Source organism: Phascolarctos cinereus, unplaced genomic scaffold (assembly GCF_003287225.1).
Source record: "Phascolarctos cinereus isolate Bilbo 61053 unplaced genomic scaffold, phaCin_HiC Scaffold_8;HRSCAF=390, whole genome shotgun sequence".
Lineage (NCBI taxonomy): Eukaryota > Metazoa > Chordata > Mammalia > Diprotodontia > Phascolarctidae > Phascolarctos > Phascolarctos cinereus.
Window position 1 is genome coordinate 57,156,180 of NW_027556291.1, and position 72,089 is coordinate 57,228,268.

At 37.3% G+C, this 72,089-nt stretch overlaps 1 protein-coding gene and 1 long non-coding RNA gene across 2 annotated transcripts; one reads left to right on the forward strand and one right to left on the reverse strand.

Annotated features, from left to right (window-relative positions):
* Positions 1-24,825: 24,825 nt before the first annotated feature.
* LOC110203519 (actin-4-like) lies at positions 24,826-25,335 on the forward strand. Its single transcript, XM_020980023.1, has one exon. It carries the CDS (start codon positions 24,826-24,828, stop codon positions 25,333-25,335), a length of 510 nt encoding a protein of 169 aa, XP_020835682.1.
* A 10,551-nt stretch (positions 25,336-35,886) lies between these two features.
* Positions 35,887-46,859, reverse strand: LOC110203520 (uncharacterized). The gene is made up of 8 exons (XR_002322981.2): positions 44,378-46,859; positions 42,862-42,941; positions 42,543-42,599; positions 41,921-42,004; positions 38,509-38,588; positions 38,193-38,249; positions 36,670-36,749; positions 35,887-36,407 (listed from the first exon to the last, which is right to left on the reverse strand). It is a non-coding gene; the product is annotated as an uncharacterized LOC110203520 (long non-coding RNA).
* Between the last annotated feature and the right edge of the window lie 25,230 nt (positions 46,860-72,089).

A 72,089-nucleotide genomic window follows, 5' to 3' on the forward strand; every position in this document is an offset into this window, starting at 1 on the left:
TTAATGAAATAGGGGATTTCTAAGCATTCCTGATTAAAAGAAAAAAAAAAGACCTGCATAGAAGCTTGGAAATTCAAACAAAGGCTTTATAGAGGGAGAATAATTAGACAAAGGAGTTAAAAGAAACACAAAAAGATAGACATGAATAAAAAATTATAAGGGAGTAAACCAAGATAAATTGCTCCTGTTCTAATGTGGGGAAATTTTACAATGGTCCCCTCTAAACCCTATCATCATCAGGGTTTATAGAGGAAGGCTAATTAGACAGAGGACCTAGGAGTGGTTCTGTTATATCTTTATGAGAATAAAAAAAGAGGAAAGGACAAATATACTGGCAGGGAAAGGAGAAAGGGAAAGGAGGTTTAGAGAAAATTATTTTACATTATCAGTAAGTGCAAGTAGAAGTCTGTATAAAGAAAAATGAAAAGGTGGGATAGCCAGAGACAATTGAATCACACTCTCATCTGAACTAGTCAAAGGAGGAGAAAAAAGAAACACATGCACAGACACACAGGTATAAACAGCCATACACATACAATTGGATAAGGAAATACATTTTACTCAACAGGGAAATAGAAGGGAAAGGGGAGATAAGAAAAGAGGGAACTAAAGGAAAGGTAGATTAAAAGAGAAATTATATATAGGCAAAACAAACTAAGAATTTACAAAAATGTAACTCTTTTTGAAGTAGAAAAGAATGGGAATCTGAGGGCTTGTCCACCAACTAGGAAATGGATAAAATGGTTATGATAAACAAATGTGATAGAATACTATTATGCTGTAATAAATGATGAAGGAGATGGTTTCAGACAAACCTGGGAACACTTGTATGAACTGATACAGAGTGAAAAGAAAAGGGCCAAGAGAACAATTTATACCATGAGAACAATATTGTAAAGACTTTAAAAAAGTTAGAACTTTGATCAACACGATGACCAATTATGATTCAAGAGGGCAAATAATGAAACATGCTACTCACATCTTGATAGAAAGGTGAAGGACTCAAAATGTAGAAAGAGGCACATAAGTAGGTATACATGCATGTATTTTTTTCTTTTGCACCTTAACATTGAATACATTTGTTTTGCTTGAACCTACATATTTGTAACAAGTTTAATTTTTCTTTCCTGCTTAACAGTGGGGTGGGGAGATAGAGAGGAGAGAGACAAGATTTTTACTGATCGTAAAAATAAAACTTAAGTGAAAATACTCTGTTTTGGAGGCTAGAGTTCTATCAGTGAACCACATCAAAGAATAATTTTGCTGATAGGGCCTGAGTGAGAGTAATGATTAATAATAGCTCTCATTTACACAAGCTTTCAGGTTTACAAACCATTTTTCTCCCTACTTCCCTGTAAGTTAATGCAAGGATCATGGGTGCTCAAGGGGCTGAGTTAAAAATCCTGTGTTCGACTTGGGTTCAAATTCTGTCTGTGATGTTTAGTACCTGTGTGACCGTGGGCCAGTCACTTAATCTTTCTGGGCCTGAGTTTACTTATTTGTAGTACATAGCGGTTGAGCTTCTGAGGTTCTTTGCAGCTTTATAGCCAGGATCCTCTGCTCAGCCTGCAGGATGCCCACTGAGGAATTAATTTCTTTGACCACATTAACTCATAAAACTGTCTATGAAATATTGATGGCATTGCATAATTAGAGGTAGTATCCACAGTGGATCCTTTAATCATATCAATGTCTAACTTTTCTTCAAGAGACAGTAAGATCTCTCTTAATGCAAAAGTGCAGAACTAGGGATGCAGAATATTTGTGATTACATTATGGGTCAGTTTTGCTTCTGTTTTTCCTCCATTAAAAGTGAGAGGTTTTTTGGGTAGGGGAAGAGCAGAAAATGATTGATGGAAAAATTTAGCTTCTGTATTTCTCTATTCCTATCGCTACCTAATTCTCTTTCATAATGTATTTATTTTTATATGTATATATATGTGTATTTCTCATTTTATAGCACCTAGTGATTTGTTTCTCTGCCCATCTGTTTCTATAAAACCGTTCCTCTTCTTCAAAAAAAATTTATGACAGACCTGAAAATGAGTTGGCATGAGGACCAGTACCCCACAATTGGAGATATCTTTGGAGACAGACAAATCACCATGGAAATTAGTGATTTAGACTAACTTCCTGGAAAATTCATTCTTCTTGTATGTACATATAAAATAGGCATTCAACAAAGGTAGGCTGGATACCTTGAACCTGACCTTGAAGTCAAAAAAAAACAAAGAGCAAATGATACCGTCTCCTCCCCATTGGTTGAATGATCCTCCTTTTTACTCTACAGGTAAGCAATCCAGGGCCCAGTGTTTACTACTTGGTTTATGGAGCTTCATTGTGTAAATAATCCTTTCTATATCCATTAAATGCCCAACTTTTTTAATCAATTACACTGACTAGTTGAACCAAACCAGCTAGCATTAATGAGTTACATAATGACAGGTGACTAAGTTCTCCTAAGTTTACATAAGTTCATATATGCTACCTAGTTAATGAGAAACACATTTTTTATTTTATTCATTTATTGCCAATGACCTCAGGGAGTATTTCACTTCAGGATTAGGTGGACTATATTTGTACCACATGCAACCAACGTCCTACCATATGTCAGATGCTGGGTGGTGGAGGGTAAGGCTACTTAGCTAAGAAAAATCATAGATTATAGGGAATTATAACTTTATACTTGGTCTGGGTTCCACTTCCAATGGGGCCATGTATTTAAAGAAAAGTTACTTTAGAATCAGAAAGGTCCCTATCACAAGCTGTGTGAGCTTTACCAAATTTGTTCCCAGTTCTGGCGGTATGTTCAGGGAAGACTAGTACCTCTAGTGTGAAGGCTGCCAAGCTCTTTCAGGACTGATTTCCACCCTTGGTGTCCACCTGTTCCACCTAACTCTCACCTGTGGCTCCAAGAAGCTACATGCACAGTGGCCACACCTCGGTAAACCATTTTGGCAGATGGGCTAAACCAGGTCAAAGGTAACCAAGGGATCTCAGACCCATTGATGAATTAGGAGGGTGTCTACCCCAAGCACATGAAGACTTCCCCTGGTGGAATGGGTAGATGAAAGCAATTTGTTCCAATGGCCATGAAGGCAGCTGAAGCAAGCATTGTGGAGGGCTTAGAGCTTGGTTAGACACTGAAGATTCCAAGGTCATCCACTGCATCTTGAGCCATCACCAGTCATCTTCTGTCCTACCACTGGACTGTGATGACTCTGGAGGAGAGAGAGAGGACAACTTTGTTCAATTCTGCCTTACTCAAGTCCGATTTATGCACAAATCAAAAGACATTACCCATACCATTTTTACCTATCCAAAGTCCTGTGGTGACAGGCAAGTGACGAAGCAGCAGGTACAGATACACTGGGAATTGTAGTCACAATCCTGCACACAAGTGGCCCAGGCTGTAGGGTTGTTTCTCAGTGGAAACAGCAGTAGGATTTGGCAGCCCCCTGGGTGTCTGAGCAGCATTTTAAGGATTGCATTGCTCATCTCCTGGTGTGAGGAAGGAGCTAGAAAAGGTGCCTTAAAACTGTCTGCTTACCCAACCCTGACCCGATTACCATGGCAGGTGGGGGATCCCACTCTGTAGTTGAAACCCACAAAAAGTACAAAAACATCTGCAAAGACAATTCCACTCACCATTGGCACATGGAATGTGCGCACACTTATAGACTACACAAAATCCAGTATACCTGAAACATGAATAGCTCTTATTACAAGTGAACTCAGCAGGTATCACATCCAAAATAGTAGCCTTGAGTGAAACAAGGCTGGCAAATGAAGGTTAGCTTACTGAAGATGGAGCTGGATACACATTTTTCTGGAGTGGCCGCAGTGAAGGGGAGCTACATGAAGTTGGTGTAGCTTTTGCAATCAAAACAAATCTAGTCAGCAAGCGTGTGTGCCCACCAAAAGGAGTGAACAACAGGCTCATGACAATGTGATTGCCACTTGTCGGAAAATGTCACGCCACCATCATCGGTGCTTATGTTCCCACCATGATGAACCCTGATGAGGTTAAGGAAAAATTTTATGAAGACCTGGAGACCTTTATCATCAATGTACCAAAAGAGGACAAGCTTATGATTCTGGGTGACTTAATGCTAGAGTAAGCTCAAACTGCCAGACTTGGCAGGGAGTTCTAGGAATGGAGTTGGAAACAGCAACAGCAATGGTCACTTCCTACTGAAGACTTGTGCATCTCATGATCTTCTCATCACCAACACTATTTTCCATTTACCTAAATGTGATAAAACTTCATGGATGCACCTCGCAAGTAAGCATTGGCATTTAATAGACTATGTAATTATAAGGAGAAGAGACAAACAGCATGAGAGTGATGAAGTCAATCAATGTGTGGTGCAGAGTACTGGACTGATCATTCAAGCTTTATATTCACATTCAACAAAAGTGGCATCCCCAAGGCAAAATGACTACTAGACAGATCAGAGCTCTTCTCTGAGAGGGAACAGTTTGTTGCTAACTTAGAGGGAAAATTGAGCCAACACACAATTGGCAACAGGGGAGCAAAAAAGAAGAGGGCAGCTTTCAGAAATTTGGTATACAGCAGTGCATTTGCTCATCTGGGTCAGAACACTCATAAACATCAAGACTGGTTTGATGAAAATGGTAATATCTCAATCTAACTTTTGATATTTATTTTAAAAACTTCCTTTAAAGAAAATATCAGACATTTTCTTGTATTTATTTCTCTAAAGGTTTGCTCTTGTGAATGAACAACATTAATACTTTATGCAAGGACCAGTTGTACTGTAGGCTAAACTTGCACTGTGCTGCCTCTACTTCTATTTAATCTTAACCTGCATCATATTTCTTGTGATAAAATGAAAAGTCTAATAGGGCATTTGGATGTTGACAATTTAGTCTAAATTCCTTTTTATGCTGAAGGATTTCATTTGGCTCCATTCTGCCTCTATTCACAGTGACTGAGTTGTCACATAATAAAATTAAATTAAAAATATGGTTTGAAATGGGTCAGAATGTAATACTAGGATTTGGTTATGAGATGGACACAAGACTGCTCTGCCTAAATTATTTTCTGACCTCAACCTTTTCTTATTCTGCAGTATTCTTTCTGGCCAGCAGATATCAATGAAAGCGTGTCCTATTTTCCAAAATGGCACTGAAGTGGTCAACAAGTATTTATTAAGCCCCTACTATATTAGAGGCCCTAGGCTAGGTGCTGGGGATACAAACAATAATTAAACAACTTCTTCCTTCTAGGAGTCTAAATCCTCTTGGTGGAGACAACATGAATATATATTATGTATAAAATATAAAGAAAATGAAAGTTTGAGGGGGAAGGCAGAAGTTCTCTAACATTTACTGGAGGCACTCAGGAAAGGACTCAAGTATGAAGAGGTGGCATGTTAGCTGAGCTTTGAAGAAAATTAGGAATTGTAAGAGGCAAAGGTAAGGATATATTGCGTTCTAGACAATAGTAACGGCATTTGTGAAGTCTTATAGAAGGGAAATGAAGCATCCTATATGAAGAACAGCAACAAGGCGAATGTGCCTGGATCTTAGAGTACACGAAATTGAATAATATATAAACAATGTTAGCTAGGTAGGTTTTGGCTTGTTTACAGATAGTATTCAATGACAGAGTTGGATTTGATCTTGGATATACTATCAAGCCAATAGAATTTTTTTTTCAGTGTGATAGTGAAATAAGCAGAACCATGCAGGAAGAATATTCCTTTGATGGCTTAGTGGAGGATAGAATGAAGAGAGGAATGACTTGAGACAGAGAGACCCATTAAGAGACTTTTGAAATAGACAAGGAGACATATAATCCTGCTACAGTGAGAGCTGAAGGAAAAAGAGGAGCTGAGAGGAGGGAAGAGCAGTTGTGGATCTGATTTGGAATAGCCCACATATGTCCAGCTTTTAAAACAAAACAAAAAACCCCTGTAAGTGGAGAGATAAGGTTGTTTGTCTCAGATATTGTTCATGTAGTTATTACAAAACTTGGCAACTGATTGGATATGGGAACTGAGGTTGAGTGAGGACCATGGGATAGATACTAAATGATATATAGTTTATAGATATAGTAAAATATTTTCTTTCACAAACCTTTCAGGATATTGTAATATCCTTTTTAGATACTAGATATCACCAAAAGACTGTGGTATTTGCCTCAATGACAATGAAATGGCCAACTACAGATAGATAGATAGATAGATACATACATACATACATACACACACACACACACATACACACAAGCCAGTTGTTAAAATTTCAGTGTGAACATTTATACCTTAGAATTTGGCAAATGCTGCAAATCAGGGCTTGATTTGCTGTTTTGCTGATTAGACTTGTGAAAGAGATGAAAATATAAATTGAACTTAAAAGTATATTGTGCATATATTTTTCAGAAAGCTGTTTTTATAAAAAATCGCTAGAACACAGAGAGAGAGAGAGAGAGAGAGAGAGAGAGAGAGAGAGAGAGAGAGAAGAGGAGGGTTATTCAATGCTTAAGATTTGTCAGGAGCCATACTTAGTACTAAATTTAAAAATACATGCAAAAAAAACCCAATCACTACCCTAAGTAAGCTTCCATTCTAGTTGAGGGAAGAGAACTTGAAAAACTGAAGAGAGGGAATAATTTAGAGCTGAACACTAGGAAGTCAGTTGGAAGCTTGGTTCCAGGAAGGAAGATGCATAAGCTCCCTTATTAGTGGATGTCTTTTATGTGGTACTTCAGGGTGGCTGGAAGGGTAATGCTGTCCGAGACAGTGATGGGAAAGTTCAAAAGAGGGAAGAGTCTAAGGGGAATGATAATGAGTTCTCTTGTGAATATTGTAAAAATGTTGAATTTGAAAGATCCATTTCAAACTAGCTGGAGGCAATTTCTTCCTTCAGCCTCTTCTTTTCCTTTTATGAAGAAATGTAGGTAGGGGTAGTTCCCATCATGTAGCATTCCTGTGTTGAGGAAAAATTGCAGTACCCTTCTAAACATGGCAGATCCAGTTCTAGTCAGAACAAATACCTCAAGGGAGATTGTTTTTGTTCAGGTTCACTTTGCATGTACATGAAGGGCTTCTTTCTTTCTTTTTTATTTTTTTTGACATACATAATTAATTAATTTATTTTTAGTTTTCAACAATCACTTCCACGAGATTTTGAGTTTAAAATTTTTCTTCTCCTCCCTCCCTACTTCCCTCCCCAAGACAGCATACAATCTCATATAGGCTTTACGTATTCATTCCTATTAAACATATTTTCACATTAGTCATGTTGCAAAGAAGAATTAGAACCAATAGGAGGAACCACAAGAAAGAAGAAACAAGACAAAACAGAAGAAAAAAAAGAGGAAACAGTATGCTTCGATCTGCATTCCAACTCCATGGTTTTTTTCTCTGGATGTGGATAATATTTTCCATCATGAGACTTTTGGAGATGTCTAAGATTTTTGCATTGCTGAGAAGAGCTAAGTCTATCAAAGTTAGTCATTACACAACGTTGCTGTTACTGTGTACAGTGGGCTCCTGGTTTTGCTCACTTCACTCAGCATCAGTCCATACAAGTCTTTCCAGGTTTTTCTGCAGTCTGCTTGCTCATCATTTCTTTTTTTTTCTTTTTTGTTTCTTCGTTTTGTTTTTTCTTTCTTTCTTTGTTTGGCTAGGCAATGGGGTTAAGTGACTTGCCCAGGGGCATACAGCTAGTAACTGTCAAGTGTCTGAGGCCAATTTGAACTCAGGTCCTCCTGACTCCAGGGCTGGTGCCCTATCCACTGTACCATCTAACTGCCCCATCATCATTTCTCATAGCATGGTAATATTCCATTACATGCATGTACCACAACTTGTTCAGCAGTTCTTCAGTTGAGGGGCATTCCCTCAATTGCTAATTCTTTGCCACCACAAAAAGAGCCGCTATAAATATTTTTGTATGTGTAGGTCCTTTTCCCATTTGTATGATCTCTCTGGGATATAGTCCTAGAAGTGCTATTGCTGGGTCAAAGGGTATGCACATTTTTATAGCCCTTTGGGCATAGCTCCAAATTGTTCTCCAAAATGGTTGGATCAGTTCACAACTCCAGCAACAATGCATTAATGTTCCAATTTTCCCACATCTTCTGAACATTTATCATTTTTCTGTTTTGTCATGTTAGCCAATCTGATAGGTGTGATGTGGTTCCCCAGAGTTGTTTTGATTTGCATTTCTCTGATCAATAGTGATTTAGAGCATTTTTTCATATGACTATAGATTGCTTTAATTTCTTCCTCTGACAACTGCCTCTTCATGACCTTTGACCATTTATCAATTGGGGAATGACTTGTATTCTTTGAAATTTGACTTAGTTCTTTATATATTTTAGAAATGAGGCCCTTATCAGGGATGCTGGTTGTAAAAATTGTTTCCTAGTTTTCTGCTTCCCTCCTAATCTTGGTTGCATTGGCTTTGTTTGTGCAAAACCTTTTCAATTTAATGTAATGAAAATTATCCATTTTGCATTTCATAATGTTCTCTATCTCTTGTTTGGTCATAAATTCTTCTGTTCTCTGTAGATCTGACTGCTCTCCCAGTTGGCTTATAGTATCAGCCTTTATATCTAAATTGTGTACCCATTTTGACTTTATTTTGGCATATGGTATAAGATTTTGGTCTACGCCTGGTTTCTGCCATACTCTTTTCCAGTTATGAAGGGCTTATTTCAAATAGATCTACCTACATGTAAGGAGGAGGAGGAGAAGGAGGATGGTGGCAGAGGAGGAAGATGGTGGTAGTAGTGGTGGTGGAGGAGGAGGAGGAGGAGGAGGAGTAATTTTCTCTCAATAGCTCATGATCCTCCAAAAGTATGCTCTCTCCATGATTACCAGTTGATATCTTTTAGCCCACCTGACAATTAACTTTAAGGAGGGAATATTACTGCTGTTGTAGAGTCAGTACAAAATGCTGCCCTTCCCCTCTCCATTCCCCCTTCCCCCCCAAAAAAATCTGTGACACTGTCCCTCTGTCTAGTCTTTGGAAGTCCTCTACCTTTCCATTTTTCCAAGCAATTTTTGTCAAATGTTGAGTTCTTGTTCCCAAAGCTTGGATCATTGGGTTTACTGAACAGTAGATTACCTTGGTCATTTACTATTGTATATTGTACAGTTAATCTATTCCACTAATTTACCACCCTGTTTCTGAGCCAGTACCAGGTTGTTTTGATGATTACCACTTTATTATATAGTTTGAAATCTGGTAGTGCTATGCCTCCTTCCTTCACATTTTTTTTTATTAACTTGCTTCATATTCTTGACCTTTTAATTTTCCAGATAAATTTTATTGTAATTTTTCTAGCTATATAAATAATTATTTAGTAGTTTGATATGACCCTGAATAATTAAACTAATTTAGATGGCATATTTCTCCAGTTGTTTAGATCTGTATTTGTGTGAAAAATGTTTTGCAATTTATTCATATAGTTCATCAGTTTGTCTTGGAATGTAAATACCCAAATACTGTCTGCAGTTATTTTAAATGTAATTTAGCATTCTATCTCTTCATGCTGGTTTTTGTTGGTAATATATAGGAATGCTGATGATTTATGTGGGATTGACCTTTGCTAAGGTTGTTAATTATTTTGAATAGTTTTTTAGTTGATTCTATCATCTCCAGATAACAATAGCTTTGTTTCCTTGTTGCCTATTCTTACATCTTCAATATCTTTATCTTGTTTTTTTGCTGTAAAGATATAAAAATACTGGTTCCCTCTTTGGACCAGTTCAAATGAGAGTGAGGTTCAAACACTGTCTCCTACACCCCTCCTTTTCTCTTCCATTGTAAAAGCTCTTTCCTGTGAGCCTTTTTGTATAATCCTCCCTTCTTCTTTGCCCTTCCTTTTTCTCCCAGTGCATCTCTCTTTCTCACCACTTCATTTTTTTGAGATTATCTGAATATAATCAATTTGTACCCATGCCCTCTGTCTATGAAAACTCCTTATAACTGCCCTAGTAATGATAAAGTTCTTAGGAATTACATCTTCCCATAGAGTATCATCTTTCCATATAGGAATGTAAACAATGTAACCTTACTGAGTCCCTTATGATTTTTCTTTCATATTTACCTTTTTATGCTTCTCTTGAGTTTAGTGTTTGAATGTCAGATTTTCTATTCTGCTCTGGTCTTTTCATCAGGAGTGCTTGAAAATCCTCTATTTTACTAAATGTCTATTTTTCCCCCTGAAGGATTATGCTCAGTTTTGCTGGGTGTAAGTGATTCTTGGTTGTCATCTTAGCTCTTTTGTCTTCCAGAATATCATATTCCCAGCCATATACTTCTTTATTGTTGTCATTCAGTCACATCAGACTCTTTATGAACCCACAGACCATACCATCAGTGGGGATGTATTTTTTTCCCCACTTAATAGTGTTTTATTTTTTCCAATTACATGAAAAGATACTTTTCAACATTCATTTTTATAAGATTTTGAGTTCTAAATTTTTTTTCTCCCTTCCTCCCCTCCCCCCTTCACAAGATCACATACAATCTGATATAGGCTTTACACATACAAGCATATTAAATGTATTTCCACATTAGTCATGCTGTGAAGGAAGATTCATAACAAAAGGAAAAAACCGTGAGAAAGAAAAAGAATGAGAAAATTGTATTTTTTGATCTGCATTCAGACTCCATAGTTCTTTCTCTGGATGATGACAGTATTTTCCATCAGAGGTATTTTAGAACTGTTTTAGATCCTTGCATTGCTGGGAGGAGCTAAGTCTATCAAAGTTGGTCATCATACAGTGTTGCTGTTACTGTGTACAGTGCTCTCTTGGTTCTGCTCACTTCACTTAGCATCAGTTCCTGTAAGTCTCATGGAGATTTCTTAGCAAAGAAATTGGAGTGGTTTTCCATTTCCTTCTCCAGCTCATTTTACTTATGAGGAAACTGAAGCAAACAGAGTTTAAATGACTTGCCCAGGATCACAGAGCTAATAAGCATCTGAAGCTCGATTTGAACTGAAATGTGTCTTCCTGGCTCCAGGCCCAAAACTCTATCCACTGATCCATCTAGATGCCTATTTATTGTGGTCATTGTTAATCTTGTATGATCCTGACTGCGGGTTTGTGCTATTTGAATGGTTTCATTTTGCCTTCTTTTGGTATTTTCTCTTTGACTTGGAAGCTGTGGAATTTCACTATAATATCCTTGGAAATTTTCATTTTGGGATCTCTTTCAGGAAATGAATGGTGGATTCTTTCAGTTTCTATTTTGTCTTCTGGTTCTAATATATCAGGGCATTTTTCCTTGATAATTTCTTGAAATATGATATCTATGCTATTTTTTTGATCATGCTTTTTGAGATAGTCCAATAATTTTTTTTTCCAGCCAAAGACAAGGTTTATTAGAACACCCATATTATTGAACAGACTCTTAAGGAGTCTGAACATTTGAGCCTTTGACTAGATTTTAAAAATCTAAGCATCTTAATAGAGACAAGATGGACATTATATACAGAAAGACTGTGGGAGGGATCTAGGAATGGCCAAGTAGTCTATGAGGTAATAGAACTCCAGAGACTTGGACCACAAGGCCTAGGGAGAATTGAGCCTAGATAGGATTAAGAGTGGGAAGTGGCCTGGGACCATAAGGAAGTAAGACAGTGGAGGGCTAAACTAGGTTAAGGGTAAGGGAGAACTGGGAGATTGGGTTCAGCCACAATGAAAGGCCAGTTGATGAGATTACAGCCTCAGGCAAATGCCAGAGATTTGGCCAAGTGGGAAAGTCCAGGGTTTTTTCTTTTTTGGGGTCTAGATCCCATCCTCATCATTCCCTCCTCAAACAAATGGGACTCAAATTTTTTGGTGTAAGGGGCGAAGGTCTCATCTTCTGAAACTGCTTTCTGCTGGCAAGGGATGTAGAGCTGTCCGTGTCTCAAGGGGGTCCCAAAGAGGAGGTTGACTGGAACCAAGTACAGGCTGCATCCAGGAAATGATGGGGAGACATTGGCTGGTACCCACTGTTTGCTACCAACTGTGGGTGAATGGGCTATAGTGTGGAAGATGCAAATCTGACAGAAAAGATTACAGGGCCCAGATATAAAGCAGGGACTAGATTTAGGGCCCAAATATGAGAGGATAAAACATCCTTAGCCCTGTTTGGATTCAGATAATTCAGTTTTCCAACCATGCAGTATCAAATCCACCTCATAGCCAGACTCAGGAATATTCAGGTTCCTTTCAAAGGAACATAATGGGGAAATTGAGCCAGGAGGATCCCATCTTAGACTGAGGCTAAAATTGTCCTCTCTACTTTTCCCAATGCTGACTTCCCATCAGTATCACATTCTCTCTGAGTAGCTTGTGGCATGTCTCAGATGGTAGATCATAGATTATAGATGGATTATGACCCATCAGACAACTCAAAATAAAATCCTATGAGCTTTTTTATCTCAAACAACAAGTTTCACTAATCACAGCTTAGGAAAAACTTTTCCAGGATTTAACATCTCAAACTTAAATTTGTCCTGGTGTAAAAAACCAAATCATTAGAGATTTCTGTATACGTGCAAATTCTCAGTAAGCCATAACCCAAACAAGCTTTTTGGCTAGTTTACACATTAAAACAATAACCAACAATAGCCACATAACCAAATTATGAAAAGTTGCTTGACATAACTGATACAAAAAGTTTAACAATTTGAAACTTGAAACAACCCATTACCAATCAGGTAACTTCAATTTTGTTGAATTCATTTCCAAATTACTCTACACAGAGAATCAACATCTCGTCATTAAAGTTAAAACTACAACTTGAAGAAGAGTGTGCTTACTCAAGTTCAGAGGCTAGCTTCTTTACCTTGAGCAGGATGTGTTGAACCTGGGTGATGCTTCCAGGCAAAGGTTGCCCTAGGGCCCAAGGCCATTGCCAGGGGGGCCCAATGGTGCAGCTGCTGCCCCTCCCCCTCCTTCCTTTCCCAGTTCATGGAGGGCAAAATCAAAGGTGAGGGGTAAAGGGTGAAACTCTCTTCTCCTATGAGAGGGGTTAACAGATACCCTCTTGACTCAAGGGAAGGGTGTGGGAGAAAAGAGTGACCAGGGTTGTAAGGAGGAGTTTCAAAACTTCTTAATGATCAATCACAAAACCTCCAGAATCTGCCAAGATATTTTTAGCTGTTCAGATGTTTCCCTGTAACCTCCATGAAGGAGGATTCAGGAGTGTAGAGGGAAGTAAGTAAACCTCAGGGAACCAAAAAGCAACTGCAGTTTTCCCCAATTCTTTAGTGCCAAGAGAACTGACAGAATTAGGCATATGCTTCTGGATAGGGCATCCATACTTGTCCTCTGTGCTGTGGAAGGTATACCCAGGTCCATGTCCTCAAACTGAACCAGTGGACCTGATATCTTGAGAGTGTCAGGCTGAATGGAAGACAGCCTTTTAGCTGTCTGCCAGAAAAACACCTCCAAGCCTTGGTCCTTGGAGAGCAACCACAACTGCAGAGCAAGAAAGGAAGGAATAGGGAGGCTTATATACCTTCCAGTCTTGGCTGGAGAAGAACTTGGGGTTAGGCAGTTTCCCCATATGGGCCACCAAAATGTTGAGGTTTAGGGGTTTAGGGGTGCTGAGACCCCAAAATCACAACATGCGGGTCCTGCCCTAAAGAATTTGACCCAAACCTTCTTTCAGTCAAAGACAAGTTTTATTAGAACATCCGTCATATTGGGCAGATGCTTAAGGAATCTGAACATTAGTGGGCTATTGGCTAGGTTATAAAAATCTGAGCCTTTGGCTAGATTTTAAGAATCTAAGCCGATAATCCAATAATTCTTAAATTATCTCTCCTTGATCTATTTTCTAGCTTAGTTGTTTTTTCTGAAGATATATTTCATATTTTCTTCCATTTTTCATTTTTTTAAACTTTGTTTAATTGTTACTTCATGTCTCATAGAATCATTAGCTTCAGTTTGCCCAATTTTAATTTTTAAGAAATTATTCTTCAGTGAACTATTTTATCTATTTTACCATTAGGCCAATTCTGCTTTTTAAGTATTATTTTCTTCACTATTTTTTGTGCCTCTTTTACTAGGCTATTAATTCTTTTTTCATAAATTTTTTTGCGTTGATATCATTTTTTCCCATTTTTCCTTTGCCACTCTGATTTTTATCATTATATATTTCTTTACTTTTAAATTATTATTATGTATTTTTACCATTTTTAAAAAATTGAATTCCAAATTCTTTTTTTTCCTCTAGTCCTTCCCCCACCCCTGATAAGGCAAGCAATATAATATCAATTACACATGTGAAATCAAGCAAAATATATTTCCATATTAGCCATTTCATAAAAATAAATAATAAAAATAGAGAAAATAATTCCTCTATTTGCAATCAGAGTTCATCAGTTCTCTCTCTGGAGATGGATAACATTTTTCATCATGCGTCCTTTGGAATTGCCTTGAGTAATGATCCAAAGTCTTGATCAGAGTGGCTAAGTCTTTCACAGTTGATTATCATTACAATATTGCTCTATGTATCGTGATCTCTTGGTTCTGCTCACTTCACTTTGTGTTAGTTCATATAGGTCTTCCCACGTTTTTTGAAATAATCTCCGTTGTCATTCCTTATAACCAAATTGTATTCCAGTATAATCATATAGTAAAAATTGTTCAGCCATTCCCCAACTTATGGGCAAACACATAATTTCCAATTTTTTGTATCACAAAAAGAGTTGTTATATATATATATTTTACATATATTTCCTTTTTCTTTGATATCTTTGGTATAACAACCTAATCAGTGGTATTGCTGGATGAAAGTGTATGCAGTTTTATAGCCTTTTGGGCATAGTTCCAAGTTGTTCTCCAGAATGGTTGGACCAGTTTGCAAAGTCACCAACAGTTTATTAGTGCACATATTTTCTCAATCCCCTCTAGCATTTGGTATTTCTGATTGGTATGATGTGGTACCTCAGAGTTTTTTAAATTTACAGTTCTCTAATCAATAGTGATTTAGAGCATTTTTTTTCTTATGACTATAGATAGCTTTTGTTTCTTCTTCTGCAAACTCCTTGTTCATATTTTTTCACCATTTATCAATTGGGGAATGGCTATTTTCATATATATATATATATATATGACTCAGTTCCCTATATATTTGAGTAATCAGGCCTTTGTCAGAGAAACTAGTTGTAAATTTTTAAAATATTACTTCATTATCTATGGTACCTTTTAGCAAAATATAGTTTTTCTGATTATTTCTTTTAAGAAGATATATTTTTTACTTTTGCTTTGTCTTCAAACATGCTTACTACACCTGCCTTTTTTACTTCCATGGAAGCATGGAATAGATTCTGCTCCCGCCCCTTATGTTAACTATGTGTTGTTTTTCTGTTTCCAGTGTGTCTTTTATCGACAATATATTGTTGGATTCTCATTTCTAATCTATTATGTTATCTGTTTCCATTTTATGGGTGAGTTTATCCCATCCCATTCACGTTCGTAGTTGTGATTACTGCATACTTCCCCCCATCCTGTTTTCTTCTGTTTATCCTTCCCTCTCTCTTTTTACCCCATCTCAACTCAAGTCTGTTTTGCTCCTGACCACTATCTCCCTTTATCATCCTTCCCTTTTATCACCTTCCTCCTCTCTCTTATACCCTTCACCTGCTACTTCTCTTTTAAGTAAGACAGATTTCTATACTCAAGTGAATTTGTGAGTTTGTCCTACCCTCTTTCAACCAATTTTGATGACAATGAGGTTCAAGTGTTGCCTACCACCAACCCCATTTTCACCTCCACTATGGAAATACTTTCTTCTGTATGTCTTTTATGTGAGATAATTTCCCCCATTCTTCCTCTCCCTTTCTCCTTTTCCCAGTGCATACCTCTTTCTTGCCCTTTCATTTTTGGGGGGAGATCATTTCAACATAATTGACTCACATTCATGCCCTATGTCTGTGTAGATTCCTTCTAACTGCCCTAATAATGATAAAGTTGTCAAGAGTTAGGTGGGTCATTTTTCCATATTGGAATGTAAACAGTTAAACCTTGTTGTTGTTCAGTCATTTCAGTTGTTTCAGACTCTTCATGATCCCATTTGGGGGTTTCTTGGCAAAGACACTGAAGTGTTTTGCCATTTTTTTCTCTGGCTCATTTTATATATGACAAAACTGAGGCAAACAGGGTTAAATGAGTTGCTTAGGGTCACACAGATAGTAAGTGTCTGAGGCTGGATTTGAACTCCAGTCTTCCTGACTTCAGGTCTGATGCTCTATCCATTGGGCCACCCAACTTCAGACAATCTTAAGGTACTTTATAAATGTCAGCTATTATTCAGTGCTTCTTAAACTGTGGGTTTACCCCATATGGGGTCATGACCCACAGTTTGAGAAGCATTGAAGGGGTCATCATGAGTGAAAAAGTTTAAGAAGCCCTGAGTTCTGAAGGTCCTTCTATCTCTGACATTCTGGGGTCTTAACACTCCTAGTTCTCCCATTCCCTGTAGGAAGAACTCTCTGTCTGATATCCCTGCTTCTCAGTGCACTCTCAGCTCTCTCATTCTCTTCTCCATGGCAACTCGCAGTCCAGCCATTTTCTGTTTTAAAGCTCTAATTATCTTGACATTCAATGTTCTAAGGTCTTCTTTTAACAGTATGGGCTTTGATTTATTTTTGTCATTTTGTTTAAACCTACTTCATGTGTCTATCAGCAATACAGTGATTAAAAACTAAAAGAGAGTCTACTTCAAATCATTTCAAATCTGCAATAATTTGTTAAATATGAATTCATTCTGTTTGTTTCCAAAAATCATAATATCAGTACTAAACTTAACTTGATCACCTCTTCCTAGGGAATTACTTTTATTTGGCCTCATTTTTTTTTCCAGATAAATGTCAGGTTATTCCCCTTTGATCTTTCTCCTGGGCATCACACTTAAGATCCTGAGTATTAATTCATCCCTAATGTGTTGACTTCAATTATTATTGAAATAAACGTTGCTTATATTATAAGTACACTTCATAGCTTATTTTTCTTAAATTATCATGTCTATCTTTACCATAAGCCACTGAATACAGGAAAAAAAACCCAATAAATTGACATGCAGTTGCCTTTCATCTGTTGTGGAAGTGGGGGCAGCTCTTGTGCGCTCCCAAGATAGGCAGCTAGGTGGTGCATAGCTTAGAGGTCTGGAAAGGTATTCATAAATATCTGAATTCAGAACCAGCCTCAGACATCAAATAGATTTGTGACCCCCAGATATTTACTGAGCTTCTCTTTGCCTCAGTTTCCTTATGTATCAAAATGGTATGATAGGAGCACCTATCAGTCAAGGGTGTTTTAAAGTATTTGACAAGGTTTTAGACAATCCAAGACTCAATATAAATATGTGTGTGTGTGTGTGTGTGTGTGTGTGTATGCATGTATTCTTAGGGTCCATCCAACTCTGACATTCTGGGGTTTAACAACACTCCTAGTTCTCCCCTTCCCTATAGTAAGGGCTCTCCTATGTCTGATATTCCTGCTTCCCAATGCCTTTCCAGATCCACCATTCTGTATTGCAGATCCCACCACCTACAATCTATCTTTGGAGATCTCTAAAAGTTTGGTCATTCTTTGCTGTAAGGGACCACCCCAAGTAATAGTTTCAGTCTTGGTTTCTTTTTGTCCTTCTGTTTAAATTCTCTGCATATGTGTTAGCAATATAGTGATTTAAAGCAAAAAGTTGGTCCCTTTAAACCTTGGGAAAGTTACAATAATATTTTGAAAAATAAATTCACTCCATTTATTGCAAAAAAAAATGAAGATATTAATATAAGACTTATTTGATGAAGTTGTTCTATGGAATTATTTTGTTCATCCTCATTTTTATTAATGTTTCATTTTTAGTTTTCAACATTTACTTCCACAAGATTTTGAGTTCCAGATTTTCTCCCCATCTCATCCCTCCCCCATTCTAACATGGCATGCATTCTGAATACCCCTTCCCCTAATCTCCCCTCCCTTCCATCTCTCCCCCCTTCTCTGATCCCCTTCTATTTTCCTGTAAGGCGGGGTAGAGTTCTATACCCCATGGAATTTTTGTCTCATTTTCCAGTTGCATGTGAAAACAATTTTTTAACATTTGTTTTTAAAACTCTGGGTTCCAAATTTTCTCCCTTACTCCCTCCCCACCCACCCTCATTGAGAAGGCAAGCAGCTGGAAACTGGTTTAACATGTGTAGTCATGCAAAATGCTTCCATAGTAGTCACGTGAAAAACTATATTGCCCTTCATACTATCCAGCCCCATGTTTATTCTATTCTATTTTGACCCTGTTCCTCCTAAGAAGTGTTTGCTTCTGATTACCCCCTTCCCTAATCTACCCTCCCCTCTATCATCTCCCCACTCTCTTATCCCCTTCTCCCCCCCATTTTCCTGTAGGGTACGATAGGTTTCCATACCCATTTGAGTGTATATGTTATTCCCTCCTTAAGCCAAATTCAATGAGAATAAGATTCACTCATTCCCCTTCACCTTCCCCATCTCCCCTTCACTATAAAAGCCTTTTCTTGTTTGTTTTATGTAAGATAATGTACCCCATTCCACCTCTCCCTTTCTTCTTCTCCCAGTATAATCCTCTCTCACCCCTTAATTTTATTCTCCAGATATCACCCCTTCATCTTCAACTCACCCTATGCCCTCTATCTATCTATCTATCTATCTATCTATCTATCTATCTATCTATCTATCTATCTATCTATCTATCTATGTCTGTCTGTCTATATCTACATTTATCCACCTATCTATCTATATAATGTACATATAATTTTTCCCTCCAACTACCCTAATACTGACAAAGGTCTCATGAGGTACAGATATCATCTTTCCATGCAGGAATGTACACAGTTCAACCGTAATAAGTCCCTTATGATTTCTCTTTCCTCTTTACCTCTTCATGCTTCTCTTTTTATTAAAGTTAATTTATTTTGAATTATCAACAATCACTTCCATAAGCTTTTGAGTTTTAAATTTTTCTCCCTCTCCCTTCCCACCTCCCTCCCCAAGACGGTGCACAATCTGATGTAGGCTATACATCCATATATTCCTATTAAACCTATTTTCACATTAGTGATATTGTAAGTAAGAATTACAACCAATAGGAGGAACCACCAGAAAGAGGAAACAAAACACAACAGAAGAAAAAAATGGCAAATAGTATGTTTGGATCTGCATTCAAACTCCATAGTTCTTTCTTTAGATGTGGATAGCATTTTGTAACATGAGGCCTTTGGAGATGTCTTAGATCCCTGTATTGCTGAGGAGGGTTAAGTCTATCAATATTAGTCATCACACAATGTGGCTGTTACTGTGTACAATGTGTACAATGTTTTCCTGGTTCTGCTTGTTTCACTCAACATTAGATCATACATGCAAGTCTTTCCAGGTTTTTCTGAAGTCAACCTGTTCATCATTTCTTATAGCACAATAGTATTCCATTACATTCATATACCACAACTTGTTCAGCCATTCCCCAATTGATGGGCATTGTCTCAATTTCCAATTCTTTGCCACTACAAAAAGATGCTATAAATATTTTTGTACATGTGGGTCCTTTCCCCATTTGTACGATCTCTTTGAGATATAGCCCTAGAAGTGGTATTGCTGGGTCAAAGGGTATGCACATTTTATAACCCTTTGGGAATAGTTCCAAATTGCTCTCCAAAATGATTGGATTGTTTTGCAACTCCACCAACAATGCATTAGTGTTCCAATTTTCCCATATCTTCTCCAACATTTATCATTTTCCTGTTTTGTCATGTTGGCCAGTCTGATAGGCATGATGTGGTTCCCCAGAGTTGTTTTGATTTGCATTTCTCTAATCAATAGTGATTTAGAGCATTTTTTCTTATGACTATAGATGGCTTTAATTTCTTCATCTGAGAACTGCCTCTTCATGTCCTTTGACCATTTATCAATTGGGGAAAGACTTGTATTCTTATAAATTTGACTTAATTCTCTATGTATTTTAGAAAATGAGGCCCTTATCAGACAGACTGATTGTAAAAATTCTTTCCCAATTTTCTACCTTCCTTCTAATATTGGTTGCATTGGCTTTGTTTGTGCAAAAACTTTTCAATTTAAAGTAATCAAAGTTATCCATTTTGCTTTTCATAATGTTCTCTGTTTTCTGTTTGGTCATGAATTCTTTTGTTCTCCATAAATCTGATAGGTAAATTATTCCTTGCTCTCCTAGTTTGCTTACAGTATCAGCCTTTATATCTAAATCATGAACCCATTTTGACTTTATTTTGGTATTCATGCTTCTCTTGAGTCTTATATTTGAAAGTTGAATTTTCTCTTCAGCTCTTGTCTTTTCATCAAGAATGCTTAAAAGTCTTCTAATTCACTGAATGTCCTTTTTATTTCCCCTGAAGAATTATACTCAGTTTTTCTGGGTAGGTGATTCTTGGTTTAAATCCTGTCTCCTTTGCCCTCCAAGATATTATATTCCATGCTCTGTTGTCCCTTTAATGTAGAAGCTGCTAAATCTTTTGTTATCCTGATTGTCTTTCCACAATACTTGAATTGTTTCTTTCTGGCTGCTTGTAATATTTTCTCCTTCATATGGGAACTCTGGAATTTGGCTACAATATTCCCAGGAGTTTTTCTTTGGGGATCTCTTTTAGGGGTGATTGGTGGATTCTTTTCATTTCCATTTTACCCTCTGTTTCTAGAATATCAGGGCAGCTTTGCTTGATAATTTCTTGAAAGATGGTGTCTAGGCTTTTTTTGGTCATGGCTTTCTGATAGTCCAATAATTTTTAAATTCTCTCTCCTGGATCTATTTTCCAGGTCAGTTGTGTTTCCAATGAGATATTTCATATTGTCTTCTATTTTTTCATTCTTTTAGTTTTGTTTTACAATGTCTTGATTTCTCATAAAGTCACTGTCTTCCATTTGTTCCATTCTAATTTTTAAGGAAGTATTTTCTTCAGTGATCTTTTGAACTTCCTTTTCCATTTGGTCAATTCTGCTTTTTAAAGCATTCTTTTCCTCATTGGCTTTTTGGACCTCTTTTGCCATTTGGTTAGGCTATTTTTTAAGGTGTTATTTTGTGGGTCTCCTTTAGCAAGCTGTTGGCTTGTTTTTTATGGTTTTCTTGCATCACTCTCATTTCCCTTCCCAGTTTTTTGTCTACTTTTCTTACTTGCTTCTCAAAATCCTTTTTGAGCTCTTCCATGGCCTGGCACTGAGTCGTATTTTTCTTGGAGGCTTTGGATGTAGGAGCTTTGACTTTGTTGTCTTCTTCTGGTTGCATGTTTTGATCTTCTTTGTTACCAACATAAGATTCTATGGTCTCGGTTTTTTCCTCTCTTTGCTCATGGTCCCAGCTAATTATTTGACTTGTAAACTCTTTTTTAAGGTAGGGGTCTTCTTCCAGTGTGGACAATGTACTGTTCCAAGATTTGGGGGTTTTGTGTATCTGTCTTCAGAGATACTTCTAGTGATCTGTAAATTTTCAGTTCTTCCAAGGTAGTATGATCAAGGGCGAGGTATTTTCTTCTTTCCTGGCCTGTGCTGTGGTGTATGAGTGATCACAAGCACAAGGATTCTCTCTCCACAGTGCCTGCAAAGAGATCCCTGCAGTCTCCCTCTGATCAGCCACTTGATTCCCCATCAGTCTGTGAGCTGGAAGCTCTCTGGAAGCAGTTGCCGCCCTGGGGCTGTGCCAGGACTGGGTCTGGGACCGAGCTTGTCTCTCACTGTGGCCACAGACCTTTCCTACTGTCCTTCTAAATTGTCTTTGGTGATTGTGGGTTGAGAAGTCTGGAAACCACCAGAGCTGCCTATGATTCAGTCTGCTGAGGCCTGCTCCAGATTCTCTGAGGCCTGATCTTTGCCTGTGCTTCCACGCTGAACTGTGCTCCTCTCCCAGCCCTGCACAATAGACATTTCCAATCAACCATCCAGGTTGTCTTGGGCTGGAGATTTATTTCACTCTTTATTTTTGTGAGTTCTGCTTCTCTAGAATTTGTTTAGATCCAATTTTTTATAGATATGTGGAAGGGTTTGGGGAAGAGCTCAAGCAAGTCACTGCTTTTACGCCACCATCTTGTCATCTTCATTTTTGAAGAACCATGGCAGGTATTTTCTACTCATCTTTTCCATTAAGCTTCATTGTCAAAGACCTGAGTTTTAATTCAGAATATCAAAACAGTGTTGATTTCAATATTCATAACACAAAAACTTTTTATCAAATCATGAGTGTATTTTCTCATTCATTTTTTCTTAAATGACCATGCCTTAAATGATTAAGCTTAATCTATTGAATACAGGAAAAATACATTTAAAAATGCTTCTTATTGATTTTTGCTTGTGACAGTGTGTGTGTGTGTGTGTGTGTGTGTGTGTGTGCATGCACTGAAATAAAGTCTACTTTTCATGCCCAATTATGTGTAGCTTTCTTTTGAATTATATTATCCCTGCCTTGGGGGTACTTAACAGAAAAAAAAATGTGAAAAAAGCAGAATGCTTTGAATGTTTTCTGATTTTGGATGACCCCATGCCAGCACTGAGGACAGAGACATCAATAGCTCAGGACTCCAAGCCCTGGGCCTATGGTCAGAAAGGGCTGTATTTACATCCATCTTCAGACACAGACTATGGCTGTGACTCTGGGCCATCCCTGGTGCTTTATGACCCTCACTGTACTCTCCTTTAAAGTGAGGAGTGACATTGGCAGCTAGTTGACTGCTTTCTGATGAGGAGAAGAGGAGCTAGTATTGGAGAGAGCTTTTCAGGGTCACTCTGACTTCCCCTGTTGTAAGGGCTCTTCTGTCTCTGATAGCCCTCCAGTGAGATGCCCTCTGAGCTCTGACATTCTCTTCTCTATGGCAACTCCTAAACCAGACATTCTCTGTGTGTTCTTAGGCCTCTGCAAGCCCTGACATTCCATGTTTTAAGGCTTTACCCTCTTGTGACATGCAAGGCTTTGGTGTCTTCTGAGTAGATCTATTTTCTTGAAAATTAATTGCTTGTGTGTCCTAACACTGCAGTGGTTTACAAAGAAAAATGGAGGCCCTTTTACATCCTCTCCAGTTAATCCTTTAGTGTTTTGAATAAAATAAATACTGGGGCTGGGACTGCTACTGGGACTGCTGGGAGTGCTTAGTCAGCAGATGAGGTAGCATAGCCTGGGTGTGTTGGGAAGGCGGAGGCTGAGACTAGAGGGCACAGGTAGCATTACTGCCTGGACACCTGGCTCTTGTTTTTTCTCCTTTCTGGCTGGAGCACCCAGGTTGTAGAGACAGTGTGGGAAGTCAGTGACCAGTGGTCTAGACTCAAGATGAATGGGCAGATTAGCTCCAGGGTCCTTGACAAACTATTGCTTCCTTGGTTCTCACCAGCAGGGTGGTTGGGTTTGCCTGAGCTCCTGGTATAGACACACCTCTTATGCAACAATGAAACAAAGGAGTCTACCCAACAGCCCAGGGCCTACAACCAGTCTAGGAGAAAGGGCAGGAAAGATTGGGCCCCAAGTCATGACTAACTCATTAATAGAGTGTAATGCAAAAGCCTGGATGTGGATTCTAATGTCAGACCTGCCCCTTTTCTTCCCCTACGTAGGCCTCAGTTATCCCACCTGCATAATAGAAAGCATGGTTAGCAATGATGTGAAAAATGCTGGAGGGAATGTGGTACACTAATGCATTGTTGGTGGAATTGTGAACTAGTTTCTCCATTCTGGAGAACAATTAGGAACTGTGGCAATTAAAAAGTTCAAGAGACATAGTTTCTGGGTACTTTAATCATTTTACAAATAAGGCTAGCATGTTTATTAACAAAAAGAGTTCAGTGGCACTCTTGAATGCCAAAGACCCTTCCTGGCAGTGGACTCAGTTTGTATGCCCTTGGAAAAGTTGATGTTGCTGAGGGTGGCAATTAACTCTGGTTAATTAATGAGAGAATAAATATTATAGTGAGGAGCTGGACTATATTCCAATGAAGATTTTGGGGCTATGTGACTTGGATCATCCAAATCTTGGTCAAAGAGACTTATCAAATTCCATATCACCTGTCTGACAAAAGGGAGGGTCCACATTTTCTCAAACCTATCAGGATGCACTCATTACCTTAAACTTAGAATTTCTTTTACTTTCTTTGATTAGATCTCAGTGATCCAGGCTGGGTAAGTGTATGAGCAAGATTTCCCACACTGGTTGATTTATTGATGAGGAGGTAAAAAAGGAGAAAATGATTGGTCCTGATTCAATAATTAGGTAATACAAGAAAGAAATAATCATTTCTCTCAGAACTACGAGCAAAGGGATTTAAAATTGTGCATACCCTTTGACCCAGGAATACCACTACTAGATTTGCATGCCAAAGAGATCAAAGAAAAAGGAAAAGTACTTATATGTACAAAAATAGTTATACCAGCTCTTTTTGTGGTGGCAACATATTAGAAATTGAGGAATGCTCATCTTTTGGGGAATGGCTGAATAAGTCATGGTATATGATTGTAATGGAATACTATTGTGCTATGAATGAGCAGGATGCCTTCAGAAAGACCTGTGAAGACTTATATGAACTGATGCAAAGTGAAGTGAGCAGAAGCAGGAGAACATTGCACATAGTAACACCAATATTGTAACAATGATCAACTGTGAAAGATTTAGCTACTCTGATTGATACAATGATCCACAACCATTCCAAAGGACTTGCAATGAAAAATTCTATCTATCCAGCATGCACTTGCCTCCCTTATGCATCCAGGTGTAGTACCACCTTCTCTCTCTGAAGGGTTTAAACTTGCCACTTTAAAGTTCACCATGATGATGATGATATTGCTGCCCTTGTTGTTGACAATGGTTCCAGAATGTGCAAAGCTGGCTCTACAGGAGACAGTGCCCCTTGGGTTGTCTTCCTTTTCATTGCTCAGCATCCCAGACATCAGGGTGTGATGGTGGGTATGGGCCAGAAAGACAGCAATGTGAGGGATAAGGCCCAACGAAAGAGAGCTATTCTGACCCTGAAGTACCACATTGAACATGGTATTGTCACCAATTGGGATGACATGGAAAAGATCTGGCATCATACTTTCTATAATGAGCTCCATGTGACCCCTGAAGAACACACTGTGCTGCTTACAGAACCCCACCTGAACCATAGAGATAACAGAGAAAAGGAAACTTGGATTATGTTAGAAGCTTTCAACACCCCAGCCATGTATGTTGCCATCCAGGCTATGCTGTCCCTGTATGCCTTTGGCCATAGCTCTGGTACTGTAATAGACTCTGGTGATAGTGTAACCCATGTCATGCCCATCTATGAAGTTTATGCCCTTTCCCATGTCATTCTCTGCCTGGATCTGGCTGGCCATGATTGATGGACTATCCCATGAAGATCCTGAATGAGAGAGGGTACAGTTTCACTACCACAGCTGAGAGGGAAATCATGTGTGACATCAAGTAGAAGCTGTGTTATATTGCCCTAGACTTTTGCCAGGAGCGCCTGCATTCACAGCTGTTGTCTAATGGTGGCAGAGTGTGAAGAGAGAAAGAATCACGGGCCAGGTGGGAGCAGTGAAGAACAAACTCCATTTATTCATCTGAGGGCTCAGGTTTACATAGTACTGGATCAAGCAATAGTAACATTATTTTCCATGAAAAGCACAAACCTAATTAAGTGATTCCCTTATTTCCTTGTACCTTGTCTGTTACTTTCTTCCCTGCTTCCTGTCCTGTACCCTATCTGTTTCCTCCCTTCCTTCATCCTGTTCTCAAGAGATAAAATGGGGGGGGGGTGAGCCGACATCCTGAGTTTACACAGCTGTTGGGCTTAGTACAACCTATAGGTAAGACCCGGGCTGGCCTAAGCCCTCCAACTCCTCGGACCTGGCCCTCAACAGACTTTGAGCAGGAGATGGCCACTGCTGCATCTAGCTCCTCTCTGGAAAAGAGCTATGAGTTCCCTGATGGTCAGGTTATCACCATTGGCAACAATAGGTTCTGGTGCCGATAAGCTGTCTTCCAACCATCTTTCTTAGGTATGGCGTCCTGTGGAATCCATGAAACTACCTTCAACTCAATTATGAAGTGTGATATCCACATCCTTAAGGATTTGTATGCCAATATCATATTGTCTAGTGGTACCACTATATACCCAGGCATTGCTGACAGGAAGGATAAGGCAATTACAGCCCTAGCCCCCAGCACAATGAAAATTAAGATCGTTGCCCTACATGAGCGCAAATACTCTGTCTAAATTGGAGGCTCCATCCTCGCCTTTCTCTTAGCAAGCAAGAGTATGATGAATCTGGGCCTTCCCCCAAAAAGAGATAAGATTGGCAAGGCTTTATTTGTGTTCTTTTAAGTTTTGTTTTTGTTTTTCTTTTGGCATTTGACTCAGGATTTAAAAACTGGAATGGTGAAGGTGATGAGCAGTCCAAGTATGTTGGGGTCAAATATCTCCAAAGTTCTACAGTGTCTTCAGGCATCTGATTGTACTTTTCTTTAAAAAAAAGTACTCATTCCAAATATTGTATAATGCATTGTTACAGAGTTTCTTGCCTCTATGAAGGCTGTCCTGCTCTACCCAAAGGAGCTACTTAACATAAATCCAAATTGGGAATGGGGGTGGGGTGGGGTGAAGGGGGAGGTACTAATATTACTTTTCATTTAAATAATGTAATTCTTTTTTTTTTTTGGCTAGGCAGTGGAGTTATGTGACTTGCCCAGGGTCACACAGCTAGTAAGTGTCAAGTGTCTGATCTGAGACCAGATTTGAACTCAGGTCCTCCTGACTCCAGGGCTGGTGCTCTACCCACTGCACCACCTAGCTGCCCCAATTATGTAATTCTTTAAAAAAAAAAACAAAACTTTTTTGTATCTTCTGCCTTAACACTTATTACTTTTTTTTTCAACTCAGAGTCATAATGAATGGCCCCTTAAATTCCCTCCGTTCCCCCAACGTAGATGTCAATGAAGACTTTACAGTCTCCTGATGAGTTTTATGAGACTGATGCCAGTACTTTGGCAAAGGGAAGAGTTTAAGACCAGTTCAAATAAAAATGAATATATTAAAAAAGAAAAATTCTATCCATATTCAGAGAAAAAAATGAAGAACTCTAAGGGCAGATTGAGTCATATTTTTCACTTTATTTTTCTTGATTATTATTTTTTTTTTTGCAATATGCTTCATATGCATCACTTCACATATATAACTGGTATCATTGCTTGCCTTCTCAGTGATTGGGAGAGAGTTCTCAGGGAGGGAGAAAATTTGGAACTGAAAGTAAAAAAAAAATCAATGTTAAAAAATAAATTAAAAGTTTTTATTCCTAGCTGCTCTAATTTAGTTATGATATCTTTTCTTTCTAGGTTATGTATCCATTTGGAGTTTGTAATGGTATTTGGTGTGAGGCATTGGCCTAAACATAATTTCTGACAGACTAGTATCCAGTTTTCCCAAAAGGTTTTTTTTTAATCAAATATTGAGTCATTTCCCCAGTCACTATGAGCTTTAGGTTTTATCAATCACTTTGCTTTTGTGACTGCTTTCTGCTGTATATTATATATCAGATCTGTTTCACTGACCAACCTCTCAATTGCTTAACTAGTACCAACTCATTTTAATGATTACTGCTTTGTAGTACAATACTAATAGACCCCTTCCTTGCCATATTCTTTTCATTATTATCCTTGAGATTTTTGACTCTTCATATGAAATTGGTTATTATTTTTCTCACTCAATACATAATTTTTGGTAGTTTCATTGTTATAGCACTGAATAAGGAAATTAATTTAAGTAATACTGCTTTTTTATTCTATTGGATCAACCTACCCATTAACAATTCATGTTTTCCTTATTTGTATAAAGAGGGTTTTATACTTGGATTCATAGAGCTGGTTGCATCTTGGAAGATACATTCCCAAATATTTTCTACTTCCTGGAATTATTTTGAATGTAATTTTTCTTTCTAGCTCTTCCTACTGGGTTTTGTTGGTGACATATAGGGATGCTGATGACTTAGGTGAATTTATTTTATATCTCACAAGCCTGACAAATTTGTTAATTGTTTCAGTTAATTTTTTGTTTTGACTCTTTAGGTTTTTCTGAGTAAATCATCATGTCATCGACAAAAAGTGTTTCTTTTCTTTCCTCTTTGCATATGCTCATTCTCTTTATTTTTCTTTCTTGTCTTATTGCAACAGCTGGTTTTTCTAGCACTATGTTAAATAGTAATGATGATAATAGGCACCCTTAATTAACACATAATTTTTTGGAAAGGTCTCTAACACTTCTGCATTATGTATAATTTTTGTTTTAGGATTCAGATCGATATTGTTGACTATATGAAAGAAAGGTTAATTGATTACTATGCTTTCTAAAATGTTTAATAAAAATGAATGTTGAATTTTGTCCAGAGCATTTTTTGGTCACCTATTGACATAGTCATATGGCTTTTATTATTTATATTAGTAACATGATTTATTATACTCATAATATTCCTGATATTGAACTAATAAACCCAACCTTGTCATCATAATCTTTTAAATATGTTGGTGTAACCTACTTACTAATATTTTATTTAAAAGTTTTGTGGCCATGTTTATTAGGAATTTTGTTTTTTTGTCTCTAGGTTGTCTCCCCCTGGCTTATGGACAAATATTTTTATGATACATGTTTGTATCATTGAAAGATTTGAAGGATGCCTGTTTTCAATAGCATGTATAGTATCAAAATGCCTGGAATGTCCTTATCGCATCTACATTTTTACCTCCCTGGCTTTCTTCATGCCCCAGATCAAATCTCACCTTCTACAGATCTTTGATCATTCCATCTAATTGAGCCTTTTCCTTTCTTTTAGTCCATACATATCATGTATATACCTTTTTAATTACATGTGGTCTCCATTATTAGGTTTTAAACTCCTTGAAAGCAGTAACCGTTTTTGTAATTTTGGTTTCCTTTGACAGAGATAAACAAAAAGGGACACACACAGAGAAATTATTCAAAAGTATGAGTAAAGATAATTGAAACAATTACTATATGAAATACCTAATTTATCCCTCAGTTATTAACTTAAGAAGGAAGGCCATTATCAAAGTATAACTCTTTTTTCTAGGTTCCCTGTCCTTAAAGTATTGCAATAGAGATGAGAGGTTCAAGTAGATGCTAACTCAGAAGTTAATCTTTCATATACTATATTGTTTCTATGATTTGTTCTTTGACTTACTCATTATTTAGGATTTCACTGTTAAGTCTTTATTTGGGTTTGTGTCTTTTTTTTGTAACTTCTGAACCAATGACTATTTTTACTGCATTATGCAAATTCTGTAAAGGATATATTTACTATTTCTGCCTTTTTACATTTATTTCCAATATTTCTATGCCCAAATACATGGTTTTTCTAAAAGTACTGTGAGGTGCCAAGAAATAGATATAATCTTTGTTGCCCCAGTTAGAAAATATCTTAATTCTTTTAGCTCTAAATTCTTCAGCATTTCAGTTCTGTATTTTCCATTTTGTTTACTTTCCATTAGACTTATCCATAACTGAAAGAAGGATACTGAAGTCTCCTGTCACCACTGTGTTATCATCTATGTGATCTTGTAGCTCAGTTAATGTTTGCTTTGTGAATTTGTATGCTAAGTTATCTCAGGCATATAATTTTTATTACTGATATTAGTTTGTCTATGGTTCCTTTTGGCATAATACAGTATGCTTATTTATCCTACTTTAATTTTGAACCTGTTTTAGCTTTGTCAGACAGCATGATTGCAACTTCTGCTTTTTTGGATTCACTTGATACATAATAATTTTTTACCCATCCCATCAGTATCATTTTGTGTTATGTCTTCATTTTTTAAAAAGTATTTCTTGTAAGCCATAGATTGTAGGATTTTGTTTTCTTATCCAAATTGTCCTTTTGTTTTATTGGGTTGTTTAATATTTTCACTAGCTATGAAAGTTAGGTTTATAGTTTTTTGAAGTTGAGATTTTTTTCCCCTCTTTTGCTGTGAACACAGTCCTATGTCTCTTTAGTTACTTTAGCTCGAACCTTTTTAAGGTGACGCTGTTCCCACTAGCAATTTTCCCCCCACCCCATCTCCCATTTCTTACCCCATTCCATTTTTTAACTATAAATTGAATTTTCTTTCTTGCTTTTATCTAATTATTTAATTCTTCTCCTTTTTTTCCATTAGTCAAGTCAGTTTCCCTTTCCAGAGAGGATTTCTCTCACAATCTTACCTATTCTTTTTCTCTCTACTCTAGTCCTCCATTTTCTGGTTCATAGACCCTATAATTATCTAGTCTTTATTCATTTTATTCCTCAATTTCATGGAATGAAAATTTCTGAGGTATCCAATCTGGGCTCTTCCCACTTCTGGCAATTCCTGTCACTGGTTTGTAGAGAATTTCCTGAGGACTCTTCTTTTCCAATATGCCTCACTCTCAAAGCAATACCAATTCCTGAAAATGACAGAGAAGATTAGTGACCTATTAAAAGGAAAATTCTTTCTTCAGACTTTCACCCTAATTAATGAGGCAAAACTCAGGAAAAAGAGAATTTAAAGTAATTTTATTAATAGTTGTTGATAATTGTTGATCAGCAAGAGGTCACCCAGGGATTCAAGAGGGTGCCAGCTTTTATTGATAACTTTCATAACAAGATAAAGACATTTCAGATAGGTCCACCTTAGCAAAAGATGATGGGACATTTCATCTCAGTTCCTCCCCAATTGCTAGTATGTGCAGGCTAACAGGTAGTCGGTGACCTGGTACATGAGGGAGAGCAGGTAATGCAAAAGTTGCAGACTGGGTGATGCCTCCCGCAACAGTGACTGACAAGCAGGACTGGGAACAGTAAGTCACTGAGTCAGTAAAACTTCCTATAATTCCACTATTTGGTGCTAACCATAATATGGTGCAGTGCCACAACTGGTTTCATATCACTCCTTTATCTTAAACTGCATCATCCTACTCTCTACTGCTCATGCCTAATCAAGTTGAGCAAATATCAGTGGCTGTAAGCTTGGGGACTTAAACTTACAACAAGAACCATGTGTACTTTGGCCATGAGCATCACAAATCATAATCCCATGTATGCCCCAAGGAGACAAACCTTGTTAAATAAGCTCCATATGTAAACTAAGGCAGGTTAAGGCACTTAGGGTTCTTGCCATGTACTAATTTTAGAAGCGAGATTTACATATCAGCAAGGTCACCCAGAAAACTCAGTAAACATAAATACCATGAAATAAAAAACCAAAGTAATACAGTAAGGACCATCAATATTAAATAACATCAGTTCTCCTTGTAATCCACTCCCAATGTTCAGTTCTTTTCATCTTGGATCCCAGATGGCCCATGTAGTTGTCTGGTCCCTGGAAACGTCTTCTTTTGGATATTCCAGAATAGGTCTCATTCCTAGGGCAGCTCTGAAGTTGTCTTTTTCTATTGGATTTGCTTCTCTGGTTCCAAGATACTTGCAGAGATTCCTAGAATAGATTTGAATAAATTCTATTCAAATCTGTCAGTAACCAGGCTTTATTAGCAAACCTCTTAAATGTGCTTTCACCAGTAACATCCTGTTTGCACAGTGAACTAGTGGCCTCATGACAATTCAGACAATCATGCCTGAAATCTAAACTTAGAATGATATCAGATTACAGTCCCATGAGATTTTACCTCAAGTAGAGGTTTCATTAATCACATCTTAATGCTAGGTACAGCTGTTGTTATTTTTCTCATCGTGCTGCAATAATAAAACATTTGCCAGGTCTTTCAAAATTTACTCAACATTCTTTCCTTCTTGTTCTTTTTTTTCTTCTTGAGTTTAAACTCATCGTGGTATAAAAACTAATCCTTAAAAATCCAGAAAATAATTACATTTTGGAATTCCACAGATACAGTGAATGTAGAATAGTTTATTCAAAAACCCAGAAAAACACTGGCCAATTGCTGTCAAACTTCAGACTAATGGATATTCATCTCTTAGTGTATTCTATATTCACTCCTTAGGGCAAAAATAAATATTTATGACTGGAGTTCACTGACATTAAATGGGCTAAAGTCATAACTTCAATAGGTACTATTCCAGGTATAATTTCATAATCTTCACAAGTGAAAGGCAGAAAGCCTTAGTTGGCACACTTTGTTATAAGCAGGCTTGAAAAATTCTCCCCCGTTTTGCTAGGAGTAGAAGAGGAGATCTAATTTTCTCAGGAAACCAGTTTACAACACTGTCAAAGAATTTCACAATAGTAGCAAGCTCTTTCACAGGGCTGATAAGATTTTATGACCTTGCCCAAACATATATGATGTCAAGAAACCTTTTAAGTTTGCAGATAAAGAGATTTTACAATGTCTTTTCTTCATAGCTTTTCCCATATAGTAATTATCAATTTTCCTTTTCAAAATATACTCAATTAAATAGGGTTTTTACGTTATGACAATGACTACTACTACTAATTTCACAGGAACAAGATCAAAAGAAAATTTCAGCATGTCTCATAAAATGTTTTCCCAGCATGTACCACACAAGGAAATTTAGAAACACAATGGCTCAAAAATGTTATGGATTTTAAAAACATAACAGAATTTGAAGATACATTTAAATGGATGCCAAATAACATCAATTTATTTGAATGCACCTCTAAATCCTTTTACTCTGATCATATCTGAAACCCTGTATAAAATTATCAAGTCTGAAGCAATTACAACTAATTAAAGAAATAATATTAACAATAGTTTACATTTATATAGTACTTGTCATATCCCAGGCAATGTGTTAAGCACTTTACAATCATGTGATCCTTACAGCAACCCTGAGAGGTAGTTGCTTTTGTTTTGTTTCCTGCTTTACACATGGTGAAACTTAGGTAAACAAAGGTGAAGTCACCTAGTCAATAAATTGCTGAGACCAGATTTTTTGACTCAGGTTTTCCTGATCCATGCATTTTTGCAATAAGTTCTGATTTGCCACAATTATTCTAAGAGGAGAACACATTTCACTATAAATGAGACCACACTATGTTTTAGTTTCAGGACCAAATCAAATCTGGATTTATAATCACTAATGGTAATGTAATGTGTAAATCTTAATTTGTCCAAGGACCATTTTACTGCTAGCCTTTCAAATTAAGGGCCAACTATTTTCAGTTGGCATACTGCCAAGATTTAAAACAAAAGTTTTGTATTTTTGCCCCTCTTTTAGGATCCATGAAACTTTTCTGAAACGCAGAAATTACAAACATAACCTCTGTCATGTAGTAATGAAATTATTAATAAATATTCCTCACATAAGGACTAAAATAGACCTTGCTAATGCTTTGCTATGCCCAAGTAATTCAATGCTAGAAACACATTTTTATATTTTCCATATCATGAAGAACAAATAAATAAAGCTTCTCATACCCTTCTTATCTGAATGAAATCAAACTCATCCTCACTTCTTTTTCCAAATTTCCATAGCTCTTTACTTTCAAGTCCTCTACTCATACTATCAGTGCAAAAGAGACTACAGCTTTTCTTAACTTCCTATTTCCTCTTATCTCTAATTTGTTAGACTTTATCTCCTTCTTTCAAGCTTAGATTAAAGCCCTTCACAACTGCACCTGTCTTGTTTCTTTCATATTCTGACCAGACGCTTCTCTTACAAATCATATCCCAGACCATCTAAAGAAATAATCTTCACTTCACTGATTTTTTTTTCTCTTTCTCTTCTGCCCCTCCAACTTAGCCACAGTAAGAAAGGGAGAGATTGTTCTTTTTTATGGTTCTTTAAAAGCCTTGGAAGTTCTGCTTCAGCCTTCCCAAAAGGTATTCCTAGTACCTAGTCACCTCCCGCAACTGCTGTTTCAAGTCCTCTCTCAACAGCACTGAAAATCTCTGGTTTGCCTACCACAGAGATCTTCAAAAGACATTGAGAATGTGCATCTGACTGAGTTCAATACCTAAAGACCCATCCTTTATTTTGCCAAAACATGGTTTGTTTCTTTTCTCTCGTAATTTTCCCAGTCCCTACCTATGCTCATTGCTCAGTTGTGGATATATCTTCCAGGATGTTTCACAAGCTATTACAACTTGTCTACCCTGGATTCCCCTGAAGGCTCAGTCTTCCCACTTCCTTTATGAGTACTGATATTCCCATGCAAATGTGCAGGCAAATCCATTTACATACCTGCCTCTTCCTGGTGAGCCTTTTGCCTTTCCTTCCGTCTTCCCTTCTTCCTGCACAGAGGAAAAAATATCAGAATTTGGATTTGGGCACTTATTTTTCCATTTTCTGTACTGAGTTTTGGGGAGCTAAATTCTGCCACTTCACAACTTAACCAACTGTGAGGGTGGGCCAGCTATCAGGCAGTGCCTAATTGCTGGTTTCAGGGCTGGAGCAGGACCATCTACAATGATAGCCTGGAATGAAAGCCCCTAAAAGCTCTTGGTGGCTCTTACTTTGTTAAACGGAAAATTCTTTGTTCAGGCTTTTTCTTGGATTAATGAAGCAAGAAAAGTTCTCAGGAAAGAGAACTAAAAGGAGTTTGTTAAAAATAGATTATTAAAGGAACCAACAGATAGATAGGCTGATCACTAAAGATGGAGCTATCTTTCATTAATAACTTTCATAATGAGATAAAGACAATTAGAATATGTCCACATTAGCAAAAGGGCATCCCATCAGACACTGTATCTCAGCTCCTTCCCAATTGCCAATAGGTGCTAGCTAAAGGTAGTAGATGACCTGGTACGTGAGGGGATAGCAGGTAATACAAAAACTGCAGATTGGATAACTACCTCCCTCAACAGAGACTCTGCCCACAGTTATTGACAAATAGGAATACAGTCATATGAAAAAATACTCTATATCACAATTGATTAGAGAAATGCAAATTAAAACAATTCTGAGGTATCACCTCACACTTTTTGGCTAATGTGATTGATACGATTGGCTAATATGACAGAAAAGGAAAACGACGTGTTGGAGGGGAATGTGGGAAAGCAGGTATACTAATGTATTGTTGGTGGAGTTGTGAAATGATCCAACCATTCTGGAGAGCAATTTGGAACTATGCTCAAAAGATATAAAGCATACATATCCTTAGAGCCAGCAATACCACTATTAGGTCTGTATCCCAAAGATATCAAAGAAAAGGGAGAAGGCCCTATATGCATAAAATCTTTATAGCAGCTCTTTTTGTGATGGTAAAGAACTGGAAATTGAGGGGGTACCCATCAATTGGGGAATGGCTTAACAAGTTGCGGCATGTGATTGTAATGGAATAATACTGTGCTATAAGAAATGATGAGCAGGATGTTTTCAGAAAAACCTGGAAAGACATATGAATGGATGCAAAGTGAAGTGAGCAGAAGCAGGAGAATATTAAATATAGTAACAGCAATAGTATACACCAATCAACTGTGAATGATTTAGCTATTCACACAATACAATGAACAAAATTACAAAGTACTTACAATGAAAAATGCTATCCACCTCTAGAGAAAGAACTGATAGAATCTAAATGCAGATAGAAGTATGTTATTTTTCACTTTTTTCATGGTGCTTTGGTCTGTTTTTTTCTAAAACATGACTAATATGGAAATATCTTTTGCAACATTGCACATGTATAACTTATGTGAAATTGCTTAGTAAATGAAGGGGGGGAGAAGAAGGATTGAGAAAGTGAATTAACAACTCAAAATTAAAAAAAAAACATAATGTAAAAATATAGTTCCAATTAGGAAAAAATAAAATATTACTATGAAAAAGAGAGATGAGCAAAATGATTTCAGAAAAATCTAGAAAGACTTATATGAACTGATGCAAAGTAAAGTGAATAGAACCAGGAAAATACTGTAAACAGAAACATTTATATTATATGAAGATCATCTGTGAATGACTGAGCTAATGCCAGCAATGAAATTATCTAAGAAAGTTCTAAAGGACATATAATAAAAAATGCTATCCACCTCTAAAAAAAGAATTGATGGAGTCTGAATTCATGATACTGATGACTCCATTTAATGGAGCCAGTACAAAGGAGACAAGAAGCTAAAATAAAAATGTGACCTACATGGAAGAATACTTATGGCTGAGTTCAATAACCTGCTTCTGGGGTCAGCAAAGTAATGGAACTAATGCATATGTTAGACTCGATGTAACATTTCCCACAATACTTTAATGAGAGGCTTGCAAGGAAAGGGCCACTTTAAAGGCCAATAGTTCTAGCCATGTGGACCCTGAATTTTTATGGAAGTGAAGGATGGCAAGAATTAGTCCATATATGGTCAGGGAGGAAAAACAACTGGCTGACCAGGAAGGGCTCCAACTGCTAAAAGGCTGCATCCTGACCTGTATGGTCTGGAAGCCTAGACTTCACATCTCAACTCATCCACTTACCAGACATGTCAAGAAGATCCAGTCAGTGACCTCACTCTTCTCCTCAGCTCCCTGACCTGCAAAATTGAGCAAGAAAACCACCAATATCACAGTTTGTTCTCAGGCTCACAAGGCACAGGAAAAGTAGAGCTCACTGAATACAAGTTAGTGCTTCTTTTTCTTCTCACAGATGCATGTGAGGATGTCCAAGGAAATATGTAGTGCAGGGAAAATAATTCAAAGTGCCATCAGGAGGGAAACTCCTTTTCTTTCCCTGACTAATATGCCCACATCTAACCTCTTCAAATTTCTGAAACACATGCAAATCTGGAAACTCACCTATGAAGAGAATCTGTGAGCCTGTCAAAATGAAACTTGTCCACAGGAGAAAGACTGCCCAGCTCTTCCTGGGAATAATTCTAGAAGCAATCAACAGAGAAAGGTGGTCAACTTTAAGGCACTGACAGGAACAAAGGAGAAACTGGCATTGTGAGGAGGCCTCAGCAGCTGAGCCTATTCTACAAGACTTTTTGTGCTTGGTAATGTGCATTTTTTTGCCATGCTTGAATCCATGGAGGACAAAAAAAAATGAAATCACATCAGGTAAATGCAAAAGGGAGGGGAAAAAGAAGATATGCCCATGTTGGTCACTTTGGTCTCATCAGATCAAGACTGTCTGTTTCAGACCTCAGACACTTTCTACTCAATGGGCTTTGGTCCCTATCACACCTGGGAAGCTGAGTATGGGGAAGATGAATACCCAAGCAAGCCAAAATGATGGCAGGGTTAAAGGAAAATGGAGAAGCAGAATAAAAGTGATATCAGACAGCCAAATGTCCTAGAGTCTTGGACTTGGAGCCAGGAAGGCTCAACTAGCAGCCCCACCCTAGCCACCTATCAGGAGTGTTCTCCTGTCCTGAGTAACTTCCCAAGTCTTAGCATCATTTAATTCCTCTGTCAAATGGACCACAAAGCATATAAGAGTCAGAGGTCTCCTGCTGGAAGGAAGAAGTATACATACACTCCGATATTTACTAAACTTTTTTTTCTGAATTCTTATTAGGGTCTTTTTATTGTTATTCTTATTATGATTGATCATGAACAGAATAGAAAAGCTCTGGCAAGGTTTCAGTGGAAGAACGAATTTTTTCCATCATGTTATAGCAGATCCCTTAGGTGATGCCAAGGATAACTGTCATCCATTTTTTCCAAAAGAAAAAGGAATGGAAGAGACTTCCATTTCCAAGGGAAGAATCAGTTGCAGGAAGATATTTGTGAACCAGAGGGCCACTTTTCACATCTTCCAGAGTATCTCCGACCTAGGAATGAGAAGTACAGAGATGACGTGAAGCCTCAGGGACTTAGAGGAAAGGAGATGTCAACAGTGAATGGGTGGGAGGCCTTGCACATGGTCCAACTGTCTGGGATCCCAAGTACTTGCAATTTATTGTCCTGCTGACTCCATTTTATGGTGCCAGTAGAATGGAAATGAGGAGAAAGGATCAAATGTGAGTGAGATGTGAGCCCCCAAGGCAGTGTCCAGTAGATTGCATTCCTTGGTCAGCCAATCAGGGGACCCACTGTGTACAGCAGAACCAGTTCTATGGATTAGGCCTTTGAAAACCCCAGGAGCCAATTTGCCTGATAGGGGGCTTTCCAGAAAGCATCACTGAAAAAGACTAGGTCTCTAGCCATGTGGACTCTGAATTTTTAGGGAAGTGAAGAATGGCAAGAATGAATCCATATATGGTCAGGGAGGAAAAACATAAGGCTGACCAGGAGGGGCCCCAATTGCTAAGAGATCATATTCTGACCTTTATGGTCAGGAAGCCTGGACTTCACATCTCAACTCCTCCACTTACCAGACATGTCAAGAAGATCCAGTCAGGTGACCTCACTCCTCTCCTCAGCTCTCTGACCTGCAAAATCAGAGCAAGAAAACCACCAATCTCACAGTTTGTTCTCAGGCTGCAAAGGCAAAAAGTAGAGCTTACTGCATACAAGTTAGTGCTTCTTTTTCTTATCATAGATGCACATGAGAATGTCTAAGGAAATATGTAGTGCAGGGAAAGTATTTCAAAGTGCTATCAGTAGGGACACTCTCTTGCTTTCCCTCACCAATATGCCCAGACCTAACGTCTTCATATTTCTGAAATAGACGCAAATCTGGAAACTCACCTATGAAAAGAAACTGTAGGCCTGTCAAAATGAAACTTGTCCACAGGAGAAAGACTGCCCAGCTATTTCTGGGAATAATCCTATACGCAATCAACAGAGAAAGGTGATCAATTTTTTTTTATTCATTTATTTTAACTTATCAACAATCACTTCCACATAAGCTTTTGAGTTTTAAATTTTTGTCCACCTTCCTCCCCAAGATGGCACACAATCTGATACAGGCTATACACATACATTCTATTAAACATATTTTCACATTAGTGATGTTGTAAGGAGTAATTAAAACCAATCGAAGAGCCACAAAAAAGAGAAAACAAAACCAAATAAAAGGAAAAAATTGCCAATAGTGTGCTTCTATCTGCATTCAAACTCCATAGTTCTTTCTTTGGATGTGGATAGCATTTTCCATCATGAGACCTTTGGAGATGTCTTAGATCTTTGCATTGCTGAGAAGAGCTAAGTCTATCAAAGTCAGCCATCCCATAATATGGCTGTTCCATTGTACAATGTTCTCCTCGTCCTGTTCATTTCACTCTGCAGCAGTCCATATGAGTCTTTTCAGGATTTTCTGAAATCCACCTGCACGTTATTTCTTATAGCAAAATAGTATTCCATTACATTACTATACCATAACTTATTCAGCAATTCCCCAACTGATGGACATTCTCTCAATTTCTAATTCTTTGCCGCCACAAAAAGAGCTGCTATAAATATTTTTTGTACATGTGGGTCCTTTTCCCATTTTTATGATCTCTTTGGGATACTGACCTAGAAGTGTTATTGCTGGGTTCAAGGGTATGCACATTTTCATAGCCCTTTGGGCATAGTTCCAAATTGCTCTCTAGAATGGTTGGATCATTTCGCAACTCCACCAACAATGCATTACTGTTCCAATTTTCCCACATCTTCTCCAACATTTATCATTTTCTGTTTTGTCATGTTGGCCAGTCTAATAGACGTGATGTAGTACCTCAGAGTTGTTTTGATTTGCATTTCTCTAATCAATAGTGATTTACAGCATTTTTTCATATGAGTATAGATGGCTTTAGTTTTTTCATCTGAGAACTGCCTCTTCATATCCCTTAACCATTTATGAATTGGGGAATGACTTCTATTCTTATAAATTTAACTTAATTTTCTATGTTCTCTTCCCCTGCATTTCTTTTCATTAGTTCCCTTGATATTCTGGACCTTTTGTTATTCCAAATGAATCTTGTTATTATTTTTTCTAGCTCTATAAAATAATTTTTGATAGTTTGGTATGACACTGAATAAGTATATTAGTTTAGGTAGAATTATCATTTTTATTAAATTAGCTTGTCCTACCCATGAGCAACTGATGTTTTTTCCAATCATTTAGACCTGACTTTATTTGTGTGAAAAGTGTTTTGTAATTGTGTTCATATATTTCCTGTGCTTGTTTCATTAGGTAGACTCCTAAATATTTTGTAATGTCTTCAGTAACTTTAAATGGAATTTCTCTTTTTATCTCTTGCTGTTGGGCTTTGTTGGTAATATATGAAAATGCCAATGATTGACGTGGGTTTATTTTATATCCTGCAACTTTGCTAAAGTTTTTTGTTTCAAGTAGTTTTTTACTTGATTCTCTAGGATTCTCTAATTATATCATTATATCATCTGCAAAGAGTGATAGCTTTGTTTCTTTTTTTTTTGTGCATTCTAATACCTTCAATTTCTTTTTCTTTTCTTATTCCTAAAGCTAACGTTTCCAGTATGATATTGGACAACAGTGGTGATGATGGACATCCTTGTTTCATCCCGTACCTTATTAGAAATGCTTACAGCTTGTCCCCATTACATATGGTGCTTGGTGAAGGTTTTAGGAATATGCTACTTATTATTTTAAGGAAGATTCCATTTATTCCTATGCTCTTTAATGTTTTTAATAGGAATCATGCTGTATTCTGTGAAAAGCTTTTTTTTCCTGCATCTATTGAGATGATCATGTAGTTTCTGTTAGTTTTGTTGATGATGTGATCAATTATGTTGATAGTTTTCCTAATATTAAATGAGCCCTGCATTCCTGGTATAAATCCTACCTGGTCATAGTGTGTTATTCTTGTGATAAGTTCCTATAATCTATTTGCTATTATTTTATTTGAAATTTTTGCATCTAAATTCATTAGGGAAATTGGGCTATAATTTTCTTTCTCTGTTTCGGTATCAGCACCATATTTGTATCACAGAAAGAATTTGGTAAGACTCCTTCTTCAGCTATTTTCCCAAATAGTCTATATAATAGTGGAATTAATTATTCTTTAAATGTTTGATAGAATTTGATTGTAAATCCATCTGGCCCTGGAGATTTTTTTTCCTAGGGAGTTCATCAATGGCTTGTTCAATTTCTTTTTCTGAGATGGGGTTAAGTGTTTTACAAAAGGTGGTCAAATTTAAGATACTGAGAGGAATAAAGGAGGAGAAACTGACATTGTGAAGAGGCCCTCACAAGTGAGCCCATTCTACAAGAATCTTTACTCCTGTTAATGTGTATTTATTTTGCCACTCTTGAATCCATGGAGAACAAAGAAAAATGAAATGGCATTAGGGAAATGCAAAAGGGAGGGGAAAAAGTAAATGTGCCCATGTTGGTCACTTTAGCTGCAATAGATCAGAACTGTCCTTCTCAGACCTCAGACACTTTCTACTTAATAGGCTTTGGTGCCCAGTACACCTGGGAAGCTGAGTATGGGGAAGATGAATACCCAAACAAGCCAAAATAACAGCAAGATTAAAGGAAATGAAGAACCATAAGAAAAATGATATCCAGGGCAGCTAAGTGGTGCAGTGGATAGAGCACTGGCCTTGGAGTCAGGAGGTCCAGAGTTCAAATCTGGCCTCAGAGCAAACACTTGACAGTTACTAGCTGTGTGACCCTGGGCAAGTCACTGAACCTCAATTGCCTAAAAATTAAAAAAAAAATTTTAAAAAAAGGAAGAAAAATGATATCAGACAACCAAACATCTTAGAGCCTTGGACTTGGAGCCAGGAAGGCTCAACTAGCAGTCCCACCCCAGCCACCTATCAGGAGTATGCTCCTGGCGTGAGTAACTTCACATGTCTTAGCATCATTTAATTCCTCTGTGAAATGGATCAGAAAGAGTATCACAATCAGAACTCTGCTGCTGGGAAGAACATACACATACTGTATTCCTACAGTCCTATTTCCTGTGCTCATTTTTGATTTTGTAGTTGACATTCTTACTAGGGCAGATTTGTTGCTGTTTTATTGTGATTAATCATGAACAAAATGGAAAAGCTCAGGCAGAGCTGCAGTGGAAGTATGGAATCTGTCTGTCTGTCACATTGTGGTAGACCCGTTTAGGCAAGACCAAATGCCCCCCGGAGGACCATCATCCATTTTTTTCCACAGACAGGAATTGAAGAGACTTACATTTCAAAGGGAAGACAGTTTCTTTGCAGGAGGATATTTGTGAACCAGAGGGCCACTTCTCACATGTTCCAGTGTATCTCTATCCTAGGAATGAGAAGTACAGAAACGATGTGATGCCTCAGCAACTTAGAGGAAAAGAGATGTCAGCACTGAATGGGTGGGAGGCCTTGCAAATGGTCCCAACTGTCTGGGACCCCAAGTACTTGCAATTTATTGTCCTGCTGACTCCATTCTATGATGCCAGTACAATGGAAATGAAAAGGAAGGATCAAATGTGAACGAGATAGAGTGTCCAGTGGATTGCATTCCTTGGCAGGCCAAGCAGGTGGTCCACTGTGTACAGCAGAGCCAGTCTATGGATTAGGCCTTTGAAAACCCCAGGAGCCAACTTGTCTGATAAGGGGTTTTCCAGGAAAGGGCCCCTGAAAAAGACTATTTCTCTAGCCAGGTGGACCCTGAATTTTAGGGAAGTGAAGGATGGCAAGAATGAATCCATATATGGTCAGGGAGTAAAAACATGAGGCTGATCAGCTGACCAGCAAGGGTCCGAATTGCTAAGAGGCCACATCCTGACCTGTATGGTCAGGAAGCCTGGACTTCACATCTCAACTCATCCACTTACCAGACATGTCAAGAAGATCCAGTCAGGTGACCTCACTCCTCTCCTCAGCTCTCTGACCTGCAAAATCAGAGAAAGACAACCACCAATATCACCATTTGTTCACAGGCTCAAAAGGCACAAAAAAAGTAGAGCTCACTGAATACAAGTTAGTGCTTCTTTTTCTTATCACAGATGCACGTGAGCATGTCTAAGGAAATATGTTGTACAGGGAAAGTATTTCAAAGTGCCATCAGGAGGGAAACTCCTTTCTTTCCCTGACTAATATGCCCACACCTAACCTCTTCAGATTTCTGAAACACATGCAAATCTGGAAACTCACCTTTGAAAATAAACCGTGAGCCTTTCAGAATGATACTTGTCCACAGGAGAAAGACTGCCCAGCTCTTCCTGGGAATAATCCTAGAAGCAAGCAACAGAGAAAGGTGGTCAACTTTAAGGCATTAACAGGAGCAAAGGAGGAGAAACTGACATTGTGAGGAGGCCCCCACAGCTCATCCCATTCTTCAAGAATCTTTCCTCCTGGTAATGTGCTTTTATTTTGCCACTCTTGAATCCATGGAGAACAAAGAAAAATGAAATGGCATCAGGTTAATGCAAAAGGGAGGGGAAAAAGAAGATATGCCCATATTGGTCACTTTGGTCTCAACAAATCAAGACTGTCCTTTTCAGACTTTAGACACATTGTACCCAAAGGGCTTTGGTTTTCAATACACCTGGGAAGCTGAGTATGGGGAAGATGAATACCCAAGCAAGCCAAAATGATGGCAGGGTTAAAGGAAATGAAGAACCAGAATAAAAATGATGTCAGACAGCCAAACGTCTCAGAGCATTGGACTTGGAGCCAGGAAGGCTCAACTAGTAGCCCCACATCAGCCACCTATCAGGAGTGTGCTCCTGGCCTAAGTAACTTCCCATGTCTTAGCATCATTTAATTCCTTTGTCAAATGGACCACAAAGAGTATCTGAATCAGAGGTCTCCTGCTGGAAGGAAGAAGCATATAGACATTCTGATATTTGCTATGCTTGTTTCTGACTTGGTAGTTGAAATTCTTATCATTAATCATGAGCAGTATAGAAAAGCTCTGGCAGGGTTTCAGTGGACAAATGAAATTTGTCCATCATGTTATAGCATACCTCTTAGGTAATGCCAAGGACAACCATCATCCACTTTTTTCCAAAATAAAAAGAAATTGAAGAGATTTACATTTCCAAGGGAATAAAGTCATTTGCTGGAAGACATTTGAGAACCAGAGGGCCACTTTTCACATCTTCCAGGGTATCTCCACCCTAGGAATGAGAAGTACAGAAATGATGTGAAGCCTCAGGGACTTAAAGGAAAAGAGATGTCAACACTGCGTGGGTGGGAGGCCTTGCACATGGTCCCAACTGTCTGGGATCCCAAGTATTTGCAATTTATTGTCCTGCTGACTGCGTTCTATGGTGCCAGTAGAATGGAAATGAGGAGGAAGGATCAAATGTGAGTGAGATAGAGGCACCCCCTAGGCAGTGTCTAGTTGATTGTATTCCTTGGTCAGCCAATCAGGGGACCCACTGTGTACAGCAGAACCAGTTCTATGGATTAGGCCTTTGAAAACCCTTGTGGCCTCACTTGACTGATAGGCACTTTTCAGGAAAGGGTGCCTGAAAAGGACTATATCTCTAGCCATGTGAACCCTGAATTTTTAGGGAAGTGAAGGATGACAAGAATGAATCCATATATGGTCAGGGAGAAAAAAACAACTGGCTGACCAAGAGGGGCTCCAATTGCTAAGAGGCCACATCCTGACCTGTATGGTCAGGAAGCTTGGATTTCACATCTCAACTTATCCACTTACCAGACATGTCAAGAAGATCCAGTCAGGTGACCTCACTCCTCTCCTCAGCCCCTTGACCTGCAAAATCATAGCAAGGAAACCACCAGTCTAACAGTTTGCTCTGAGGCTGAAAAGGCAGAGAAAAATTAGAGCTTGCTGTGTAAAAGCAAGTGCTTCTTTTTCTTATTACAGATGTGCACGAGCACTTCTGAGGAAAGATGTGACAAGAGTGCAGACCTATTTCAAAGCACCATCAGGATGTAACCTCCCTGGCTTTTCCTGATGTATCCCCCCAGAATCAACCTAATCAAATTTCTAGAACAGGTGCAAATCCCGACACTCACCTTTGAAAAGAAACAGTGAGATACTCAAAATGACATTTATCCAAAAGATGAAGACTGTTCAGGATTCCTGGGAATAATCTTTGCACCAATAAATGGAGAAATATAGTTAACTCTAAAGTATTGGGAGGCAGAAAGAATGAAAAAATGACGTTTCTGGAAGGCCCCATAATCTGAACTGAAGTCTGTAAGTATTTCCCCACAGCAACGAATATTTATTTTGCCACCCTTGAAGACATGTAGCATGAAGGAAAAAGAAATGTCAACAGGGATATACAAAAAACATTTGGTTCTCACTTCTCTGAGTTGTCTGATACGGTGCTTCCAAATAAAATGTCTTTAAAATTTCTGTAAGTCTAACTATGTGGGCCCTGAATTTTAGAGCAGGTAAGAATATGATAAAAGAATGGATATGTAGCAAGAGAGGAAAAAGGATGCATAATAGGCAGGATTTCAAAACCTTTAGTGTTCAAAAACCTTTACTGCAGGGTCAGGAAACCTGGACTTCACCTTCCAAATCATCCACTTATCAGACCTGTTAAGATAACAAAGTCATTTAACCTGTGTTATTTTCTCATCCCTGTAACACCGGGATACACAGTTTGTTTAGAAGCTCAAAAGTGGCCCAAAATGTACAGCTTGCTAGGTACAAGTGAGTCATTCTTTTTACTATCACGGATGTGTGTGAGTACTTGTAAAGAAAATTGAGTCAGGAATGCAGTAGAACTATTTAATTGGCCCATCAAGAGGCACCTGTCCCCCACTGCCCTGACTGATACCCTCATCTCCAACCTTTATAAATTTTTTAAACAGATTCAGTCATGGAAACTCACCTTTCAGAAATAACAGTGAGCTTTTTTGAAGTGAAATTTATCCAGAAAAGGAAGATTGCTCAACTCTTCACTCAAATGATCCTAAGGCCCATAAATGGAGAAATAATGTCATTCTTAAGGCATTCATAGTAAAAAGATCAGAACCTGAAGGAAACTCACTTTTCAAAAGTAATGGTGCCGGTTGTGATATAGGACATTTATGCATAGGAGTTAGACAGCTGAACTCTTCCTGGGAGTACTCCTAATGATGAAGAAGTGCAGGAATAATGTTAACCTTAAAGGATTCACAGACAAAAAGATAGACAAATTGATTCCTTGAGTTGACCGTTGACTCCAGCCTGGGCCTACGACATCCTTTGCCACTTTCAGTGTGTATTTTTCCTACATACATTCAACACATGCAGAATTGAGGGAAATGAAAATGCATAAAGTAAAGAAAAACAATTTGGCAGAAAATTAAATACAGTAGTCATAGCTCTGATTCTATTGTCAGCTGACCTGAGGGTACCCCATTCACAACTCTGACCCTGTCTACCTACTTCATATGAAAAACCTTGGAGCTTTAGTTGTATGCATCATGAAGCCCCAATTATATCCATCATTGAATGACTGTATAGAAATGAAGTCAGGGACTGTAGTCAGAATAAGATTTTTACCTTGACATAAGTGACTTCATTTTGCATTAGGCCATCATTTTGTGATGAAGTGTTCCAGTGTTTGTTTTATTTTATTGTTATTATTTATAGTAATATAAATGTATATGTGGTGTCAAAGAAGAGGCCCATGCTCATTGGCTACAGTTAAATATATGAGAACCTCCTCCCCCCAGCAGGACAGGCCATTGATGGATATTTTAAAAATAACTTTAAGCTTGTTTTGTCAGGTATCAATCAAATTAACAGGTAAACAAATTAGGTCATTAGCCACCAAGCAGAATTTGAGTGTAACTAGTTAATGTTTATAACTACAACTCTAATAAAGTCACCAGTGTTCCCAGCCTTCAGCATACCCTTGGCTCCTACATTCCCAGTACTTGGGACTCAATCATCCTCTGGATTCAATGAGAGCACTGCTGATTGACTGAAGGAAATTGGATCACTTACCTGGCAACCACTTTGCAGGGAGATACATGGTCTCTGGATGGGCAGAGCAAGAACCTTGTCACTGAGTAGCACTGCAAGACATGCTTATTGGGAAACTAGAGGAAATTAGATTAGTGGTTTATTCCTGCTAGGGTTAATCCTATTATTGTAATAGAATGTAGAAATTAACATTTGCATGCTCTTGACTAATCAAGTTTGATTGGTAGAATTGGAAAGTCTAAGTCTAATCAGTATTTTGGTCACTCTGCTTAGCATATGCAACAGTAAATGAGTTTAGTGGTTGCATTATGTGTTATAAGTGACAATGCTTATGGATTCCTGTTACAAGTGCCCCATTGGAATATGCTCACAAAGGAATAGAAATAAACAAGGCTGAGAATCAGCTCTGGAACTTACTATATTCCACAAGCCAATAAATAACAAACATTGAGACTAAATCTTCTGGCTGTGGTACCTCTGAATGGAATGTGGCACCACAGAGAGAATGATACACAAAGAACTGCTGCCACTGTTCTGTCTGCTCTGGAGAAAGAGCTGGGCCACTGAACTAGGCTGAGAAATCTGAACAAGCAACAGGAAAGCCCATTTCCTTCATTAGTCATGAGCTGCCAACCATTGCTGGGACTAGAACTCTCAGTACTTGCATCTTCATAAGTAGAGTTAGATCATAAGCCTGGCTAGTCACCTACTGCCTCTATCAAAGAGGGCATGGACGAAAATTTAAACCACATGCTGCAAAAATGGGAAACCCTTCTCTGCCTTTCTCTGTCTGTCTGTCTGTCTGTCTGTCTGTCTGTCTGTCTCTCTCTCTCTCTCTCTCTCTCTCTCTCTCTCTCTCTCTCTCTCTCACACACACACACACATACACACACAAACTTAAAGTCAATATGAAGCCTATACTGATCTGCACTCTCTATGCTTGAGATGGCATTCTGTTAAAAAATGCCCAGAGAAGAAAACCAGCCCTTACACCAAGCTTGCAATATTATGGTCAATTATTAAAAGGAATTTTGTTTTAAAACAAAAGTGTCTCATGAGACCCATCTCCCTGGGAATCATAGAGATGAGATAGAACCTTCGAAATAGCTACACTGATATTTTAATACAGATATGGCAAGTAACAGACAAACCATAGATAGTGAAGATAAGGGTACTTAGCCACTTTCTTGAAAACAGAGCCACCACAGCAGAAAATTAAAAACTCACTCTTGTAAGATTTAGAGGAATTGTTACTTAAGAAGTTAGGGGACAGAAGCAGAACCAAGATGGCAAAGAAAAGCCAACAAGTTGCCTGAGCTCTCCCCAGTTTCCCTCAAAACAATGTTAAATCAATCCACTAAACAAATTCTGAAGCAACAGAACCCACAAAAAGATGGAGTGAAACAATTTTCCAACCCAAGATAATTAGAAGGACTGAAGGAAAGGTCTGTCTCACTTGGGTAAAAGAAGAGTACAGCCCAGCACAGGTGATGTCTAGGCAAGCCAGTGGGAAGCTCTTTACCACTGCACAGATCAGCAATTGAGTCACTGGGTTTTTGGCCCAGCAGGCCAGCTGTGATGACTTCAGCCTGAGTACAGCAGGCAAAATGCCAGCTATAGAACCTCTAGCAAAGCAGGTGTGACTAGGTGGGGCCACTCCAGCACCATGGGCAAGCTACCAGCCCTGAAGGCCCCTGTGAAGAAAGCCAGTGAGCAGGCCCTTGGCCCCTAGTACAAAAAGCTTGGCACAGTGCTCCCTGTACCCCAGGATCAGAGCTCAACTGTAAAAGTCACAAAATAGGCTAGAAAATGAACAAAGATTAAAAAAAGGAGACCTGGCCATAGAACGCTACTATGATGACAGGGAAGATCAAACCACAAACTAAGAAGAAGACAACAATGTTGAAACACCTACATGTGAAGCCTCAAAGAGAAATATGAATTGGTCTAAAGCTGAAAAAGTCCTCTTGGAAGAGTTCAAAAAGGATTATAAAATCAAATAAGAGAGAGGTAGAAGAAAGATTGGGAAATGAAATGAGAGTTAAGTAGAATCAGGGGAGGGGGCACCTCGGTGGTACAGTGGCCCTAGAGTCAGGAGGACCTCAGTTCAAATCCAGCCTCAGACACTTGACACTTACTGGCTATGTGACCCTGGGCAAGTCACTTAACCCCATTGCCTAGCAAAAAAAAAAAAAAGAATTGGCCAAATGAGGAAAAAAGCCACTGAAGAAAACAACTCCTTAAAAAGTAGAATTGGCCAAATGGAAATGGAGGTACAAAAGCAAACTGAAGAAAATAATTCCTTAAAAATTAGAATTGGGCAAGTGGAAGCTAATGATTCCATCAGACATCAAGAATCAATCAAACAAAACCAAAACAATGAAAAATAGAAGAAAATGTGAAATACCTCATTGGAAAAACAATTTATCTGGAAAATAGATCCAGGAGAGATAATTTAAGAATTATTGGACTACCTGAAAGCCATGATCAAAAAAAGAGCCTGGACAGGCATCTTTCAAGAAATTATCAAGGAAAACTACCTTGATATCTTAGAACCAAGGGTAAAATAGTAGTTGAAAGCATCCACTGATGACCTCCTGAAAGAGATCCCAAAATGAAAACTCCCAGGAATATTGTAGCCAAATTCTGGAACTATCAGGTCAAGGAGAAAATACTGCAAGCAGCCATTAATAAGCAATTTAAATATCAAGGAGCCACAGTCAGATTTACACATGACTTAGTGGCATCTACATTAAAGGATCTGAGGGCTAGGAATATCATATTCTGGAAAGCAAAGGAGCTTGGATTACAACCAAGAATCAACTACTTAGCAAAACTGAGCATAATCTTTTGAGGGAAAAATAGATATTCAATGAAATAAGAGACTTTCATACTTTCCTGATGAAAAGACTAGAGGTGAACAGAAAATTCAATCTTCAAATATAAGACTCAAGAGAAGTATAGAAAAGCAAACAGGAAAGAAAGAGACATGTTATTCACAAAGGTTAAACTGTTTACATCCCTACATGTCAAGATGATACTTGTAACTCTTAAGAATTGTATCTCTTTTAAGGCAGTTAGGACTATATACATAGACAGAGTGTATGAGTATAAGTTGACTTTGATGTGAGGTGATAAAAAAAATTGAGGGGTGAAAAAAAAATTGTCTTGGGAGGAGAGAAAAGCAGGAGGTAGAATGGAGTAAATTTTATCAAATGAAAGATGCAAAAGCAAAAATAGATCCAATTGAGAGAAACAAGGAAGGAAACTACATCTTGCTGAAAGGTACCACAGACAATGAAGTAATATCAATACTAAACATATATGCACCAAGTGGTATAGTATCCATGTTTCTAAAGGTGAAGTTAAATAAGTTAAAGGAGGAAACAGTAAAACTACACCAGTTGGGGACCTCAACCTCTAAGCAATATCAGAAATGAAAACAGTGAATTCACTACCAATGAAGATGAAATTAAAGCAGTAATTAGGAGCTATTTTGTGAAGTGTATGCCAATAAATCTGACAAGTAAAATAGATGAATATTTACAAAAATATGAATTGCCTAGATTAACATAAGAGGAAAAAATACTTATCTCTATTTTAGAAAAGGAAATTGAACAAGTCATCAATGAACTCCCTAAGAAAAAAAAACTCCAGGGCCAGATGGATTCTGCCACGTTTAAAGAACAATTAATTCCTTTAAATACTATATAAACTATTTGGAAAAACAGGTGGAGTAGTACCAAATTATTTTTATGACACAAATATGGCATTGATACCTAAACCAGGAAGGGCCAAAACAGAGAAAGAAAATTATAGACCAATTTCCCTAAAGAATCACAAGGCAAAAATTTTAAATAAAATAGCAAAGAGATTATAGCAATTCATCACCAGGACAATACACTATGACCAAGTGGGATTTATACCAGGAATGCAGACTGGTTCAACATTAGGGAAATTATCAGCATAACTGACCATATCAATAAGAAAACCAAGAGAAATCATATAATTATCTCAATAGATGCAGAAAACCATTGGTCAAAATACAGTACCCATTCGTATTAAACACACTAGAGAGCATAGGAATACATGGAGTTTTCCTTAAAATGATAAGTATTATCTATCTAAAACCATTCCCAAACATGGGGATAAGCTAGGAGCCTTTCCCAATAAGATCAGGGGTGAAACTAGGATGCTCATTATCACCGCTGTTATTCAATATTGTACTAGAAATGTTAGCTTTAGCAATAAGAGAAGAAAAAGAAATAGAAGGAGTTGGAATAGGCAAAAAGGAAACAAAGCTATGACTGTTTGCAGGTGATATGGTGGTTTACTTAGAGAATCAACTAAAAAAACTAGTGGAAATAATTACCTACTTTATCAAAGTTGCAAGATGTAAAATTAACCTATATAAATCAGCATTTCTATGTATTGCCCCCAAAAAGTCCAGCAGCAAGAGGTAGAGAAATTTTGTTTAAAATAACTGTAGGCAATATAAAATACTTGAGAGTCTTCTCACCAAAACAAACTCAGGAAATATGTGAACACAATTACAAAACACTTCTCACACAGGTAGATCTAAACAGTTGGAAAAATGTCAATTGTTCATGGGTAGGCCTAGCTAATATAATAAAAATGACAATTCTACCTAAATTAATTTACTTATTCAGTACCATACCAATCAAATTACGAAGATTATTTTATAGAGCTAGGAAAAAATAACAGTATTTATCTGGGAGAACAATAGGACAAGAATATCAAGTGAATTTATGGGAAAAAAATGCAAAAGAAGGTGGCATAGCCTTACCAGATCTAATACTATATTATAAAGCAACATTCATCAAAATTACTTGGTACTGACTATGAAACAGAGTGGTAGAGCAGTGGAATATGTTAGGTATGCAAGAAACAGTAGTCAATGACTACAGTTATTGACTATTTGATAAACCCAAAGAATCCAGCTTCTGGGATAAGAACTCACTATTTGACAAAAACTGCTGGGAAAACTGGGAAAGAATATGGCAGAAACTAGATGTAGACCAACATATCACACCATATACCAAAACAAGGTCAAAATGGGTACATGATTTCAACATAAAGGGTATTACCATAAGTGAATTGGGAGAGCAAGTAATACTTTATCTGTCAGCATTATGGAGAAGGGAAGAATTTATGACCAAATAAGAGATAGTGAGTTTTATTAATTGCAAAATGGATTGCTTTGATTACACTGAATTAATTTTTTTTTTTGCACAAACAAAACCAATGCAACCAAGATTAGAAGGAAAGCAGAAATCTGGAAAACAATTTTTATGGCAAATGTCTCTGATCAAGGCCTCATTTCTCAGATCTCAAACTATACTACAACTTGTTTTTGGATGAGAAATGGAGAGATTGATCAGTAGAAGAGATTAGGTACACAATATACAGAAGCAAATGTGAACACTTATTTTTTGAGATACACAAAGATCTCAGCTATTTGGGCAAGAAGTCACTATTTATAAAAACTGCAGGGAAAACTAGAAAGTAGTTTGATAGAAACTGGCATAGACCAACATCTCATGTCATAAACCAAGATAAGCTCAATAGAAGTTCATGGTTTAGATATAAAGGGGGACATCATAAGCAAATCAGTGTACTGTGGGTGAAATTATCTGTTTGCTCTATAGATGGGGGAAGAGTTCATGGCGAAACAAGATATAGAGAGGTTCTCAAATGGATAATGTTTAATTATATAAAATTAAGGTTTTGCATTGAGCTAAAATTAAAAGAAAAGTAAGAAAATGAGAAAAAAATTTTTTAGAGCAAGTTTTTCTAATAAATGTATCATTCTTAAAATATATAGGAAACTGAGTCAAATTTACAAGAATAAGACCCAGTGGATAAGTGGTCAAAGGATATGAATAGACAGTTGTGAGAAGAAGAAATTCAAGCTATCTGTATTCATATAACAAAATGCTCCAAGGCAGCAATACTTAGAGAAATGCAAATGAAAACAATTCTGACATATCACCTCATACCCATCAGACTGACTAACAAAACAAAAAGCTAAAATGACTACGGAGGAAATTTATAAAATAGGTACAGTAATGTACTACTAGAGGAGCTATGAATTAGGCCAACCATTCAGAAAAGGAATTTTGAACTCTGTCCAAACTCTGTGTGTATGTGTGTGTGTGTGTTTGTGTGTGTCTGTATACACACACATATATATATCCTTTGTCTCAGAGATAATGCTACCAGATCTGTACTCCAAAGAGATTAATGAAAGAGGAAAAGGACAAAAATTGGTTGCAAAGAACTGGTAACTGAGAGAATGGCCATTAATTGTAGAATGGTTGAACAAATTATGGGATACAATTGTGGTGGAATACTATTGTGCTATAAGAAATGATGGATGGGAGGGTTTCACAAAAACCTGGGAAGGCTTGTATGAACTGATGCAAAGTAAACTAAGGAAAAATAGGACAATTTTTATAGTAACTGCAAATTGGTGGAAAAACTAGAACTGAAAGACTTAGACATCTTCTAAATGGAACTGCAAAGAATATACACATTTCACCATAGCACATGGAACTTCTACAAAAATTGACCTAGTCAATTTAGAGCACAGAAATATTGCAAACAAATTAAAAACATAGGTATAGTTAGGAAACTCTTTACAGATCATAATAAAATAAAAGTAGTAATTGGTTCAGACAGCACAAACAAAAGACAGAATCAAATGGCAAGGTAAAAATGAAATCCTAAATAATGAGCAACTCAAAATAAATGAAAAACAAGTAATAATTATTTTTAAAATGATGATGATGAAGATGATGGTGAAGCAACAATATATCACAATTTATGGGACACAGATAAAGCAGTACTAAGGAGGGAAAAAAGAAAGGAATAATGAACTGAATATTCATTGAAAAAATGAGAAAACCAACATATAAAGAAGCTTAAAATGAGCACAAAGATATAAAAAAAGGAGAAACAAAAATTGAAAAATAAAAATTTCCAAAGAAATGATATTTAAAATTAAAGGTAGGTTCTTTGAAAAGATTAATGAAATTGATAAACCTTTAGTTAATATGATTTAAAAGAAGAGATGGAAATCAAATTAATAAAATGGCAAATTAGCAAAGTTAAATATCAACAAAAGTAGAAGAAAAAATAAGCATATTGTGCAAAGTTATATGCTAAAAAAACTGAGAACTCCTGGTCCTGGTAAATTCACAGGAAAATTTTATCAATTTTTCGAAGACCAATTAGTACCACTATTTTACAAATTTTTCTCTAAAGTTGTGAAAAAAGCACTATACCAGAATCCTCTTATGAGACACATTTAATCCTAATACATAAACTAACAAAAGGTAAGATACGCACTCAACCATCATTCATATGCTAGGAGAAGGCTCACTTACTGTCTGATTTCAGGTAAAATTCATTTTGGAATAGCCAATAAAGCAGTGGAGTTTCACATTTGTCCAAACATATCATACCTCAGTCCAGAACCAACTATTTGAAGAATATTCCTGTTAAAAAAGGAAATAACAGTGGGGAAACAAAGGTAAGAGGCTCCTGCCTGCCACTATCTTCTTAAAGCTGTTTTCAAACTACCAAGCCTTTGACATTCACTGTTTACAGTTTAGAGCAGGGTACGGTTGTTGTATTTCCTCTTATAATAACAGCTGATTAAATAAGAATAAAACATTTATCTTCCTCCTTTATTGCTGTTACCATGTGCAATATTCTCCTGGTTCTGCTCATTTACTTTGCATGAGTTCATGTAAGTCATTCCAGGTTTTTCTAAGGCTGTCCTGCTCATCTTTTTTTTTTATGTCGTATTTTTAAAAATTTATTTATTTTTAGTTTTCAACATTCACTTCCATCAGATTTTGAGTTCCAGATTTTCTCCCTATCTCTCCATTACCCCTGCCCCAAGACAGCATGCAATTTAATACAGGCTCTACATATACATTCATAACGAACCTATTTTCACATCAGCAATGTTGTAAAGGAGAGTTAAAAGCAATAGGAGGAACCACAAGAAAGAGGAAACAAAACAAAACACAAGAAAAAAAGGCGAAAAAGAAAAATGCAAAGTATGCATCAAGGTCAATTTTACATACTGAGGGTAAAATATTATAATTGCTCAAAGAGAAGAAAACATGTCTAATTTGAAACAAGACTGTATTTTAATTCTGTTCAGGGCCAATACAATAAAATCCAAACTCAATTTATTGTTATGAATGGAATCTTATAGAACTCTCAATTTTCAGAAACACCATTCATTGCCAAAAACTTCAAATTATAGACTCCACTGCTTTCAGTAAGTCTATTGCCAAAAACTAACTTGGCAGTTCTGCTTTTTCAACTGTGTCATTTGGAATAGATTCTAAGCTCTTCTGAAACATGGAAATTGCAAACATGACCTCCATTACATAGTAATCAAATCATAAATTTGTATTCCCCACATAAGATTAGAATATAGACTTCTGTTGGTCTTGCAAGAACAGAATTTTAGTGCACTATCGTCAAATGCTTCCATAATGCCAATCTACTTCTATATTTGCCATATTGGTAAATGTGGTAATTAAATGGAATACCATCAATTTTGAATTGAGCTACATGCTTCCAGCCATTTTAGATATTATGGAATAATATCTAAATTGCTGAAATAAAATAAGATATCATGAGAAATAGTAAAACTAATTCTAAAAAGCATTTCTCCAAATAGTATTCATAAAGTTCTAGGTATAGAAATTTTTCCATTCTCCTTTTACCAACATAAGATACAATATCTCCTCAAATTTTCTCTCTTTTTCTGGGATTTTGATTAAAGTTGGGCATAATCCAAAGTTGCAACTCTCAATACTTTATTTACTTTCACTACTTTCTCCATCTTTATATTTCTCCACCATATTCAAAGGCCATTCTCAGAAGTTTTCTTCATTACACTATCTATCTCCTTAGAACAAGTTTGCTTACACAATACCAATTAAATGGCAAAACTTTAACCGGTCTCTGATGTCCAGTCCAGGATGAGTTCATTACCTCTAATCTCATAACCATGCTGCTAACTCATAATTTGACTGATACCTACTCCCTCAGCCTCTACTACCTTCTGACTAGAGGACAGGAGAGCAAAGTCCCAAACTCCTCCTAAAGTGTTCTTTCAAAGAGTGCAGAAAATGCACTCTCTGCTTATACCACTTTGCATCTAATGCCCTATTTGTTTGCAACTATAAAAAACAAGATAACCTCTGCTAGGTATTTGCTGCTGTTGCCCACCACCCATGTTTTCCTGTACAATTTTGTGTGTCATCCATCCCTCTATATTCTAAGCTTCTTGAGGGGTGAGGCTGTATTTCATTAATTATATCCTTAGTCTTTGTGGATGGAGGAAACAGAGAAAGGACAAGCCAGTGTTGACCAGGGCTGGTAAATGATATTACTGGAGGCAAAAGCAAGCAGAGAAATTTGGGGGAATGAAAAAGTTGTACATTTTGAGACCACTATAAAGAGAGACTTGGAGGGAGAAGTAAGAGGAAATTAAGAGTACCAAGGTCATAGTGAGTATAAAAGCTGATACAATCTGAAGGATGAGATTTTTGGAAACGAATGTATACTAAAGGATAAATAATGTTACTAGAGGCCACCCTACAGAATTCCAATCAGATGGATAAGCAAATGAGGGTACTTGTGTGGTATAGTAAGAAAACTATTGAGATTAGCAGAAACGAAGGAGGTGGCATTGCAAGGGGTCCCAGGGAGATAAACAACCTGCAGCACCCATCTAAAAGGAGCTGAAGAAAGCTAAAGGAGAGGAAAAGCAGGCAACCTAGAATTGCCTGAAAGTTCCAGCCTTGCTGATTCCAGCTCAACACCAGGTAAGCTGCCAAAACCCTATAGCCTCCAATTGCCAACATAAGAAGCCCCAGTACACAAAGCCAGTGACCAAGACCTAGGCTCCCAACACAAGAAGCTTGGGTCAGTGTCCTCTGTTCCTCAGTAGGAGAGCTCAATTTCTTTAAAGGCCAGGGACTAAAGAAATGATGAGTAGAAAAAATGCACCATAGATTCATATTATGAGAAGAGTGAAGATCAAGACGGAAATTCTGAAGAGAACAACATTGCCAACAAACCCTCATCTGCAACATCAAAACGGAATATGAACTGGTCTGAAGCCTAAAAAGCCTTCTTAGAAGAGCCCAAGAAGGATTTTAAAAGTCTAATGAGAGAGGTACAAGAGTCCTTCAAAAATACAATTGGCCAATTGGAAAAAAGTACACTGAAGAAAACAAGTCCCTAAAAAACACAATTGGCAAACTGGAAAAAAATGTACACTAAGAAAACAAATCCCTTAAAAATACAATTGGCCAAGTGAAGAAGGAAATACAAAAACGAAGAGAAGAAAACAATCTGTTAAAAACTAGAATTGGGCAAATGGAAACTAATGACTCTATGAGAGAGCAAGAATCAGTCAAAAGAACAAAAAAATGAAAAAATAGATGAAAACATAAAATACCTCATCGCTAAAACAACTGACCTGGAAAATCGATCCAGGAGAGACAATTTAAAAATCATTGGACTACCTGAAAATCATGATAAAAAAAGAGCCTGGACAGTATCTTTCAGGAAATCATAAAGCAAAACTGCCCTGAAGTCCTAGAACCAGAAGGTAAAATAACCATAGAAAGAATAAACTGCTCACCACCTGAAAGAGATCCCAAATTGACAACGCCAAGGAATATAACAGCAAAATTCCAAAATTACCAGATGAAAGAGAAGGTGCTGCAAGCAGCTAGAAAGAAACAATTTAAATATCATGGAACCACAGTCAGGATTACACAGGACCTTGCAGCTTCTAAATTAAAAGACCGCAGGGCTTGGAACATGATATTTCATAAAGCATAAGAGCTTGGATTGCAGCCAAGGATCAACTACCCTGAAAAAATGAGCATGATTTTTCAAGGGAGGAGAAGGACATTCAATGAAATAGGGGACTTCCAAACCTTCCTGATAAAAAGAACAGAGCTCAACAGAAAATTTGATTTTCAAGTATAAGATTCAAGAAAGACATAAAAAGGTAAATGGGACAGAAAGATACAAAATGTTGTTAATAAGGGTGGACTGTTTACATCCCTAGAAGGGAAGATGACACTTGCAACTCTTGAGAACTGTATTGTTATTACACCATGTTAAAGGACTATACATAAAGGGGGTGGATATTAGTTGACTTTGATGTAATGATAAAAACAAAATCCAAGGGGCAGCTAGGTGGCACAGTGGATAGAGCATGGGCCCTGAAGTTAGGAGGACCTGAGTTCAAAACTGGCTGCAGACCAAACACTTGACACTTACTGGCTGTGTAACCCTGGGCAAGTCACTTAACGCCAACTGCCAAAAAAAATATAAAAAAAAAATCTAATCAAGTTGGTTAAATGGATCCAAGTAAGTGGATTAGTCTGATCTTAGAAAATGTACTGAGAGGGGGCAGCTAGGTGGCGCAGTGGATAGAGCACCAGCCCTGGATTCAGGAGGACCTGAGTTCAAATCCGGCCTCAGACACATAACACTTAGTAGCTGTATGACCCTGGAAAAGTCACTTAACCCCATTGCCTAGCCAAAAAAAAAATTTACTGAGAGAGGAGGATGCAGACAAGGGTAAATAATTACATCACAGGAAAATACAGAAAATCCTATTATAGCAGAGGAAAAGAAGGGGGGGGGGCGGTGAGCATTGTTTGAACCTTACTCTCATCAGATTTGGCTCAAGAAGGGAATAACATAATTAGTCAGGTATGGAAATCTAACTTGCCCTGTAGGCGGTAGGAGGGAAAAGGGGAAAGAAAAGGGAGGGGGGATGGAAAGGAGGGAAGAAGCAGTAAGGCTAAAGGGGAAGAAAAGGGAAAGGGATAATAGAAGGGAGAAGAGACTGAAGGAGGCGGTGTTCAAAAGCAAAACACCAGAGGTGGGAAGGAGAAAGGAGAAAGAAAAGCATAAACGGGGAAAAAAGGATGGAGAAAAAGGCAGATAGTAATCATAACTGAAAGTTGAATCGCTATCTTTTTTTTTTCTCTTCTGTTGAGTTTTGTTTCCTCTTTCTGATGGTTCCTCGTATTGGTCCTAATTCTTACTTACAACTTCACTAATGTGAAAATATGTTTAATACGAATGTAAATGTATAACCTGTATCAGATTGTGTACTGTCTTGGGGAGGGTGGGGGGAAGGAAGTGGGAGAAAAATTTTAAACTCAAAAGCATATGGAAGTGATTGTTGATAAATCAAAATAAATTAATAAAAATAAAATAAAATAATAAAAAATTAAAAAAAATAATAGCACTTACCTGACAGGGTTGTTGAGAGGATAAAATAACACAATATTTGTAAAGTGCTTAGCATAGTGTCTGGCACATAAAAAAAAATTCTTTTTATGATACAAATATGGTACTGATACCTAAACCAGGAAGAGTCAAAACAGAGAAAGAAAATTATAGACTAATTTCTCTCATGAATATAGATGCAAAAATTTTAAACAAAATATTACCAATAGATTACAGCAACTTATCAGAAGAATAATACACTATGACCAAGTAGGATTTATACCAGGAATGCAGGGTTTGTTCAATATTAGGAAAACTATCAGCATAATTGAGCATAATATCAACACCAAAACCAACAGAAAGTATATGATCATCTCAATAGATGCAGAAAAAGCTTTTGACAAAATACAACACCCATTCCTTTTAAAAACACTAGAAAGCATAGGTGTAAATGAAGTCTTTAAAATGATAAATAGCATCCATCTAAAACCTTCAGCAAGCATTATATGTAATGGGGACAAGCTAGAAGCATTTCCAATAAGATCAGGGGTGAAACAAGGATGTCCATTATCATCACTGTTATTCAATATTGTACTGGAAACATTAGCTTTAGCAATAAGAGAAGAAAAAGAAATTGAAGGCATTAGAATAGGCAAAGAAGAAACAAAGCTATCACTCTTTGCAGATGACATGATGATATACTTAGAGAATCCTAGAGAATCAAGTAAAAAACTACTTGAAATAATAAACAACTTTGGCAAAGTTGCAGGCTATAAAATAAATCCACAGAAATCATCAGCATTTCTATTTTACCAACAAAGCCCAACAGCAAGAGATAGAAAGAGAAATCCCATTTAAACTTACTGTAGACATTATAAAATATTTAGGAGTCTACCCCGAAACAAACCCAGGAACTCTATGAACACAATTACAAAACACTTTTCACAAATAAAATCAGATCTAAATAATTGGAAAAACATCAGTTGCTCATGGGTAGGCCAAGCTAATATAATAAAAATGACAATCTACCTAAGCTAATTTACTTATTCAGTGCCATACCAATCAAACTACCAAAATTATTTTATAGAGTTAGAAAAAATAATAACAAGATTCATTTGGAAGAAAACAAAAGGTCCAGAATATCAAAGGAACTAATGAAAAGAAATGCAGGGGAAGGTGGCCTAGCAATTCCAGATCTTAAATTGTATTATAAAGCAGCAATCATCAAAACTGCTTGGTACTGGCTAAGAAATAGAGTGGTGGATCAGTGGAATAGGTTAAATATGCAAGACACAGTAGTCAATGACTATAGTAATCTATTATTTGAAACCCAAAGACCCCAGCTTCTGGGAGAAGAACCCACTCTTTGAAAAAAACTGCTGGGAAAACTGGAAAAGAGTATGGCAGAAACTAGGCATAGACCCAAATCTCACACCATATACCAAAATAAAGTCAAAATGGGTTCATGATTTGGATATAAAGGCTGATACTATAAGCAAACTGGGAGAACAAGCAATAGTTTACCTATCAGATCTATTGAGGAGAGAAGAATTCATGACCAAACAGGAGATAGAGAACATTATGAAAAGGAAAATGGATAATTTTGATTACATTGAATTGAAAAGTTTTTGTGAAAACAAAGCCAGTGCAACTAACATTAGAAGGAAGGTAGAAAATTGGGAAAGAATTTTTACAGCCAGTCTTCTGATAAGGGCCTTATTTCCAAAATCTATAGAGAATTAAGACAAATTTGTAAGAACACAAGCCATTCCACATTTGATAAATGGTCAAAGGTCTCAGATGAAGAAATTAAAGCCATCTATAGTCATATGAAAAAATGCTCTAAATCATTATTGATTAGAGAAATGCAAATCAAAACAACTCTGAGGCACCACATCACACCTATCAGATTGGCCAACATGACAAAACAGGAAAATGATAAATGTTGGAGAAGATGTGGGAAAATTGGACACTCATGCATTGTTGGTGGAGTTGTGAAATGATCCAACCATTTTGGAGAACAATTTGGAACTATGCCAAAGGCTAAAAATGTGCATACCCTTTGATCCAGCAATAGCACTTCTAGGGCTATATCCCAAAGAGATCAACAAATGGGAAAAGGACCCACATGTACAAAAATATTCATAGCAGCTCTTTTTATGGTGGCAAAGAATTGGAAATTGAGAGTATACCCATCAGCTGGGGAATGGATGAGGAAGTTGTGGTATATGAATGTAATGGAATACTATTGTGCTATAAGAAATGGTGAACAGGCTGACTTCAGAAAAACCTGGAAAGACTTGTGTGGTCTGATGCTCACTGAAGTGAGCAGAACCAAGAGAACACTGTATACAATAACAGCCATGTTCTGTGATGACTGATATTGATAAACTGAACCTTTCTCAGCAATACAAGGATCTAAGACATCTCCAGAGGTCTTGTGATGGAAAATGCTATCCACATCCAAAGAAAAAACTATGGAAGTTGAATTGCTATCTTTTTTTCCCTCTTCGGTTGAGTTTTGTTTCCTCTTTCTGATGGTTCCTCCTATTGGTTTTAATTTTTACTTACAACTTCACTAATGTGAAAATATGTTTAATAGGAATGTAAATGTATAGCCTGTATCAGGTTGTGCACCATCTTGGGAAGGTGATGGGGAGGAAGGGGGAGAAAAATTTTAAACTCAAAAGGATATGGAAGTGATTGTTGATAAATCAAAATAAATTAATAAAAGCAATTTAAATAATTTAAAAAAATTTGAATGGAAGAAATGGAAACTAATGACTCCATGAAAAATCAAGAAACAATGAAAAAAAAACCAAAGGAAAAAGAAAAAATAGAAGACAATATGAACTATCTCTTTGTAAAAACAACTGAGTTGGAAAATGGATCCAGGAGAGATAATTACAAAATCATTGGACTACCTGAAAGTCATGAGAAAAAAAAGAGCTTAGATATCATGTTTCAAGAAATTATCAAAGGAAAACTGCCCTGATATTCCGTTACCAGACAGTAAAATAGAAATTGAAAGAATGCACTGATCACCTCCTGAGATCCCAAAATGAAAACTGACAGGAATATTTTAACCAAATTCCAGAGTTTCTAGGTCAAGAAGGAAATATTGCAAGCAGCCAGGAAGAAACAATTCAAGTATGGTGAAGTCACAATCAAGATAACATAAGATTTAGCAGCTTCTCTTTTAAAGGATTGGAGACTGTAGAATATGATATTCTGGAGGACAGAGGAGCTAGGAATACAACCAAGAATCACCTACCCATCAAAACAGTATAATCCATCAGGGGGAAAAGTGGATATTCAATGAGATAGAGGACTTTCAAGCGTTATTGATGAAAAAACAGGAGCTGAATAGAATATTTGACTTTCATATATAAGACTCAAGAGAAGTATAAAAATGTAAATAGGGAAGAGAAATCATAAGGGACTTAATACAATTAAAATGTTTACATTCCTACATGGGAAAATATTTGTAACTCATGAGACCTTTCCCATTATTAGGGTAGTTAGAAGGATGGTAGAATGGGGTAAATTATCTCAGAGAAAAGGAGCAAAAAAAAAAGCTTATACAATGGAGAGGAGGAGGGAGAAGGTGAGATGGAGTAAGTGAACCTTACTCATCAGAATTGGTTCAAAGAGGGAATAACATATACACTCAGTTGGGTATAGAAATCTATCTTACCCTACAGGAAAGTAGGGGAAGTGGATAAGAGAAGGGGGGGAGTGATAAAAGGGAGAGCAAATTGGGGGAGGAGGTAGTCAGAGGCAAAACACTTCTGAGGAGAGACAGGATGAAAGGGAGAGAGAATAGAGTACAGAAGAGGAATAGGATGGAGGGAAATACAGTTAGTGATAGTATTTGTGAAAAAAAAAACCTGAAGCAATTTTGTTTAATAAAGGACTCTTTTCTCAAACATATAGAGAAATGAGTCAAATTTGTAAAGCAACAGCCATTCTCAAAATGATATATGATCAAAAGATATGACCAATTTTCAGATGAAGTTATGAAAACTATCTATAGCCATATGAAAAAATACTCTAGCTCACTACTGTTCAGAGAAATGTAAATTAAACCAATTCTGAGGTACTACTCATACCTATTAAATTGGTTAATAGGATAGAAAAGATAAATGACAAATGTTGGAGAGGATATGGGGAAAAAATGAGATTCTAATGCACTCGGTGGAGATGTGAACTGATTCAACTATTCTATAGAGCAATTTGGAACTATGCCCAAAGGGCTATAAAACCATGCATACTCTTTGACCTAGCAATACTACTACTAAGTCTGTAACCCAAAAAGAGATAAAAAAAAAAGAAAAAAGGAAAGGACGTATATGTACAAAAATATAGCATCTCTCTTCTAGGGGCAAAGAGTTAGAAATTGAGTGGATGCCCATCAATTGGGGAATGGCTGAATAAGCTGTGCTATGTGATTATGATGGAATACTACAGTACTATAAGAAATGATGAGCAGGATGCTCTCAGAAAAACTTGAAATACTTGTATAGGTTGATACAAAGTGAAATGTACTGTGTAAAAAGTAACAGCAATATTTTAAGATGATGAGCTGTGAATGACGTAGCTATTCTCAGCAATAGTGTCTTCCAAGGCAACTCAGAATGAATTATGATGAAAAATGCTATCCATCCCGAGACAAAAAACTGATAGTGTCTGAATATAGATTGAGGCATAGTTGTTTTTTTACTTTATTTTCTTGAGGTTTTTTTTGTCTATTTTTTCTTTTATAACATAACTATTATGAATATGTTTGGTATGGCTACAAATGTATAACCTATATGAAATTGCTTGCCCTCTCAATGGAGGGGAGAGGGAGGGAAGAAGAGAGAGAATTTGGAACTCAAAGTTTTAAAAATGAATGTTAAAATTTGTTTTTACATGAACTGGGGGAAAAGAAAATATTAAATAAATTAAAAAAATCATCAACATTTCTCCATATTACCAACAAAATACCTGAGGAAGACGTAGAAAGAGAAATTATATTCAAAATAACTGCAGACCATATAAATGACATGGGAGCCTACCTGCCAAGAAACACAGAGCAACTAGATAAACACAATTACAAAACCCTTTTCACAGAAATACACATCTAAGCATTTGAGGCAATTTTAATTGCTCCTGGCTAGGCCAAATCAATATATAGAAATGAGAAAACTACTAAAAATAAATTACTTACTCTCTGCCATAACAGTGAAATTACCAAAGAATTACCTTATAGAACTAGAAAAAACCTAATAAGCCACTTCACCTAGAGGTGTAAAAGCTCAAGAAGATCAAGGGAATCAATGGAAAAAGGTGAAAGAAGAGGGCAGACCTCAAAGTATATCATAAAGCTATATTCATTAAAACAAGTTGGTACTGGATTCAAAGTATGAGTGGCTGATCAATGGAACAGGTGAGGTATATAAAATATACAGAATACATAGAAGGAAATGTGTACAAATCCAAAAGAATGAAAACATAGAATAAAATGTGAAATATCTTAACTGGAAAAACAATTGACCTGGAAAATAGATGCAGGAGAGTTGATTTTAGAATTATTTGATTATCTAAAATCCATTATCAGAAAAAAAGGTGCTATACATCATCTTTCCAGAAATTATTAAGGAAAACTATCCTGATATATTAGATCCACGTAGAAATTGAAAGAATCTGCTGATAATCTCCTCAAAGAGATCCCAAAATGAAAACTCCCAGGAATATTATAGGTACTTTTTTTTTTAGGCAATTGGGGTTAAGTGACTTACCCAGGGTCACACACCTAGTAAGTGTCAAGTGTTTGGTCTGAGACTGGATTTGAGCTAAGGTCCTCCTAACTTCAGGGCTAATGCTCTATTCACTGCACCACCTAGCGGCCCCAGTATTATAGCTAAATTCCAAAGCCCCTAGGTCAAGGAAAAATACTGCAAACAGACAGAACTAAACAATTCAAATATCATGCAGCCAGGATAAAAGAGCATTTAGCAGCTTCTACATTAAAAGATCGGAGGGCTGGGGGACATGATGTTCTGGAAAGCAAAGGAGCTAAAATTAAAACCAAGAATCACCTATCTGGCAAAACTAATTATCATCCTTCTGGGGGGAAAGTGGATATTTAATGAAATAAAGGCCATTCAAGCATTACTGATGAAGATACCAGAGCAGAATAGAAAATTTGACTTTCAAACACAGGACTCAAGAGAAGCATAAAAAGGTAATTAGGAAAAGGAAATCATAATGGATTCAATAAGGTTAAAATATTCAAATTTGTACAAGGGAAGATAATACTTGTAACTCCTAAGAACATTCTCATTCTTAGGGCAGTTAGAAGGAATATACATAGGCAGAATGAAAAGGTGTGGGTTGACTATGACGGCATGATATTTAAAAAAAATTATGGGGTGAGAAAGAGAGATGCACTGGGAGAAGTAGGAAGGGAGAGGTGGGATGGGGCAAATTATCTCACATATGAGAGGTGTGAAATAACTTTTCAATAGAGGGGAAAATGTAGGGGTTGTGGTGGTAGGTAATGCTTGAATCTTATTCTCATTAGAATTGGTTCAAAGAGGGATTAATTTACACAGTTGGGTATAGAAATCTTTCTTACCTGACTGGGAAGTAGGAGGGAAAGGGAAGATTGGAAGAGGAGGTTGTAGTTAGAATCAAAACACTTTTGAGAGAGGGCAAAGTGAAAGGAGAAAGAGGAGGACAAAGATCGGGAAATAGGATGGAGGGATATACACAGTAAGTAACCATAACTATGAATGTGCATAGGATGAATTCATCCAAAGATGGAAGTGGACAGCATAGTGGATTAAAAACCAGAATCCTACAATATGTTGTTTACAAGAAACAAATTTGAAGTAGAGAGACATACACAGAGTAAAGGCAAGGGGCTGAAGCAGAATCTGTTATGCTTCAGCTGAAGTTAAAAAAAAAAAGCATGGGTAGCAACCATGGTCTCAGACATAGCAAAAGCAAAAGTAGACCTAATTAAAAAAGATAAGGAAGGAAACTACATCTTGCTAAAAAATACCATAGACAATGAAGTAATATCAATACTAAATATATATGCCTCAAATGGTATAGCATCAAGTTTTTTTTTTAAAGAAGTTAAATGAGTTACAGAAGGAAATAGACAATAATACTATACTAGTAGAGGACCTCCACTTTCCCCTCTCAGAATTAGATAAATCTAACCAAAAAATAAAATAAGAAAGAAGTTAAGAAGATCAATAGAATTTTAGAAAAGGTAGATGTAATAGGCCTCTGAAAAGAACTGAATGCCAATAGGAAGCAATACACCTTTTATTTCTCAGAAGTTTGTGGCACCTACAAAAGAAGTAATCATGTATTAGGGCATTTAGACATAAAGAGTGATACCATAAGCAAATTAGGGGCATGTGGAATAGTTTACCTGTCATATCTATAGATGAGAAGAATTTATTACCAAATAAAAGATAGAGAACATTAAGGAATATAAAATAGATAATTTTGATTATATTCAATTAAAAAGTTTTTGCACAAACAAAACCAGTACTGCAAAGATTAGATGGAAAGCAGAAGACTAGGGGGAAATTTTCACAGCAAGTTTCTCTAATAAAGGCTTCATCTCTCAAGTATAGAGAGAACTGAATCAAATTAATAATAACATGAGTCACTTCCCAATTGATAAATGGTCAATGGATATAAATAGGCAGTTTTAGATGAAGAAATCAAAGCTATGTCTAGTCATATAAAATGCTTTAAGTCACTACTGATTAAAAATGCAAATGAAAACAACTCTGAATTAACATTTCATACCTTTCAGATTGGCTAATACGATATAAAAGGAAAATTCTCAATGTTGGAGAGGATACAGGAAAACTGGGATACTTGAATCCACTGTTGGTGGAGTTGTGAACTGATCCAACCATTCTGGAAAGCAATTTTGAACTACGCCCAAAGGGCTATAAAAGGTGCATGTTCTTTGATCTAATAATACCACTACATGGTCTGCATCCCAAAGAAATCAAAAAAAGAAAAAGGACTTATATGTACAAAAATATTTATAGCAGCTCTTTTTGTGGTGGCAAAGAACTGGAAATTGAAGGGATGCTCATTAATTGGAGAATGACTGAACATATTTTCACATATGATTATGCTGAAATTCTATTGTGCTATAAGAAATGATGAGCATTATTGCTTTCAGAAAAACATGAAAGACTTACATGAACTAACACAAAATGAAGTGAGCAGAATCAGAAGAGTGTAAACAGTAAGAGCTATATTGTGCAGTGACCAACTGTGAATGACTTAGCTATTCCCAACAACAGTAAAATCCAAGACAATGAACTGCCTCTTGACTGAAAGATGGCTTGAGTGTGTGAATTCATTCCAGGCAACTCTGCCTTGGCATTCCCAGGGTCCTAGAACCCCTAATACTTCTACCCCAAATCTCTTCATTTATAAGTCTTTCAGCTCTGGTTTCCCCAGCAATTTATTCAATTCCTTATAAAGAAGTGGATTTAGAGTCACCTCAGCTCCAACTTATTACTTCTTCATTGGGAGACTAAGTAGGTTGGTCTTCAGGTGTGGCTGATCATGCCTCTCTCTGGATATTAAGGAATGATTATTGCTTGATGGGCATCAGCTGCCTCTAGTAATCTTGGCTAGAAAATCAGAACCATCCAAATTGTGATCCACCACCCTCAGATTTTTTTCTCTACCTCCAGGAATGTCCCAACCCAAGCCAGTTCTTGTTTATCGGTAAATAAAAGGGTCCTAGGTTAGCAAACAGGTGCCCCAGGGGCGAGGAGTGATTATTTACAACACAGAGAAAGCTTCCTTTGAGCCTAGAGGGTTTGGCAAAATGGGGACTAGGATAGATGACATAGTAATCTTGGTTATTGAATAATACAGCATAATATTAATTTTCCTCAACCTGGAGGAAGGAGGATCTTCCTTGAGTCTAAACCAAGCAGAATTAATGGTAAGAAATGAAAGAGTGGGAAATTCTGGACCCTCTAAGAATGGAGATATTTTTGAAAGAAGTTTTTGTTTTGTTTTGTTTTTGTTCCAAATCTGATTATCATCTGAGAAAGAAAGGGGCTACTTAGGGTACTTAGATTCTGAGATTTCTGGTCATGATTTTATCCTGGAAGAAGAATGATGTTATTGGAGTGGAAACTGACTTCAAGTTTGATAGTCTAAGCCCCCCCTTTTGTATTTTAATAATATTTTACTTTTCCCAATTACACATAAAAATAATTATTAACATTCTTTTCTTTTTTTAAATTTTGAGTTCCAAATTCTTTCCCTCTCTTCCCCATGAGTTTATCCTGGGGGCAGTAGAGATGTCTTGGATTCCAAACCAAACAGAGAAACTGGCAGGAAAGGAAGAGCTAGAAATTCTGAGCCTTGTATAAAGCAAGGCTTTAGAAGGACTTTTTAGCTTTTTAAAATGTTTAAGCTAAAAGAATTGAAATGGTATTACATTATGTTTACAGTAGAAGTGGGGGGGAAATCATAACTTAAGAATGATAGATTTGATAGGAAAACAAAACTCCCTAATCTGTGCCTAATAAGAAACAACATTTAAAAAACAGACATACACAGAATAAAAAAAGTGTTCATAGGATGCTAATGTATTACGCTTTAAATAAATCCAAAAATGCACAAGTATAAACCATCAGAAAATACAAAAACAAACACTGGAAAAATAAAAAGGGATGAACAAGGAAAGCATATTTTGCTGAAAGGAACCATAGGCAAGAAACCAAAACAAATAATACAGTTACATGCTTAAATGTCTTAGCATCCAAATTCATAAGGGAAAGATTAACTGAGAAAACACTGTGACATAATAGAGACAGGATAATTGAATGTCCCTCTCCCAGTTTTCTATAACAAAAGATACAATAAGGAACCAAATAAATTGCTAGGGAAAGCAGAGCTGAAAGACTTATAAATGAAGAGGTTTGGGGTAGAGGTATTAGGGGTGCTGGGACCCTGAGAAAGCCAAGGCAGAGTCGCCTGGAATGAATTCACACACTCAAGCTGTCTTTCAGTCAAGAGGCAGTTTATTGTAATGCCAATAGAAGCAGATGAAGTTCCTTTCGAGACCTTACAACTTAATGGGGGTGAATCTAGAGCTTACATAGAAAAGGGCATGGGAAAGGAATGCCAGGATGCTAATTAGGTAATCTAGAGGTCCAGGTGTCTTTGGGAGCTATGGTTGAGAAAGTGTAGGGATTATACCAGACATTGAGGGAGTTGTCAGAGGCATGGACCTTGGGGATCTGGCACCAAGAGAGTCCTTAGGCCAGCCAGGGACAAAAATCCTCGGACCAGGCACCTCTCTGTCTGTCCTTTATCTAAGGAATTACAGGGTCAATTCTGTCTGTGTCTATAACAAGGAAAGAATTTTCTCTCTGGGGCGGGAACTGGGTTACTTTCAGAGACATGGTCTTGGGGCTTTTTGGGGTATGGATCCCACCACCTCATCAATAAGTATGTTCTAAATGTGACTGCAAAAGAATTGACACATTTCTCAGGACCATTTGGATTTTTAATAAAAACTGACCACTTGCTATGGAATAGAGATTGCAAACAAATATAAAAATGAAGAAATAGTTAATGAATCCTTTAAACACCATGCACAATAAAAACAGTCACTGTTTTAGGAAGCAGAAAGAAACAAAAGCAGAGAGTCAAATGGAATCTTAATCGTGAAATCCTAAACAATGAGTGAGTTGATGAAGAAATCATAGAGACAAATAAGTCGGTAAAAGAAAATGATAATGATTAAAACAACATATGAAAACTTTTAGTGTGCATCTAAAGTAGTTTTGGTAGGAAAAAAATCCCTTTAAATATAAATTAATAAAATAGAAAAAGAGGATTAATGAATTGAATATGCATTTTAAAAATTAAAAAGCCAACAAATAAACCAAAAATAAGCAAAAATGTAGAAATATTAAAAACTACAGGAGAAACAGACAAGCTAGAAACAAAAAAAACTTTAGAAATGATAAATGAAACTAAAAACTGATTCTTTGAAAAGGCTAATAAAATTAATAAATATTTACATTCATCAAATAACTTTCAGGCATCAAATCAAGTCAACAAATTAGGAAAGAATCAGGGGAAATCATAATAAATTTTCTGACTCCATCTCTCTCTGTCTCTGTCTACATCCTCACCGTCTCTTTCTCTCTCTCTCTCTCTTTCCATTTCCCTTTCTTTCCCTCTCCATTCTTCTGTATCTCCCCCTCCCCTTCTGCTGTACTCTGCTTCCCTATCTCACTCTCTCTTGCTCTGCCTATTCTTCATCCCTTTTCTCCCTCCCTCTATCCTTCTCTCTCTTTCCACATAACTACCTCACTATCTTTCATTCTTTATGTACCTTTCTTTCTATCATTTTCAATCTCTCCCCCTCCTTTTCAATCTGTTTCTCTGTCTCTCTCTCTCCTCCTCCCTCCGTGTGTCTGTTTGTCTCTCTTAGGGGTGTGTGTGTGTGTGTGTGTGTGTGTGTGTGTGTGTGTGTGTGTGTGTGTGTGTGTGTGTGTGTGTGTGCGCGCGCGCGCGCATTCCCTTTCCATTCTTGCTCTCTTTCTCCATTTCCCTCTCTCTTTCCCTCTATTCTTCTCTCTCTTTCCTTTCTCTCTTCATCCTGTGTTCCCCTTTGCCTTTCACTTTTCACTTCCCTTCTCCCTTCCCTCTCTCTGTCTCTCCATCAGTCTCTGTCTTACCCTATCTCCACCTCTCTCCTTCCCTATTCTTTCTGTCTCTTCTACCCTACCTCCCTCTCTCTCATTCTCTCTGTATCTCTTTTTGTTTCAGTCACTCTCTCCCCCCTCCATTCTTTTCAATTTCTATGTTTCTCATTCTGCATCTCTTTTTCTTTTCTTTTGTCTCTTTGGCTAACTCTCTTTCTGTCTCTCTTCCTCTCCCTCCTTCCCTATTTTTTTCTCCACCCTTCTATCTCTCTCTCTCCTAATTATGTCTTCCTCTCTCCCAGTCATTTTCTCTCCTCCACTTTCTTGCCCTAAGCTTATCCTCATTCTTTATTTTTATCTCTATATCTGTCTCTCGATCTCACACATTTTCTATCTCTGTCCCTCTCAATTTCCTTTTCTTTCTCCCTTCCCTTGTCCCCATTTCTCTCTTCCTTCTTTTCTCACTTGCTGTCTCTACCTCTGTCACCATTCTTCTCTATCTCCATTTCTTTCTCCTTCCCACTCCATCCTTCATTTTTTCTCTTTTCTCCCTCTCTAGTCTTTCCCATACTTGCACCCCATCTTCATTCTCTCTCCATCCTTTGCCCCACTAGGGGCTAACTTCTATCTCTGTCTCACCCCCCTCTTTACTTCCTTTTCTCTCTACCTTCCCTTCTCCCCTCATCTCTGTCTTCCTCCCTCCCAGTCTCATTTTCTCTGTCCCTCTCTGTGTGTCTCTGTCTCTTTCTCTCTCTGTGTATCCATCCTTCTCTGTTTTCCTTCCCTCACACTCCAAACCATCACATTTCATTCTCTCTCTCTCTCTCTCTCTCTCTCTCTCTCTCTCTCTCTCTCTCTCTCTCTCTCTCTCTCTCTTTCTGTCTTCCTCCACTATCGTTTTGACTCTCGCTCTCACTCTCTCGATCTTTATCTCTCCTATCTTCATTTATCCATCTCTATCTGTGAACTTGGCCTGTCTCTCCATCTACTCATCATTCCTTCTACATTGTCAGTTTACTGTTGCCTTACCCTCTCTCTCTCTCTCTCAAAATTCTTTTCTATCTCCCCTTTCCTTCTCCATTTTAATATCTTTCCCTATTTCTCTAGCTATTCCCTATCCCACTACTACTACTACTACTACTACTACTACTACTACTACTACTACTACTACTACTACTATACCACCACCACCACTACTACTACATCTTCTTCTTCCTCCTTCTCTCTCTCAATCTCTCTCTTTCCATCTCTTTCTGTCTCTTTATTGGTTTTCTCTATGTCCCTTTCTACTTCGGATTCTGTCCTATCCATCTCTCCTCTCAATCATTTCTCTCTCCCACAATTTACATATCTCTCTGTTCATCTCTGTGTTGGTGTCTGTCTCACTATCTCTCCTACTGTCCCTCTCCATTCTCCCTGTTTCTATTCTCTCTCCTCTATTCTTTTCT

What these genes read in the sequence shown, in the direction of transcription:
- LOC110203519 (XM_020980023.1), top strand. Translation starts at nt 24,826, where the DNA reads ATGTGCAAAGCTGGCTCTACAGGAGACAGTGCCCCTTGGGTTGTCTTC.